Raw genomic sequence first — 69,535 nt, 5'->3', positions numbered from 1 at the left:
TCACTTTGAATACTTGAATACTCGATAAAAATTATGAGCCCTTAACTAATATTTATAGACCATGGAATAAGTAATCGAATCCTACTAGGATACGAATTAATTAAATTAGAATCCTAGTAGAATTCTTATTTGATGAATTTATCCTTTAGGATTAGGAATTTTAATCATTAAACAAATCCTATACTCTTTAGGTTTCGTATGTGAACACAAACTCTACACGAGCATGACCCGCAAGCGTGTAGGCCATGCCCGCGCACAGCCCACACGGCCGTTCGGCCCACGCGAGCTACAAGCCCACGCGAGCTGCAGCAATGCTCGCAGCCCATTGCTGCGCGCGCTGCGCGCGCTGCCATGGCCTGCTGGGCCTGGCCTTGCGCTGGGTCTGGCGTGGCCTTGGCTGTTCGTGTGGCGCGCTTGGCTTGCTGGGCGATGGCCTGGCTTCGTGTTGGGCCCTCGTCCGGCAGGCCTCGTCCGATGCTTATTCGTACGATACGCTTCCGATTAAATTCCCGGTTCCGGAATTCATTTCCGATACCAACAATATTTAATATTTCCGATTCTGGAATTAATTTCCGTTTCGAACAAATATTTAATATTTCCGTTTCCGGAATTATTTTCCGATTCCGATAATATTTCCGATTCTGACAATATTTCCGTTTCCGGCAATATTTCCGATTCCGGCAATATTTCCATTTCCGATAATATTTTTCCGATACGTACCATGTTTCCGTTTCCGGCAACATCTACGACTTGGATAATATTTATATTTTCGATACGATCCATATTTCCGTTTCTGGCAATATTATCGTTTCCGGAGTATTCATTTCTTGCCTGTGACGATCTCAGCTCCCACTGAAACCAAGATCCGTCGATTCCGAATAACCATAGATGGAGTATTTAATGCCATTAAATACTTGATCCGTTTACGTACTATTTGTGTGACCCTACGGGTTCAGTCAAGAGTAAGCTGTGGATTAATATCATTAATTCCACTTGAACTGAAGCGGCCTCTAGCTAGGCATTCAACTCACTTGATCTCACTGAATTATTAACTTGTTAATTAATACTGAACCGCATTTATTAGACTTAACATAGAATGCATACTTGGACCAAGGGCATTATTTCCTTCAGTCTCCCACTTGTCCTTAGGGACAAGTGTGCATTTCCTAATTCCTTTGTCGCTCGATGCTTGCTCTTGAACATAAGGTAAGAGTTGTCATCCTTATTATGTCCAGAGGTGTTCCTCGGTTTCAGAGTTCAACTGATCAAATAAACAGATAATCATAGCCTATGATTCATCCGAGCACGGCCATGCATTTCACAGTTTCTAGCTCTCCGAGTGGCCTTGTACAACTTTTAAGCATCTCATCCCGATTTATGGGAGGACAATCCCAATCTTGCGATCTTGAGATTAGACTTCGTTTGATAGGTGATTACCTGAGCGTTGCCTTTATAGCCTCCTTTTACGGTGCGACGGTTGGTCAACGTCAAAGCAACCAGTTCTCAAACAAGTAATCTCAAATCACTCAGGTATTGAGGATTTAGTGTCTAATAATTTTAATGAAATTTACTTATGACAGATTTTCATCTCTTACAGTAAAGTTTCATAGGTCTTGTCCGATACTAGTCTTCCCAAAGTAAGTATCTATGCAAATGATTATGGCATTGCCATGTCCACATAGTTCAAGAAACAGAACTACTAGTCATCTTGCATTCTAATCGTCTAACGTTTTCTATGCGTCCAATTTTATAGAAAACTCCGACTAGGGACCATTTTCAACCTTTGACATTCAAGTTCACTTGATAGACATTTCTTAGTCACAGGACTGGTCCTGACAGTCTATCTTGAATATATCGTCAAATTGAAGGGACTCATCATTTAATAAACCACAAATTAAATGGAAAAATGAATTCTCTTCATTTATTGTGAATGATTAACCAATAATGTTTTACAAAGATTTAAACTCTAAAACTTTAAAACATTAAACAAGGATATCAAAGCCATTCTCCAATATGCTTGATTCCCATAGCTGCAGTGTGCGAGTTGTGCTTCGCCTGCGGCAGAGGTTTAGTCAATGGATCTGATATGTTGTCATCAGTTCCAATTTTGCTTATCTCGACTTCTTTTCTTTCAACGAACTCTCGTAGAAGGTGAAATCTACGAAGTACATGCTTGACTCTCTGGTGGTGTCTAGGCTCCTTTGCCTGTGCAATAGCTCCGTTATTATCACAATACAGGGCTATTGGTCCTTTAATGGAGGGGACTACACCAAGTTCACCTATGAACTTCCTTAGCCATATAGCTTCCTTTGCTGCTTCATGTGCAGCAATGTACTCCGCTTCAGTTGTAGAATCCGCAATGGTGCTTTGCTTAGCACTTTTCCAGCTTACTGCACCTCCGTTGAGGCAGAAGACAAACCCAGACTGTGATCTGAAATCATCTTTGTCGGTTTGGAAACTTGCGTCCGTATAGCCTTTAACAATTAATTCATCATCTCCACCATAGACCAGGAAGTCATCTTTGTGCCTTTTCAGGTACTTCAGAATATTCTTGGCAGCAGTCCAATGCGCCTCTCCTGGGTCTGACTGGTATCTGCTCGTAGCACTGAGTGCGTACGCAACATCCGGGCGTGTACATATCATAGCATACATTATTGAACCAATCAATGATGCATATGGAATCCCATTCATTCGTCTACGCTCATCAAGTATTTTTGGGCACTGAGTCTTGCTTAGAGTTATTCCATGAGACATGGGTAGGTAGCCTCGCTTGGAGTCTCCCATCTTGAACCTATCAAGCACCTTATTGATATAAGTGCTTTGACTAAGTCCAATCATCCTTTTAGATCTATCTCTGTAAATCTTGATGCCCAATATGTACTGTGCTTCTCCTAGATCTTTCATCGAAAAACATTTCCCAAGCCAAATCTTGACAGAGTTCAACATAGGAATGTCATTTTCGATAAGTAATATGTCGTCGACATATAATACTAGGAAAGTAATTTTGCTCCCACTGACCTTCTTGTATACACAAGATTCGTCTGCGTTCTTGATGAAACCAAAGTCACTGACTGCTTCATCAAAACGTATATTCCAGCTCCTGGATGCCTGCTTCAATCGGTAGATTGGCTTCTTTAGCTTGCATACCTTTTTAGCATTCTTTGGATCCTCAAAACCTTCAGGCTGTGTCATAAACACAGTTTCTGTTAAAACGCCGTTTAAGAAAGCAGTTTTGACATCCATCTGCCATATTTCGTAATCGTAATATGCAGCGATTGCTAACATTATCCGAATAGACTTTAGCATTGCAACTGGTGAAAAGGTTTCATCGTAATCCACGCCGTGGACTTGCCTGTAACCTTTTGCAACCAATCTAGCTTTGAAAACTTCAAGTTTCCCATCCTTGTCCTTTTTCAGTTTGAAAACCCATTTGCTTCCAATGGCTTGGTAGCCATCTGGCAAATCGACCAAATCCCATACTTGGTTTTCAGACATGGAGTCTAATTCAGATTGCATGGCTTCTTGCCATTGCTTGGAGCTAGGCCTCGTCATAGCTTGTTTATAAGTCGCAGGTTCATCACTTTCAAGTGATAGAACGTCATAGCTCTCGTTCGTCAAAATACCTAAGTACCTTTCCGGTTGAGATCTATATCTTTGCGATCTACGCGGGGTAACATTTCTAGATTGACCATGATTCTCACCAGATTCTTCTAAAGATCTCTGAGTTTCATCCTGAATGTCATCTTGAGCATTCTCTAGAGTTTGTTGTTCAACTCGAATTTCTTCGAGGTTTACTTTCTCCCACTTGTCATTTTGGAAATGTGATCTTTCTCCAAAAAGACACCATCTCGAGCAACAAACACCTTGTTCTCAGATATATTGTAGAAGTAATACCCCTTTGTTTCCTTTGGATAGCCCACAAGGATACATTTGTCAGATTTTGGATGAAGTTTGTCTGAAATTAATCGTTTGACGTATACTTCACATCCCCAAATCTTAAGAAAAGACACATTTGGAGGCTTTCCAAACCATAACTCATATGGAGTCTTTTCGACAGCTTTAGACGGAGCTCTCTTTATAGTGAGTGCAGCTGTATTTAGTGCATGTCCCCAAAATTCTAATGGAAGTTTGGCCTGACCCATCATTGACCTGACCATGTCTAGCAAGGTTCTGTTCCTCCGTTCCGACACACCGTTCCATTGTGGTGTTCCAGGAGGAGTCAATTCTGATAGAATTCCACATTCTTTCAGATGGTCATCAAATTCATAGCTCAGATATTCATTGCCTCTATCAGACCGCAGTGCCTTAATCTTCTTGCCTAATTGATTCTCTACTTCACTCTGAAATTCCTTGAATTTGTTAAAGGATTCAGACTTATGCTTCATTAGGTAGACATAACCATATCTACTGAAGTCATTAGTGAAAGTGATAAAGTAGCTGAAACCACCTCTAGCATTTGTACTCATTGGTCCACATACATCTGTATGGATTAAACCCAATAGTTCATTTGCTCTTTCTCCAACTTTAGAGAAAGGTTGCTTTGTCATTTTGCCAAGTAAACATGATTCGCATTTACCATAATCCTCTAAGTCAAATGGTTCTAGAATTCCTTCCTTTTGAAGTCTTTCTAAGCGTTTCAAGTTTATATGGCCTAATCGACAATGCCACAGATAGGTGAGATCTGAATCATCCTTTTTGGCCTTTTTGGTATTTATGTTATATACTTGTTTGTCGTGATCTAACAAATAAAGTCCATTGACTAATCTAGTAGATCCATAAAACATCTCTTTAAAATAAAACGAACAACTATTGTCTTTTATTAAAAAGGAAAATCCCTTAGCATCTAAGCAAGAAACAGAAATGATGTTTTTAGTAAGACTTGGAACATGGAAACATTCTTCCAGTTCCAAAACTAGCCCGGAGGGCAACGACAAATAATAAGTTCCTACAGCTAATGCAGCAATCCGTGCTCCATTTCCCACTCGTAGGTCGACTTCACCCTTGCTTAACATTCTACTTCTTCTTAGTCCCTGTGGATTGGAACATAAGTGTGAGCCACAACCTGTATCTAATACCCAAGAAGTTGAATTAGCAAGTATACAGTCTATAACGAAAATACCTGAAGATGGAACGACTGTTCCGTTCTTCTGATCTTCCTTTAGCTTCAAGCAATCTCTCTTCCAATGCCCCTTCTTCTTGCAGTAGAAGCATTCGGATTCAGGAGTGGGTTGACTGACCTTCCTCTTTACAGATTTGGCGCCAGTTTTCTTAGTTGGGCTGGCCTTGTTGCCACCTTTCTTAGCATTCCTCTTCTTTCCAGATTTCTTGAACTTTCCCCCACGCACCATAAGCACATCCTGCTTATCACTTTTGAGCGTCTTTTCAGCGGTCTTCAGCATACCGTGAAGCTCAGTGAGCGTTTTGTCCAGACTATTCATATTGTAGTTCAGTTTGAACTGATCATACCCGCTATGAAGAGAATGGAGGATGGTGTCTATTGCCATTTCCTGAGAAAATTGCTGATCCAGCCGACTCATATTCTCAATGAGTCCAATCATTTTGAGAACATGTGGACTTACGGGCTCGCCTTTCTTAAGCTTGGTCTCAAGAATTTGCCTATGAGTCTCGAATCTTTCGACTCGAGCCAGATCTTGGAACATGTTCTTCAACTCACTGATGATTGTGAAAGCATCTAAGTTGATGAACGTTTTCTGCAGATCTGCACTCATGGTGGCGAGCATTAGACATTTCACATCCTTGTTGGCATCAATCCAACGATTGAGGGCTGCCTGAGTGACCCCGTCGCCTGCGGCTTCGGGCATCGCCTCTTCTAGGACTTACTCATTTTCTTCCTGCATAAGAACTATTTGCAAGTTCCTTTGCCAGTCAAGGAAGTTTTTCCCGCTCAACTTCTCCTTTTCGAGAATTGCACTAGTAGAAAAAACCCCTGTTGCAGCCCCCTTGTTGCAGCGTACAAGTATAAATACGCTTCAACAACCAGTCGGTCAACGCGGGTCAAACCCTTTAAAGGGTTATCGCAGCGTACATTTTAGTTATTCGCAACAAATGCGTTTGTTGCAGCGTACAAAATAAAAGCCCGCAGCAACAACCCGAAGTTATTGCAGCGTACATGTTAATGCCCGCTGCAACAAGTCCGCGTTTCAAATTAAAATTTTTACTTTCCTAGTTGCAACGTACAAACCGCGCTCAAACGAGAAACGTACGTACGTTGTTCCTTCTCTGCTATAGCTCCAAGCCTTTTCCCTTAAACAAATATCCAAGGTCGCCGTCGAACTCAGCCCTGCGTCGCCGTCGAACCCAAGAGTTGCTCAGCCCTGCGTCGCTGTCTTGGTTCCGTTGGTTGCTCATCTCCCCGTCGCGTCGTGGTTCAGCCCTGCGTCGCTGTCTTGGTTCCGTGGTTCCGTGGTTCAGCCCTGCGTCGCTGTCTTGGTTCCGTGGTTCAGCATCTCCCCGTCGCGTCGTGGTTCCGGTGGTTGCTCGGCGTCGTGGTTCCGGTGGTTTCGGTATGGTGTGTTCAATTTCTATTTTCGTTTTTTATTTTCGTTTTCAGATTAAGGTTCAATTTTAGTTTTTGATTTTCGTTTTCAGATTAGGGTTCAATTTTAGGTTTATGATTGACAAAATCACATAGTTTTGAGTTCGATGATTTATGGGTTTCTTAGGGTTTGTTCAAATGATGTTTATGGGTTTTTAATCATTCATTACTTCATACAAAATCTTGATTTGTGCGAAATGTTGGATATTTAGGGTTTAGTTTAAGAATAGTATTGGAATTTGGATGTTTTTGTTGTTTACGCTTGTGAAATGATGGAGAAGTTTTGAGTGGTCAAATGAGGGCTCTACAAGATTATAAGAAGGTGATTGTGTCTGAGTATAGTTTGTGTGAGTTGTTGACTTCTTTGTATGTTGCTATGGAGATTAAACTCGTTTTGCTGTCCTGCGCTTGTTATAAAAGGGAAGGTTTTGTGTTCCTGGGTTGTGATTCTCATTTATGGGGTTTGTGGAATGTCTTGTGAACTGGACAACTCCTCTTTCATTTTCCAGCATCAGCGTTACGAATTAGAATCTGTGTGCTTCATATATTCCGTGGGTTTAGTCGAGATAACAATGTAATTTGATTAGGAACTGCATTGTGTCCTGAAGATTTAGGGTTGTGAGTCACGATTAAAGAAATTAAGTTAAGATGTATGTTTGCATTAAAGGTTGTTGTTGACTTCTTAATTTATATGTAGAGAATAAGTCAATCAGACATGTATGGCATGATTAATTTTCTAAAGTTAATGTAAACTTGTGCTTGTAATGATGTGCTTGTATATGTTGTACGGTATATTCATAAAATTCAGTTGGATTTATTTATTTATTTAGGAGGTGGGCCGTCGGAGGGGGGGAGGGGGATTGACATAAATTTTGTACTCGTATATGGTGATATTCTAGTATATGAAGTTGTTGCAATTGAGGTTTTATTTTGCTTGGTGAAGGGTTTGGATTTTCTCATAAATTTTGAGGATTGTTTCAAAAATCTTTAAGGAATTGTGGTCGACCTTCTTGTCCTGTTTTTCTAGTTGAAGCCTTGGTATAAAGAATGTAGTATTAGAACTAGCTTATTTGGATCATTAGACAGTATGGAAGACTCATTCACACCATAGCAGACATTGAACAGGCTTTGTAGAATTGATGTTACTCGAGTTTTTTCGTAAGTGTTTAAAACTCAATGAGTTGGAAACGGTCACAAATTGAAGGAAATAATGCCCTTGGTCCAAGTATGCATTCTATGATAAGTCTAATAAATGCGGTTCAGTATTAATTAACAAGTTAATAATTCAGTGAGATCAAGTGAGCTGAATGCCTAGCTAGAGGCCGCTTCAGTTCAAGTGGAATTAATGATATTAATCCACAGCTTACTCTTGACTGAACCCGTAGGGTCACACAAATAGTACGTAAACGGATCAAGTATTTAATAGCATTAAATACTCCATCTATGAATATTCGGAACCGACGGATCTTGGTTTCAGTGGGAGCTAAGATCGTCACAGGCAAGGAATGAATACTCCGGAAACGATGATATTGCCGGAAACGGAAATATGGATCGTATCGGAAATATAAATATTATCCAAGTCGTAGATATTGCCGGAAACGGAAATATGGTACGTGTCGGAAAATATTATCGGAAATGGAAATATTGCCAGAATCGGAAATATTGCCGGAAACGGAAATATTGTCAGAATCGGAAATATTACCGGAATCGGAAAATAATTCCGGAAACGGAAATATTAAATATTTGTTCGAAACGGAAATTAATTCCGGAATCGGAAATAATAAATATTGTTCGTATCGGAAATGAATTCCGGAATCGGAAAATTTAATCGGAAGCGCATCGTACGAATAAGCATCGGACGAGGCCTGCCGGACGAGGCCCAGCACGAAGCCAGGCCATCGCCCAGCAAGCCAAGCGCGCCGCACAAACAGCCACGCCAGGCCCAGCGCAAGGCCAGGCCCAGCAGGCTGCGCGCAGCGCGCAGCGCGCACAGCGCGCACAGCACGCGCAGCGCGCAGCGCGCGCGGGCGCTGAGTGGGCTGCTGCTCGCGCGCACGCATGGGGCCCATCGTGGCTGCCGTGCGTGTGTGTGCAAGTGTTTGTGTTCGTTCACGTTTCCTAAAACATGCAGAGTTCGGTTAATGATTAAATTCCTAATTCTATTTGATAAATTAATTAAATTAGAGTTCTTGTAGGATTCTAGGTTTAATTAATTTGTATCTGAATAGGATTTCGATTCCCTTTCCATACCGCTATAAATATGAGGCTAGGGCTCACAATTTATAACACAAGTTTCAAAGTATTCAAAGTGAGTTTTTGAGAGAAAAATTCAGTCACACATTTGCCTATAAAGTGCCGAAAATAATAGTACCTTAAGGGCGATTCTAGTTGGTCAATCTTAAGGCGGATCCGGACGTGCTGTGGACTATCTACGGAGGGACGACACTTGGAGTCCTAAAGACTTGTTCTTGTTCGGTTCGGGCGCAGCTAGGGAAGGCACGCAACAAAGAGTATGCATCTAATCTATGCTAAATGATTATGTGTAAATAATATGTTTTCCTGGGTTTATGGTTTTTCCGCATGATTTATGAATTGTCATATGTATCATAACCTAACAGTGGTATCAGAGCCCCTTATTATTTTCATAATCTAAATTGCATGAACATGGTTAAATATTACAAATTTGCAAGAATTAAAAGGGGTGATTAATTTTCGTAATTGTTAATTAATTGCAAATTGCGTTTATTTAATTATACGTACGCAGTTTTTCGGCAGTTTCTTCGTTACTCATCCGAATTGAGTGATTTTTGTGTCAATTCCGCATTTTGACAAAAATAGTTTTTTTCTGCCGAACCCAGAATTCTCAAATTCGAAGCCTAACTATGACTTTTCGAAGGTTTTAGTTTTTCGAATGCAAAATTTCGTAAATTTAAGATGTTAAAATTAAATATTTGCGATTCTTGTTGATAAATCTTGAATTTTTGATTGACCTACTGCATATGTTTAACAAGTTTGAATGCCTAGTCTTGTTAATTATGCAATCTAATTTGTAATTATGATTAATTTGTTGAAAATTAGAATAATTTAGAATTAATTTGATTTTCATAATTAATTGTAATTTAATTAGAAACCTATGATTAAAAACCACCATAAAAATTGTAAATTTACGATAAATTTTAAATTTTTATGACCTAGACTTGAATCCATAACAATCGGAAATCAATTGGATAATAAATTTTCGATTTTTCGCCCTAAAATTATGAAATTAATATTATTTATTAATTTGTCATTAATTTTAAATATAAATTTTAAATTTTTATGCGATTCGTTCATATAACTTGCACGCACGAAGCAATGGACGCTTCGTGTTACCCTTAAGGGGTGTTGTATAATGCGGGCATGCGACGACGAGCAAGGGAGCTCGTCGCCCGTGCGGCACGAATGCAATGAGCAAGGGCGTAGTGCACGAGCACAAGGCAGCAGCCCTGCCTTGTGTCGTGTGCCACGACCAATGGACGAATGGGCATGGGCGTAGGGCGAGTCAAGGCAGTCGCGTGTGGGCAGCAAGCGAGCTGCGCCACAACGCGCGCTGCCTCGCACAAAAGCGCGCAGCCTCGCGCGCAGCGAGCGCAAGCTCGCGTGCCACGAGCGCTGCGCCTAGCATTGCTCGCGCGCACAGCGAGCGATGTCGCCCGCCCAGCGAGCGATGTCGCGCGCCCAGCGAGCGATGGCTCGCGCGCCCAGCGAGCGATGTCGCGCGCCCAGCGAGCGATGGCTCGCGCGCCCAGCGAGCGATGTCGCGCGCCCAGCGAGCGATGTCGCGCGCCCAGCGAGCGATGTCGCGCGTGCACTGCGAGCGATAGCCCGCGTGCGATGAGCGCTGGCGCGCGCAGCGAGCACCAATGCGTGCGGAGGCTTGCGATAGGGATGCAGCAGCTATGCGACGAGCGTATGGGCTGCGCGCGCATGGCCAGCGATGGCTGTGTGCGTGCGGCCCATGGGCGTGCTACGCGTAGGGTGTTTGCGTTACGATTAGATCGTTTTGAATGTTTAATTTGAAAATTTCAGTTCACGTAATTTTAATTAATTTTAAAATTAATAATTTAAATTATTTTCTTGGATTTTAATTTTGAATATTATAATTATAATAAATGTTATTTATTCTAATTATTTTACTAAAATTAAAATCATGAATTAATTTAAATGCGACTGAAATTAAATTAAACTTTTTGGATTCAATTATAAATTTATATGAGCTTTAAATTTTAATTAAATTTGTATGTTTCCGGTTAGACTAGAAATACATTTTTATGTTTAAAATTGGTAAAGCATATGAATTTATTGGTTTAAGTGGGAGCGCTTTTTAGTCATAAACTCTTGATTAGGTCTACAAATCCTTAAGGTTAAAACAACTTGATTAGAATTAATAAGGACTGAATAATTGGTAGATTATTGGTGCCCTTGATTAATTGCTGCAAATGTTTACGTGATGCATAATGTGTTTTACTAACCAGCTATGTGGGCCATTCATGATAATGAATGGGTGAATGGTATATATTGTATATGTACTGTTTTGCAGGTTATGAAGTGACTAGTATGGCCCAAATAGGATAGAAAATATGGTCTGCGTACCATTAATTTGAATGTAATTGGTCTGAAGTACCAAAGTTATTTTTCAATTCAAATATGGTCTGCGAACCATCAAATAGTTGTAATTAGTTATAGCTTATCCTATTTGAAGAAAATGGTGCCTCCCACGGAGATTTTCAAGACGGACTTTGAAGTTAAAGCTTCAAGATGAAGTCGGGCCATACTAAAACGTTTTAAGTTATTTATTGCTTTTAAATATGTCTTAAAATGCATGAGATCAAAAGCTTGATTATGTTGCATGATTAAGGATTTTAGTTCACTTAAAATCTAACCAACATAGTAAGAGCCTTAAGTTCCAAACTTAAAAATTGAGTTATAAGGTGCCATGCCAAAATATACACTTGCTTGGATATCCTTTACATCAATCTAGTAATAGTTTTCGCTCAGCGAGGTGTTACTTATTGGTCCTAAAGGGGCAAGGTACACAAATAATTGTGAGTACACGTTAGTTTTGGTGAAACTCAACGATATAAGTAAGGAGTCCTTTTATGTCGTGGCAAAATCGATAGGTTTACCTAATAAGTTCTTAGACGTACCTATCAACCAAGAGTAGTTTCTAGACTATTAGCAAAAGGCTTTTGCTTACCTAAGATGTTTTAGGATTAAGTCGACAAACTGTGCTTAGTTCTTCAATGATTTTAGGGTCTTGGAATCATTTTATTCACACCTGCCGGAACAATAAAATCGAATAAAATGCTAATAACTTGTTTGAATTGCATGGTTGCTTTAATTTCAAGTTATTATTCATGATAAATGTTTAGACTTTGCATGCTTCAATGTATGTTTTAATTATTGTTTATAATTAAATATCTTGCACTGCAATAAATCCTTTTAGAAAGGTAACAGTAAATTTCCTCGATTGGTAGTGAATCCAAGAACGATTCACGGAAAAGAGAGAAAGTGAGCAATTTAAAATGTACGTTTCTTATATCGACTTTTATGGTTGTTTTCGAATATCAAAATTGAATAGCAAACCAATTGGTGCTTGTGAATTCAAAATACACTGTAGTTTTGAGATCATAAAGCATTGAGTTTAATACGCTCAGCTTTACCAATGGTTAACAACCTAATATCTTTGTCCATTTAATTCTCGAATGAGTCTAGTCCCTAGACATTCGAATAGATCGATGCTTAGAGAACTTTAGAAGCTTCTGGTAAGATCATCTAGTTGAAACAAAATATTCAACATAAATCAAAATGGTAAAGAACCTTGTTGGTGACATTGGACATGTCTAACAAAGTATAAAAGTCAACACTAAAGAATTCAATAAGACTATAAGAAAGGGTACAAGAAATAGGAAAACGAGGAACAAATGAAAGGAATTTACAATTCCGTTTCTACCTATAAATTTATGTTTAAAGAGAAGTGACCTAGCAATCAAACTTCCTTGGTATCATATACCGCTTGAGGTTCTTACTTCGGTAATAACTCAAACAATGGAAGCTAGGATACACTAATGACCTACAAGTGGGAAATGAAGCATGGCATTGCTACATTAATTGTAGGGTCATCTAGTTTGTTTTAAGTCCTTTCAAAGGCTGGAACTAAATGGCTATTTTGTTCCATAATCAGCATACCTAAATTTCTGCTTCAAACACAGAAAGACTCACATTCAGAAGAACAAAAAAAATGCTTGTTTGTTTGTTTATTTGAATGAAATGGTCATTTACGGAATGAGTCAATATGCTTGATTAAAACAAACAACTCTTTAAAGAACTTTACTAGGTTCAAATCAACCCCTTGATTTGAGTTCCACTAATCTTTGGCATTGTTACTTAGACTATATCAACAAGTTAACATTCAAAAGCTCTATTTTAATGGACTTTTGAAAGTTCATTGATTTCTAGATCAATTTAAGACAACTAGTCTTACTTGTTAAAAGTAACAAAAGATATGAACTATTGTTAGAACGCCTAGACAATAGAGTTCAAAGCTAAAGAAAGATTTTATGACTTTATTATTTCACATGGATTCGAGTGAATATAGGTATATTTACTCAAATGTGATATAAGTTGAATCTGTTTGGCTAGTTCAAAGATTCAGAAGTATAAAATCCACTTGGCAAGAAATCATAAAGATCTAGGTTAGATCATGTTGATGATTACTTGAGACCAAATATGATCATCAATGATTGTGTGTTGTAATTTCACAATCTAGCTCCATAAGATATGGCATATCTACGTTGGAATGATCGAAGTCAATTAGTACTTGATTCGATCAATGATGAATCATAAAGACTTTTCCTATAATTTCTAAAACAAAATGCTCAACTACCACCAAACTAAACCAAATTCGTCAAAGCTATTGAAAAGTAATTTCAGAATATCTTTTCATAATATATCTAAAGAGTTCCTAAACTCAGTGGGAGCTTAGTGTTTGTTATTCAACAAACTAAGGCCCAAGTATAGATATATGTTTCATTGTGATTTATTCAAATGAGACACAAGGGTATTGTTTCTACCACGAATTTTTGAGAACATAATGTTTGTTTGCTCAAAATAATGTCCTTTTGGAGATTCGTTTCCAAAATGACAAGTGGGAGAAAATAGACCTCGAAAGTTTTCGAGGCGAACAACAAACATAAACGGACATTCCGGAGGCTTTTCGAAGTGCTTCAGAAAATCCGAACTTATTCAAAGGACTTTAAGTGGCTATTGATATTCTAATGTTTGATGTTCTATACCCAAGTAGGCATAGAATTCAAGTCACTGAAACTATGAGATTCTTCTATTAGATAGTAAAGAAACATAGAGATCAGGTCAATGAAACTATGAGATTCTTCTATTAAATAGTGAAGAAACCTACAACTTGCAGTCAAACTATTATCATGTAGATTAATGAGTTTGTGACTTGTAAGAAAGCTATGACGAAACCTAGATTCCCTAAAATGGTTAGAGGCCATATATAGACTCAAATGTTTTAAATGGTTAGAGGCCATAAAACATACTCAATGTTTTGATGACAAAATTGATAACAGTGTTGATTTGCAAGAATAGGTTCACACCTATTGGTTGCAAGTTTGTTTTAAGGATAAAAACCATCAAACATGGAATTGTGTTCACACACAAAGCTAGATTAGTTGCTAAAGGTTACAAGCAAATTCATGGTGTAAATTGTGTTGAAACCTCATGCATAATCGTAATGCTCAAGTCTATAATTCAAGCAATGATTGCATATTGGTACATATAGCAATTGGATGACAAAACGTATTCCTCAATCAAATGTTGGAATAAACTATGTACATGGTATGTCATAGGATTTGTGGATCCAAATAAATGCTTGAAAGAGAAAGCTAGCTTATAAAATCTAAGTACAGATTTAAGCAAGCAATTGGGAGTTGGAACTGTATTTTAGTGAAGCTAATAAGTATTTTAGTTTCATAAAATGTACATGATTCTTATAGATGTATAAGAAGTTTAGTGGGAGTACATAAAAACTTATTTGGTCCTATGTGTATCACACACATATCTCTCTATTGTGAAATAACATTCAAATGCTAATGACTTAGATTTGAAATTATTCATCAATGATGGACCATGGCGAAACTTAGTACATATTGGGTATTAAGATCTATTTACAAAGATCTTATAATATTGTTTTAGATTAAGTAATGGCATTTACTAAATCAAACACGAAAGTCTCCATTGGAGATATTCGACCCATGTGAATAAATCTAAGTAAAGAATGTTTGAACTATGTATAAGCATTTACTAAGTTAAACATCAAAGAGTCTAAATGAGATTCTTAACCTATATTATATGTCAAAGAATTTAGCTGGATTCAGTATCTACTAAAATTGAATGAGCTAAAGTTACATGAATAGAATTCAATTGGGAATTATTCTGCAAAAGAATTTATCATGTATGATATAATATGAGGATCGCCAAAAACGTATCGTATGACTTTAGGCATGACGAACATATACCAATCTCTATTGATCTAAGTGAAGATCAACTAGATTGAGACCAAGAATACTTATGGTACTTGAAAAGGTACATAGGAATAGTTCTTGATTCAAGGAAATAAAGATACGCTAAATATTGATGCTACACGCATAAACACTGGCAAAGGATCAAGCAAGACCCTTTGGAGTTAACCATTGATAAGGACGAGCTATAGAGCATCGTGTTTTGAAATGGCAACATGGATTGGAGACCATGAGTTGTTGCGTGGGAAATTAAAATATTAATTTCTATGTTCTAAGATATAGTTGGAGAGTCTTCCACATATCTATGAACTGCTTGGATAGGTAAATCCAAACAAAGCATCACTAGCAACCTATGCAGTTGAAGTAAAAGTAATTATTGCCTAAGAAGCAATAAAACAGGGTTGTTTAAAGTTCTTCACTGAACTTGGGTAGATCACCTATCTGCTGGCTTGATGGTTCTTCATTGAAAAATGCGTGGAACCACTCTTGAAGCAAGAAAAACGTCTGCTAACTTAATGGTTCTTCATTGCAAAATGCGTAGAACCACTAATGTAGTAAGAAAGACTAGATCACATAATAAACAAACTCGAAAAGATCTTATCATCATATCTCAAAGAACATTCGATGAAAAGGATGTTAAGATTGGCAAAGCATGATAACTAAACCTATGCAACAAGTGAGAAGCAACACTCACATTGTCGCACTGGAAATCAAGCATAGCTTTGAATTCCATGAATTGTTTTAGAAAATGGGTTTGAGGCCCATGGTTGTAAAACATTGGGGTTGAACATTTATCATATATGAAATGTATTCCATTTAATCTTGGTTTAGTATTAAATGATGAGTCCCTTCAAATTTGACGAAATATTCAAGATAGACTGTCAGGACCAGTCCTGTGACTAAGAAATGTCTATCAAGTGAACTTGAATGTCAAAGGTTGAAAATGGTCCCTAGTCGGAGTTTTCTATAAAATTGGACGCATAGAAAACGTTAGACGACTAGAATGCAAGATGACTAGTAGTTCTGTTTCTTGAACTATGTGGACATGGCAATGTCATAATCATTTGCATAGATACTTACTTTGGGAAGACTAGTATCGGACGAGACCTATGAAACTTTACTGTAAGAGATGAAAGTCTGTCATAAGTAAATTTCATTAAATTATTAGACACTAAATCCTCAATACCTGAGTGATTTGAAGATTACTTGTTTGAGAACTGGTTGCTTTGACGTTGACCAACCGTCGCACCGTAAAAGGAGGCTATAAAGGCAACGCTCAGGTAATCACCTATCAAACGAAGTCTAATCTCAAGATCGCAAGATTGGGATTGTCCTCCCATAAATCGGGATGAGATGCTTAAAAGTTGTACAAGGCCACTCGGAGAGCTAGAAACTGTGAAATGCATGGCCGTGCTCGGATGAATCATAGGCTATGATTATCTGTTTATTTGATCAGTTGAACTCTGAAACCGAGGAACACCTCTGGACATAATAAGGATGACAACTCTTACCTTATGTTCAAGAGCAAGCATCGAGCGACAAAGGAATTAGGAAATGCACACTTGTCCCTAAGGACAAGTGGGAGACTGAAGGAAATAATGCCCTTGGTCCAAGTATGCATTCTATGATAAGTCTAATAAATGCGGTTCAGTATTAATTAACAAGTTAATAATTCAGTGAGATCAAGTGAGCTGAATGCTTAGCTAGAGGCCGCTTCAGTTCAAGTGGAATTAATGATATTAATCCACAGCTTACTCTTGACTGAACCCGTAGGGTCACACAAATAGTACGTAAACGGATCAAGTATTTAATAGCATTAAATACTCCATCTATGAATATTCGGAACCGACGGATCTTGGTTTCAGTGGGAGCTAAGATCGTCACAGGCAAGGAATGAATACTCCGGAAACGATGATATTGCCGGAAACGGAAATATGGATCGTATCGGAAATATAAATATTATCCAAGTCGTAGATATTGACGGAAACGGAAACATGGTACGTGTCGGAAAATATTATCGGAAATGGAAATATTGCCAGAATCGGAAATATTGCCGGAAACGGAAATATTGTCAGAATCGGAAATATTACCGGAATCGGAAAATAATTCCGGAAACGGAAATATTAAATATTTGTTCGAAACGGAAATTAATTCCGGAATCGGAAATATTAAATATTGTTCGTATCGGAAATGAATTCCGGAATCGGAAAATTTAATCGGAAGCGCATCGTACGAATAAGCATCGGACGAGGCCTGCCGGACGAGGCCCAGCACGAAGCCAGGCCATCGCCCAGCAAGCCAAGCGCGCCGCACAAACAGCCACGCCAGGCCCAGCGCAAGGCCAGGCCCAGCAGGCTGCGCGCAGCGCGCAGCGCGCACAGCACGCACAGCACGCGCAGCGCACAGCGCGCACAACACGCGCAGCGCGCGCGGGCGCTGAGTGGGCTGCTGCTCGCGCGCACGCATGGGGCCCATCGTGGCTGCCGTGCGTGTGTGTGCAAGTGTTTGTGTTCGTTCACGTTTCCTAAAACATGCAGAGTTCGGTTAATGATTAAATTCCTAATTCTATTTGATAAATTAATTAAATTAGAGTTCTTGTAGGATTCTAGGTTTAATTAATTTTATCTGAATAGGATTTCGATTCCCTTTCCATACCGCTATAAATATGAGGCTAGGGCTCACAATTTATAACACAAGTTTCAAAGTATTCAAAGTGAGTTTTTGAGAGAAAAATTCAGTCACACATTTGCCTATAAAGTGCCGAAAATAATAGTACCTTAAGGGCGATTCTAGTTGGTCAATCTTAAGGCGGATCCGGACGTGCTGTGGACTATCTACGGAGGGACGACACTTGGAGTCCTAAAGACTTGTTCTTGTTCGGTTCGGGCGCAGCTAGGGAAGGCACGCAACAAAGAGTATGCATCTAATCTATGCTAAATGATTATGTGTAAATAATATGTTTTCCTGGGTTTATGGTTTTTCCGCATGATTTATGAATTGTCATATGTATCATAACCTAACACAAATCACAATGAGTCTTCTCCATATGTTAGATCATTACGAGATTGACAGGTTTGCTATTGTCAAATCAAATGCATTGAGTTTAAGTGGAGTGTTTTTTTTGTTTTGTTTTGTTTTGTTCTTTGAGTTTAAATGGAGTTTTTAGTTTTCCTTTCATTGAATGAGCTGAAAACTAGTGGAGTAAGTGATTGATTCTAATGTCTGATTTCAATGAAATTAAGATGACGGATAATTAGCTGGCTTTACTTCTGTGATTTTTTTTTTTGAAAAAACACTCTGTAAATGGTGCTATGCTACTTTAGATCTCTTCATATGGGATGCACTCTATGAACTACTGTTTAGTTCAGCTATTTGATCCTGCCACTGATGTGTACTCTACTTACTTATTTGAGCATAAGCTGATCTCTAGAATCCCACTGTATTGCAAAAGACCCTTTAGTAATGAAATTGCTTACCATGTTAGATATACACCTATGCCTTTTTCCACCGCCAAGAAAAGTGAGTCAGTAAATTTTGTTTATACAGAGTATGATCTTGGTTATGCGTTTTACTATGTTACTAGGTCCCTTACCAGAAATATACTCTCATGGCTTTAGTAGTTCTGTTGAAATTGTGAGTCATTGAACCACCTGTCCAAATTGGTTAGTGCATGAGTCCTGAAAGGCAGAACTGCAGAAATATACTCAACTTTATAATGGATTAGTCGAATGGTTGTACACTTATTTTCTGAAGCTAAGTCGAACAATTAGACCTAAAGTTTTTTGCAAATGATGGTCAAGACAGGCAATGGGTTGTGAAAAGTTAAAATTGTAATTCATTATCCAATCAATCTTATATTCTGCTCCTCTTTATACTGAAGTGCATACTTGAGTAAGGAAATTGATATTCTGTTGTAGGTTTCTCTTAGTTAAAAATGCGTATCCTAGTTGTAGGATTATCTTGAAATCAGTGACTGAATGTGCATGATCAAATTCTGGTACTTCAGCACATAGACATGATTGTCATGAACCTAGATGACACTCTAGGTCAATGTTTGAGCATACTGGAAGTATTTATATAGGAATATCCTGCAAGTGATTTGTAATCGTCTGTGATATGAAATCTTTGGTTTCAAGATCCAAAGTATGGAAGTAAATCATCATGCATTTTTTTTAAAGGTATGAAAAATGGACAACACATGCTGATCTTAAGTTAAATATTGTGTTGCAGCTACAACTGTGTAAGATAATTTTCTTTCTGTTTATTAGTAAAATTATATTCAAGCATATGATAAATGAAATAATTATCAACAAGCAAGATGTATTGTGGGCTATCTGATTTTCGCAGCAATGAATTATGTTAACAGCATTTTCCTGCACGTTTCTCACTTTCTCCAAATAAAATGTATTGGGAGAGAGAAGTCTTGGCTTGTTGATTAACTCTTTTTTTGTTGATTAACTTGTGATTGCCTTAAAGATGCGTAGTGTGAAGATTTTTTTAACTGTAAATATGACTAGAAAATCTGTGTGTGTTTTTGCTTTGGAGTACCAGTTCGTTACTTCGACTGCATTTGGTATTCATTTGTCTCTCTTGTTCAGTTGGTCCCTACTTTGAGCCTTATCAATCCTTAATGCTTTGGGGTGCTTACTGGAGCCATTTTTCAATTTTACAGGATAATAAGCACACAATTATCCTAATGCAGACATCACATAACAGATCATCTCGAACATTTATGGATTATGAGTCGATAAGCCAAGCAATGGATGGTAGGTTGTTATTTTTGGTTTATTATACAAACTTTAGTACGGGAGTTTGAACTTTTTCATATGAGCTGTTTCATTATTTGGTAAAAGAAGCTTTACTGGTTGAATGAGGATGAAACCTAAATAAAGGAACCATGCTTACAAGACTTACAATCTTGTATTCATCTATGTCATGTGGGCAAGGTTTGTAAAAGATCCACCTTACCCTAATCAATTTCAACCAGTAGCGTCTTTTAGACGAACTAAATAATATTAAAAAGATCAATAGTAATTACTAAAGCTGGTTTACTCTATCACTACTTATTTCTGATTTTTTTTTTCGATGCCTACTTGTGGTATTTTCTTGGGGATAAGTAAATGAAATATGAGTGCAGTACACTTTTTAATTAATTTATTCCTAAGTTTGTTTGGAAGTCATTAGTTTCTTGAATGTTAAAATGTGATATTTAATTTGTATTTAATCTAATGTTTAATTTAAATTTCTGTTTTTGTAAAGGTCTACACTCCGAGGATTGCGCCTTATGCGAGGAATTTGATGTGGTTCGTGAGCAATAGGCTAAGTTTTTTACCAACAAGTATTTATTATTGGCTTTAGCGCGCTTGATCGAGTTGGTTTAGTTGTTATAGAATAAATTTTATATTAAAATGTATGTTTATGTTGAAATTGGAACATATATTTAAATGTAATATGTGCACTTTGGTTTTGGGATATATAGTATACAAAACTCCAGTTGTTGTTTTTATATTTGTTATACAGGTTGCGTTATTCTATTATTGTTTTGACAGGTTTCTATATTTGGTGCAAGGCACTCTAGGTATCCCTAAACAAAATTAGAATTTTCCCGCCAAAAGTGCTTTTTTGCAGCGTACATATATGTTGTACGCTGCAACAAGGGAAAAAAAATTCGCAAAAATTCAGACTTGTTGCAGCGTACAAATAAATGTACGCTGCAAAAAATTGAGTAATTCAGACTTGTTGCAGCGTACAAATAAATGTACGCTGCAAAAAGTTGAGTCTTTTGCAGCGTACATATATATGTACGCTGCAACAAGTCCAAAATTTTGCCAATTTTTTGGCACTTGTTGCAGCGTACATCTAAAAGCCCGCTGCAACAAATCACTTTTTGCAGCGAACATTGTACGCTGCAACAAGTTCAGACTTGTTGCAGGCCCCCCAGTTGCAGCATACGATGTACGCTGCAACAGGGGTCTAAAAGCCCGCTGCAATAAGGGTTTTTTCTACTAGTGTTGATCGAATGTTGAATGAATTGTTGTTTGCCATATTTAAAACTACAATTGAAAAGAATTAACAAATAAATAACCATTCACAGTTTCTCTTAATAAACTTAAATTCTAGCATACATGCATAATTCAATGTTCATTAAGCATTTTATTCAAGTTATGTGTTCCGGCAGGTGTGAATAAAATGATTCCAAGATCCTAAAATCATTGAAGAACTAAGCACAGTTTGTCGACTTAATCCTAAAACATCTTAGGTAAGCAAAAGCCTTTTGCTAATAGTCTAGAAACTATTCTTGGTTGATAGGTACGTCTAAGAACTTATTAGGTAAACCTATCGATTTTGCCACGACATAAAAGGACTCCTTACTTATATCGTTGAGTTTCACCAAAACTAACATGTACTCACAATTATTTGTGTACCTTGCCCCTTTAGGACCAATAAGTAACACCTCGCTGAGCGAAAACTATTACTAGATTGATGTAAAGGATATCCAAGCAAGTGTATATTTTGGCATGGCACCTTTTAACTCAATTTTTAAGTTTGGAACTTAAGGCTCTTACTATGTTGGTTAGATTTTAAGTGAACTAAAATCCTTAATCATGCAACATAATCAAGCTTTGATCTCATGCATTTTAAGACATATTTAAAAGCAATAAATAACTTAAAACATGCATAAGATAAATGTGATCTAGTATGGCCCGACTTCATCTTGAAGCTTTAACTTCAAAGTCCGTCTTGAAAATCTCCGTGGGAGGCACCATTTTCTTCAAATAGGATAAGCTATAATTAAAACTAATTACAACTATTTGATGGTACGCAGACCATATTTGAATTGAAAAACAACTTTGGTACTTTAGACCAATTACATTCAAATTAATGGTACGCAGACCATATTTTCTATCCTATTTGGGCCATACTAGTCACTTCATAACCTGCAAAACAGTACATATACAATATATACCATTCACATGAATGGCCCACATAGCTGGTTAGTAAAACACATTATGCATCACATAAACATTTGCAGCAATTAATCAAGGGCACCAATAATCTACAAATTATTCAGTCCTTATTAATTCTAATCAAGTTGTTTTAACCTTAAGGATTTGTAGACCTAATAAAGAGTTTATGACTAAAAAGGGCTCCCACTTAAACCAATAAATTCATATGCTTTACTAATTTTAAACATAAAAATGTATTTCTAGTCTAACCGGAAACATACAAATTTAATTAAAATTTAAAGCTCATATAAATTTATAATTGAATCCATAAATTTAATTTAATTTCAGTCGTATTTAAATTAATTCATGATTTTAATTTTAGTAAAATAATTAGAACAAATAAAATTTATTATAATTACAATATTCAAAATTAAAATCCAAGAAAATAATTTAAATTATTAATTTTAAAATTAATTAAAATTACGTAAACTGAAAATTTCAAATTAAAATTTCAAAACGATCTAATCGCAACGCAACAATCCCACGCAACGCACGCCCATGGGCCACACGCACACAGCCATCGCTGGCCATGTGCGCGCAGCCCATGCGCTGCATCGCATCGCTGCTGCTCACCATCGCAAGGCATCAATCGAACACGCGAGCTGGTGCTCGCTGCGCGCGCCAGCGCTCGATGCACGCGAGCCATCGCTCGCTGCACTCGCTTGCCAGCGCTCGATCCATGCGAGCCATCGCTCGCTGCGCGCCTGCCTTTCCCGCACGCGAGCTTGCGCTCATCGCACGAGGCAGCAGTATGCGAGCTGGCGCTCGCTGCGCGCGAGCCATCGACGCTGTGCGTAGCGCTCGTGGCACACGAGCTTGCGCTCGCTGCGCGCGAGGCTCCGCATGCTTGCGCGAGGCAGTGCGCGCTGTGGCGCAGCACGCTTGCTGCCCACACGCGACTGCTCGTGCCTTGCTCTCGCCCCTGCCCACACGCCCATTGCTCACAGCCCAGGACACAAGGCAGGGCTACTGCCTTGTGCTCGTGCACCATGCCCTTACTCGCTGCATTCGTACCGCATGGGCGACGAGCTCCCTTGCTCGTCGTCGCATGCCCGCACTATACAACACCCCTTAAGGGTTACACGTAGCGTCCATTGCTTTGTGCGTGCAAGTTATATGAGCGAGTCGCATAAAAATTAAAATTTATATTCAAAATTAATGACAAATTAATAAATAATATTAATTTCATAATTTTAGGGCGAAAAATCGAAAATCTATTATTTAATTGATTTCCGATTAACATGGATTCAAGTCTAGGTCATAAAAATTAAAATTTAATATAAATTTACAATTTTTATGGTGGTTTTTAATCATAGGTATCTAATTAAATTATAACTAATTATGAAAATCAAACAAATTCTAAATTATTCCAATTTTCAACAAACTAATCATAATTACAAATTAGATTGCATAATTAACAAGGCTAGGCATTCAAACTTGTTAAACATATACAGTAGGTCAATCAAAAATTCAAGATTTATCAACAAGAATCGCAAATATTTAATTTAACATCTTAAATTTACGAAATTTTGCATTCAAAAAAACTAAAACCTCCGAAAAGTCATAGTTAGGCTTCGAATTTGAGAATTCTGGGTTCGGCCGGAAGGTCGCCCTAATTCATCCGCCACCGTGGCTCCACCGTCGCAGGTGGTGGCCACCCAGCCATGGGGGTTGTTCTTTTAATTTGTGTAACAATTACCTAAATTAAATTAATCTTTATTCAACTTTTGTTAAAGATTAACAAAATTAATTAGGGTTTAATTATCCAAAAATAATGCTAGAAATTTTGAATAAATCAACAAACCTTAAACTGAATTTTAGGGTTGTTAAGAATCAGATTTCAATTTAAATCTTTATTAAAATTAAATCTAATAAGAATTCAACATTCAAGGCATAATTATCTCATTTTATTCAAATAATTCAGAAAAATAACAATTATAATCCTAAAAATTCGAATTAAATTATTAGGAGGTTCTATTGAATTTTCTTAACAAATAAAATCAAAAATTTTAATTGTTATCCTTAAATTTTATGATTAATCGAATTAAACATAAAAATTAACCAAATTCAATGATTAATATACAAAAATTCCGAAAAATAGTTAAAAAATTACCAAAAAATTTCGGCTATTGTATAAAAATTAGGGGATAATCAGTAGATTTATTTAACTAATTAAAAATCAAATCTTTAATTGTTAACAAATTATTTCCATGATTAAACTTATTAACCAATAAATAATTTAAAATCTGACGAATTTAAAAAATCCGAAAATTTTAATGTGATATTAACTGTTAATTTCGACCCTGTGATAAAAATTTCGGAATTTTATAAATTTATTTTAGGCAAAAATTAATTAAATCACGATTTAATGATTCCAATCAATTAATATCATATATTAATTTTGCAAATTCAAGCCATAAATAAATCTTCCCTTAATTGAATCAAAATAATAATGTTGCATACAATCATGATCATAAAATATTATGCAAGAGGCTAAAACTGATACCACTGTTGGAACATATAGATGCATAAAGCGGAATTTCAGGCAACAATTTCCTAACATCTATCATAGGATCTCATGCATAACAATAGTATAGATCAAATTAAGTCGAAAGAATAATCACCTTTGTAGCGTGTTCGCCCGTTCGTATGCAAGCTTCGAAGATCTTAGAGCCCCACTTGTTGCTCCTCTACTTAGTCCACAAGCACCAATTGAATCCCACGTATTCTAGTACGGAAGAGAACGATCACGATCAATCTCTTGCTTTGTTTGGGAAGAACGGCGTTTCAGAGAATAAGAATTAGGGTTTTGTGTTTTCCTTCTTGTCAGATATTAAATTACGTAATTTCTAAATCCCTGACATTATAACTATTATAATGTGAGAGTTTTAGGTTAACCCAAAACCAAAGCCCAACATTCTTTCCCTTAATAGACCGATTGTCATCGGGCCTTTTGGGCCCATTCCAATTAATGCTTATATGTGTGACCTTATAGGATTAATATATTTTAGTTGTAGGTCCAATCAATATTGTCCTACTAATCACATTTATTCTCTAGCAAGTAAATATGATTATAAAATAATTAACTTATTATCTTCATAATTAATTCCTATTTATATTTAGTAATTTCCGGAAATGTCTAAGGACATAATTCCTTCAATAACCTCCCGCAACAATGAAACTACCATTGAAAGCTTTTCTCATGGGAAGTAAACTATGATGACATTCCTTCTTCTCTCCGGCAGTTATCATCCTAGGTTCAACTGCATGGCAAAACAGAATTCCATGTTTGCTGAGGGATTCAGCCATGTAAAGGCCCAAAGCTTCTGGATTTGAGTCTCCTGATTCTAGATAATTCGCAAAGGGAGAAATACGAAACCCAACTCTATCTGCACCAATCTCATTTGCAACTGCTTCGACTACTTCCAGAGCAAATCTACAACGATTCTCTAAAGATCCACCATAGTGGTCTGTTCTGTCATTTACTTGATCTTTCATAAACTGATCGATAAGATACCCATGTACTCCATGTAGTTCAACACCATCAAACCCTGTATATATATAAGATAATCTTCAATTGTATAAGGTAATCATGAAACCAAACTAACAGTCACAGCCTTACTTAACAAAACACTATGTCTGCATCATTAAAAAGTACAGAAACACCAGGTTATTCGGACTAGGGTGCCCATGTCTGACACGGGTACATGTCCAAGCTAGTGTACGACTTGGCTATTTTGTGAAAAACATTCATGATTTGGTCCAAAATAAAGTGTCGGTTCTAGTTTCCATATCCATGTCTGAGTATTGAGGATCTAACACGGTTGGACATGTAACATGGTATCTTATTCCATTCCGACGTATTTCCCCCCACCAAGAGTTATACATTATCAAACACCTTGAGGTTCTATCATGGACACACATATATACAAAACTGCAATCTCCATTAATAACTCTCAGGTTAAGCAGAAATTTACCAGCTTCTATGGCATTCCTAGCAGCAAGTCGGAAATCATTCACAACGGAAGGTATCTCTTCTGTTGTTAGTCGTCTCGGGGATGAGAACTCCGCAGTCATAGCATCGGACAGAATTTGTGGTGTTAATGGCTTATCTGTGCAAGAGATTGGAGCTTGGCCATTTGGCTGGAAACCTGTTGCAAATTGCAATAAGAAATTTTTGGTTGGCACAATCCACGGAAAATTAAGCAAAAAGGGTTAAAAAACACTCAAATAAGTGATACAAAGAAAAATTACATGAAACACAAAATATTATAATCTAGCTAAAATTCAATTAATATAAAATGCAAAACTATTCAAAATCTAGCCTTTACAAAACAAATATCAATAGATCTTTAATGAGCCACATTTATACATGGATACTTTAGATGGATTTATGCTACTTTTTCCTTCTAACAAATAAGTCCACCCATAAAAAGTCATCATCTACCCTTTGACTCGATCTATAAACAAACAACAACTTTTGTGTAATACCGTCTTATCGAAAAGCCATTTTGATTGTTTAACTAATTGGTTCTATTGGTTAACTAATTAGATCCATTCCTTAACTAATTATTTTCATTCCTTAACTAATTAGTTGAGTTGTTTAACTAGTTGATTCCATTGCTTAACTTATATGATATCAATGTGGTCTTTTGTGTAAAACCGTCTTATATAAAAGTTTATAATAAACAAATATGGAGTACATAAAATTAAATCAAATAAAAACTTCATTTCAACAAAGCTACGATCATTGCACATTAAACATCGTGCACTTGTAGGTAGAGCTGGCAATGAGTTAGCTTGGATCGGAATCAGCTCGACCCATTTATAAACGGGTTGAGATTTTTCAAACCCAACCTAATCCGACTATAAACGAGTTGACCTAAAATTGACCCGTTTATGTTTTTTCTCATTTAAGTGTAAATTGACTTAACTATATACTTACGGGATGATTTATTTTAGGCAAATCTCATAGCAAAAAGTAATACTCCAATATGTATTTGACATGAATCAAAAGCTCGATTAATTATTCAACGTTGAAGGAAAAAATGAGAAATAAAATCATTCAAATAACATTCTACAGATCTATATTACATATTTGCTTGAACTTGAATAGTTGGTGAAATAATTTAACAACAATTTAAATAAATGAATGAAGGACAGTCAGGTGAGGAAAATTGGTCATCCAATAAATCTAAGGAGAGGCGGCAGTCAGATGCTAAGAAGGGCTCACTGTTTACTTTTTTTTTCTTCTCTCGTCTTCCTTCATTCTTATTAAGGAAATGACCATATTGAGACCAAATCTAGGTTGATAGTTTTCGAGATGAGGCAGAGAAGATAGATATTTAGAGAGAAAAATAAGTAATGGCGGTTGTTTAGGCATTATTTAAAGTTTTTCAAATTTATAATTTGTAAAAAAAAAACTAGAAAGACCAAAATTAAATTCTTATGCGAGTTGACCTGATCCAATTAGTTATACGGGTTAGGCTAGTTATTTCCAGGTTGAAATTTCAACCTGACCTAACCCATTTAATTAAACGGGATGAAAATTTTGATCTAATCCTTTATTATTGGATTGTATTCGGGTTGAGTTGGTGGGTTGAGTCAGATTTTGCCATCTCTACTTATAAGGTTACTTTTTTGAACTCATCAATCATTGAAAACTAGATTTAATCCCGTGCAATTGACGGGTTAATTTATGTTGTGCTGTATTATATGATTTTACTTTTTAGCATTTTTTGAAAAATATGTCAAATTTATAAAATAATTTTCTTGACTGGATTCAGATCATATTCAAATATATAATTCAATATCGAACCAGATTAAATTATCATTATTTTGAGTTTTGTATTTTTCAAATAATTATCTTTTACGGAGTACTTCGTGAAAGATTAACTCTTTACTCTGCTTAAAAAAAATTCACTTGTCAAATTAACTTCCATTGTGTTTTATTCCATCGATACTCCACAGTTCAGTCTAATTGAATTCTTCTTGAAATTATCTTTTTATTTTTACTTTAATATAATATTATTCATTTTTTTTGTTTTTTAAAATATGATAAATATGTATCTTTATCTTATAATGAGACATTAAGTTTTATCTTTTGATTAAACATGTTATATCTTATCATAAACTCATTTTATCTTTTTTTAATTAATTTAAAATATATTAATAATGATTCGTGACTGGACATTCATATGTGGACACTCTCAATACTCTTGAAAAAACTCCCTTAATAAAACTACCTTATAAAATAGATTTTTTTGTGGAAAATAAACTACCTTATAAAAAATATTGTAATTAACTACCTTATTTAAAATTTATGTTGTAAGATACTACCTTTATTTAAAACAATAACTTTACTGGTTTTTCACAAAAAAATTAATTAATTACAACATTTTTTTATAAGTTATTTTTTCACAAAACTTATATATATTAGATTTGAAAGTAGCCAACTTAAAGAAAGTTGTAAAACCAACCAAAACATAGGGTAAGATGAAAATAAAAAGTTTGATCGGCAAGAAAGTGAGTGAGAGGTTGAAGTTAGTTACCATTATTTGAAACCCGGCCAGCATGCCATATCTGACAGAAAAATATAGCGCCTTTAGCGTGCACAGCAGTCAGCATCAACAATAGGTTTCCATGCCTCAACCTGCTCGTTTGTCCATATACCAGGTGTATCTGGGTACCTGCACAATTCAAGTTTTGAGATGAATTTCTTGTTCCTCTTTTCACTGAAAACTGTTGATATGATTGAGCTTCCTACGTCAAACGTACGTACCCTTGAGCAGTGTCAGAAATTACAGTTGCTTCTGATATGAGCAAACCTCCATTTGTACTCCGCTGAGAATAGTATAAAATTGCATGTGGTTGAGGAACATTTCCATATGACCTCTGCCTGGTCAATGGTGCTAAAACAACCCTGATAATTAAGTTACAATATCATCAATTAACTTCATACAATTTTATTTTATTTGGTGCGAATGACCTACACAGGTGATAGTGTGATACTGCCCCCGTGTTATTTAAGAGTTACAATTACTACTTCCGCACGTATTTTTTAACGAGTTACGGACATATTGGAGGGAGAAAGCTTATTGTGTATTAAGCATGTTGAGGAGTGTAAATGATTGAACTTAAGGTGGAGAATTATTGTGACTAGATTTAAGCCCGTGCTATGCACGGATTTACAATGCTAATCAAACCATAGATCTCATAAATATTTTTTAGTTGTTATCGGAATTATTATTGCACCTATTTTACAATTAAATTTCATTACTTTATCTTTTAACTCTATATATGTTAATTATATCATTAATTTTTTTCTATATTCTCCGTGTAAATAAATAACAACCTTTGCCTACATTATTGTTGATAGTTTGAACAATATAGTTGAGGTTTTATTAATCTAGTTCTATAAATATCATCCTTACTCTCATTTTTTCAAATCTTCCTATGTTAATTATCTCTTTATACCTAGTCTTTATCTTAAAATATTTTTTTGATGGAAATCTTTATCTTAAAATACTATTGTACGTATATTATTACTTTGTATATCTTATAAAATTCTCGTATAAGATTGCACAATTGATAGTATAGCTTTAAATAACTTATAATTTAGGTAATAAAAGATAAGAAAAATAATTGTGAGAATCTTTAACCTTTCATATAGAACTTTTAGATATTGTTCGAAACATATGAAAGCATATAATGTAATGTATTGTCTTTCACATGGAACTTTCCATCGCCTACTTCATCATGTATCCTTCGCTTGTATATTTGTATATAGAAGTACGTCATACTTATTTTTGGTTTCATCTGTGAAAGTGGAATTGTCATATTACATTTATTTACTCATTCACATACATCAACCATATATATTCGTGACACTAATTGGCCGTTGTCAACCAAATAATAAATTAAGATATTAGAAGGATAACGTACATATAAAGTAGTGTATAATCAACAAATTTCCAATCACTAATGGAACTGGAAGGACGTAAAAGCAGTTACATAACTTCAAAATTAATTAACAAAGTAGATGATGAAAAACATACCAACCAAGCAATGCTGAAGAAGAGGGTTATGGTAGTGCTACCAAAAATTGGAAAAAGACATGATCTCTCTTGTATACGTTCAATATATATTGGGTAGAGACTATCTTATACTGAAATTCTTAGAATTTTATCTCATTATCCTTAATACTTATCTTATACATCATGATATACTACGTATATCTTATATATCCTAAATTTATTTTTATCTTATATATGAGCTTAAAATAAAATTAGTTTTGATTATGTGACTGTATAATTCTATATGGATCCTTTAAATGCTCTTTAAAAAACCTTATATATATATATATATATATATATATATATATATATATATTAGATTAGGTAAATTAAATCATAACTTAAAGGATTAAATACTTGGTTTTTTTTTTAATTAATGGTAGAGAAAGGAATAATGGGTTAAAAGGAGTAAAGAAATTATAAAACCCCTTTTGTTTAGAAGAAAGAAAGCACGTAACTTTCATTAGTTGGGCAGCCAATTTTGTTGGCGCTGGGCCCACCATCCCTGAAGCCCACCAACCGCAAAGAGAAGGAGAAATGAAGCATTTTTTCAGCTTCATTTGATCTAGTGCCCCGGCAAGGGTTTTCTGTCTGAGCACGGGCCTGTCGTGCGTCCTCCCGGGTTTGTCGTGCGCTCGCACGATTTTCAGCCCATTCCTAATTGTCTGCCTCCGTGGTGCGCCCGCACCACTCGAACGTACGCCCGTACGACCCTGTACGGCTTTCTTTTGTTTGGAATACGTGGTATATTTTGCTCCATATCTTTAGCTTATTCCTTTGTACTTCAATTAAACTTATTTTATGAATTTACAGTGAGATAAACACAAAAATACAAGAGAGGTACAGAGAAAAAGTAGATATATTATCATTCTCACACAATTTTTACTTGCATACCTCCTCATAGATGAATACAAGAATTAATCTCCCTCCCCAAAAATGGTTGTAGTTCATGTTGGATGAGTGAACCAGTATAAATCTCATTTTCTTATTTTGATATTTATTGTTCTTCATTTTTGCCCAAAAAACCCAAAAATCAAAATTTTCCGATCTTTATTGAATTAATCAGACATTAATTCATAACAATATTACCCGGCTCATTCGCAACAAAAATAATAATTATAATAAGTCATTAAAAACAATAAACTCCATAATGATTAACCAGAACTTAACGGAAAAAAAAAACCCATTTAAAAAGGCAGAATTAAGCTCATGCTCACCTATGAGAAAGATCGAATTTACCCATTTGGCAAGGGGTCAAGAGAGGGATAGTTACAGAAACTGAAGCCATTTTTTCAGTGTAACTTGTGCTAAGTTTGAATGAATTTGATCCAAACTCACTTCATAATTACTCATACAAGAAGCAGGTATTTTATTATAGGAATCATGGTACAATAAATACTGACCAATATTACTTAAGTTGCGTGATGATGGGACCATCGCCCACTTGCCCACATTAAAGTGACTGGAGGAAGAAAATAAAAGTTTTTCAGTACGTAAAGATAATAGGAATAGTGAATTGAGTGGGAGAGTGGGTGGCCACGTCTTATTCTTAGAGCATGTATGTTCGGGCCCCCTGTGGGACCCACCTTTTTACATAAATTACCAAAATACCCTCCTAAAGGAAAATACTGAAAATACCCTCAAACACAAACCTCCTAATGGGCTCAAACCAGAAGTTAGGGGCCCATATCTCAGCCTCCTACAAGCCCAAGAGTCCATACCCCTACACTTGCCTATATTTACTAATAATGCCATCCTGCATTACTATAAATACATTTCACCTAATCATTACTCAGGTATGCAATTATTCCCACACTGACTCTCTCACTACTTTCTCTCTCTACAAGAACTGACTTGAGCGTCGGAGAGGGTTTTCTCGGGAACCCCCCCGAGCCAGTTTACGTTTGCCGCTTTTGTAGGACAAACCACAACCGATTGGAGGAAAACGACAGCCTGGTTGAAGAGGCTTCCCCTATTTTCACACTTAGCATTTTCTTCGCAGAAACAGTTGGCGTCGTCTGTGGGGAAGTCAACTACAAGCCATGGTTAACACTCGACGAACCAGGCAACACTCCTCCTCTCATCGATCAGAGTCCCATCCCAATTACGTGTTGATGCCTACTCCGAGGAACGGAGATGATCACGATGGTGATCAGGACCATGAGAATCAACAGCCCCATGTCGAGGGTCACCCTGAGAACTTGGTCACCCGAAAGGATCTAGAGTATTTGGCTGCTCAAGTCAATGAGGCTATCCACAACCTCCAAGGAATGGGAGAAGGACCTTCAAGGAAACATCCAAACCACCCTACCAGCTCAAAGGTGAGCACAACATCTCATACCATCCACAGGGCACAACCCCGAAGTGTGAAGGACAGGCTAGGTGACAGGGGTGGGGCACAGCCTCGCCCTCGCCAATCAAGGGCCAGCCAAGATGCACGCCGGGTAATTGAAGATCGACAACTGCACAGAGGAGACCTTGATGCTCGAGACCTCTTGCACAGAAGGCGCCTCGAACAAGCCAGAGAAGCCATCAGGAATGATAGGATCACCCGAGGTCTATCCCCCTCTAGTGCTAAGACTACGGCCTCCGCACGAGACTACCCCACTCCTTCAAGACAAGTCAGACCGATCGAGGTCAGCTCTCGAAGGACATCTCTCAGGAGGCACTCACCTTCTCCTATAAGGAGATGTCACTCACCCTCTAGCCGGGCTAGAGGCCGTTCCCCCAGGATAAGGGTTTCACCCCTCGATCAACAGCCAGGGGCTCATTCATCTTCTCATCGCCCAAGGCATCGCTGACCCTCAAGAATAGGAAGGATCCCTCCACGCCGTGAGCGAACATACTCACCTCTCCAGAGAGTAGAGATAGGCATACCTCCTCAAGAGGAAGATGGGACTCCCCTCCACCAAGAACTGATAGGCACAGACATACCTCGTCATTGCAAGAGGCTCTCACTCCCTTCTCCCAAGAAATAATGAACACCCCCCGCCGAGACAAAGTGAAGGTCCCTACCATCGAGCCTTTCGATGGAACTACGGATCCAGAAGAACACATGGCCGCCTATGCGGCTCAAATGAACGTTCAGACTGGATGCGGAGCTACTTGGTGCAGATATTTTCCAACCACCTTGAAGGGTCTTGCCCTTATATGGTTCAACAAGCACGTACCAAAGGGAAGCATCAAGAGCTACAGTGAGCTTGAAAAGGTTTTCATCAGCCAATTCGCGGCGGGTCGGAGGCACCAAAGGACAAGTGTCAACTTAATGGCAGTCAGACAGGGAGAGACGGAGACCCTTCGCAATTATATTAAGAGATTCAATGAAGAAGTCCTAAAGATACACAATCTCAAGGACGAAACCAAGTTCGCAGCCCTCTTGGCAGGTCTTCAGCCAGATGACTTCAAGTTTGAATTGGTCAAGTCCGGGGTGTCCAACCTCGAGGAAGCAATGGAGAAGGCCCAAATGCACATTCAAGCCACAGATATTTGTAAGATCAATTGGGGTGGTGAGAGTGGAACAAGGCAAAAACAAAAGCCAAGACCTAGCGGCAGCCACGACCAAACTCAGCCCTCCCTCAAAAAGTCGGTTATGGTTGATGACCATGGTGAGGATCCGAGGTACAACTGCAATAGGCGGGAGATTTACCTTGATCTCAAAGGAAAAGACATCCTCCCTAAGCCACCTGCAATCCGTACGCCCGAAGCAAAGCGAGACAAGTCACTTTGGTGTGAATTTCACCACGAGTGCGGGCACACCACAAAGAACTGTAAGGAGCTGAGAAAAGCACTGGATCACTTGGCTGACAAGGGCAAGCTGAATAATTACTTAAGGAAGAATCCTCCCCCAAAAGCAAAAGCCAAAGAAAAGGAGTCCCTTAGTGATGATACGGGAGACTACATTGGAGTGATAGCCGGAGGCTTGGCAACAGGAGGGTCTGTGAGCAAGGCGAAGGATAGCTTATGGGCACTGGAACATCAAGTCCTAAAAGTGGCATCGGCTTCTCAAATAGCCCCGGTGATGACATTTGGTGGGAACACTAGCCATCCAATTCAAGAGTCCCATGACAATCCGCTGGTCATCGAGATGAAAGTCGCTAACTCAACGGTAGGGCGAGTGTTAGTAAATAGTGGATCATCCGCCGACATCATTACTCTAAAGTGTCTAGAAGGGCTCAAGTATTCCAAAGATGATCTGAAAACCATCTCCCAGCCACTCACTGGATTTGGAGGTCAAGCCGTCCATCCTCAAGGCACCATCAAGCTACCTGTCAGGTTGGGTCCTAAAAACAAGGGAAGACGGTTGTTGGTAGACTTTCTTGTCGTGGACGTCTCCCTACCATACAACATCATCTTAGGCCGACCTCTACTAAGCAAAATAAAAGCCGCAATCTCTGTGTACCAACTTCTCATGCAGTTTGAGTTGGAAAATGGCTCCGTGGGAAAAATCTTTGGGGATCAACAAGTGGGCAGGCGATGCTACGTTAACAGCCTCAAGAGAGGGACAAGTACCCCCCATCCACTGGCCAAGAAAGCCAAGCCAGAAGCCCCTCCCTCGCCCATGGAACGCCAACAACCTTAGAAGGTTTTATGTTCAATCTCCTAAGAATTTCTCCCTTCCTCAAAAGTACTTAGTTTTATAGCTCACAGCCATAGTTTTCAATGATGAAAGTGGGGGTAAGATACATGTAAGCCCGCCATAGGCTAAATAACATCCCATCATTGTAAACAAAGCTTTATATCTTCAAGGCAATAGTAAAGAGCTCGACCAGTAATATTACTTAGCAAATTTCGTTCCTAGAATGTTGCAAGTAGAAGGCAAACATTGGCCATGCAAGCGCAACACACGTCAAAAGGAAAAGACAAGCCAAGTTCAAGCACATGAACTCATACTTAGTGAAATAATCTAAGTCATTTTCTAGAATGGTGCTTCATCGTTCGCCCAAGCATGGGGCTCATTAGTCCCTTTGGAGAACAACAACCCATTCCCATACTTAGCAAAAATATCTAAGTCATTTTCAAGAATGGTGCATCATCGTTCGCCCAAGCATGGGGCTCATTAGCTCCTTTGGAGAACAACAACCCATTCACATACTTAGCAAAATAATCTAAGTCATTTTCAAGAATGGGGCATCATTGTTCGCCCAAGCATGGAGCTCATTAGCTCCTTTGGAGAACAACAACCCATTCCCATACTTAGCAAAATATCTAAGTCATTTTCAATAATGGTGCATCATCGTTCGCCCAAGCATGGGGCTCATTAGCTCATTTGGAGAACAACAGCCCATTCCCATACTTAGCAAAATAATCTAAGTCATTTTCAAGAATGGCGCATCGTCGTTCGTCCAAGCATGGGGCTCATTAGCTCCTTTGGAGAACAACAGCCCATTCCCATACTTATCAAAATTTATCTAAGTCATGTGCGGAAAGTAGAAGCCACGACACCATAAGTAGAAGCCATGGCACCATCATGTGTATGACAAGTAGAAGCCATGGCACAATCATGTGCGGCGAGTAAAAGCCACGACACCATCATGCGCGGCAAGTAGAAGCCATGGCACCGTAAGTAGAAGCCATGGCACCATCATGTGTGGCAAGTAGAAGCCATGGAACAATCATGTGCGAAAAGTAGAAGCCATGGCACCATCACGTGTGGCAAGTAGAAGCCATGGCACAATCATGAGAGGAAAGTAGAAGTCATGGCACCATCATGTGCGGCGAGTAAGAGCCACGACACCGTCATGTGCGGCGAGTAGAAGTCATCGCACCATCATGTGCGACTCTCTCTCACGCACCGCACCCGACATCGGGCGACAAAACAGCAGCCACGCCAAGAGAAAGCATCAGCCACCATCCTAAAAGCCAAGCCCATCCTTGTGCCCGCGCCCTTGGGGCGGAAAACAAAAGCCAAGCCCAGCTTTGTGCCCGCGCCCTTGGGGCGGAAAACAAAAGCCAAGTCGAGCCTTGTGCTGGCACCCTTGGGGCGGAAAACAAAAGTCAAGCCTAGCCTTGTGCCCGCGCCCTTGGGGCGGAAAACAAAAGTCAAGCCGAGCCTTGTGCCCGCGCCCTTGGGGCGAAAACAAAAGCCAAGCCTACCCTTGTGTGCCTTCCCCCTTACGGGCTCGGCCGGGAAGGAGCAGCCACGCCCGGCACGCCTTCCCTCCGCCCGGCTTCGAAAAAAAAAAAAAAATAAATAAATAAATAAATTTTACAGCAGCCACGCCGAGGAAGGAGCAGCCACGCCCGGCATGCCTTCCCTCCGCCCGGCTTCGAAAAAAAAAAAAAAAAAAAATTTACAGCAGCCACGCCGAGGAAGGAGCAGCCACGCCCGGCATGCCTTCCCTCCGCCCGGCTTCGGAAAAAAAAAAAAAAAAAAAAAACGCCCGCCCTCGACCGAACAACGAACAGCCAATACCTTTGGCGTGCTCATGTAGGCGCGCATCACGCTGAAAACAACAGCCAAGCCTCGGCTGCCCACTCAAGTGCGCATCTCGCGTAGCAGCAACCGCCTAACCCGACCGAGGGTCCCTCCCCCGTGACACCTCCTACGTGCGACATACGCGGAAACATGAGGCATAACACATCAAATGCCCAACAAGACTTAGCAAAAATCTATAAAATCTTGAAACCGCGGAAAACAATCGCCAAGCCCAGCCTTGTACCCGAGTGATGAAACGTCGGCTCAATCGAGGCTCCGATCGCTCAAACGTCTCCCACATTATGTAACGAGACTCCTCGCACACCTTGTGCGCCAAGATGCAAGCAAGAGAGGGCACGACCCTCGCCCCGCATAGCCAACACGAAAAAGAGAAGCCACGCAAGGGAGCATCAAAATCACTCAGCCCCCCGCGTGCAAGATAACTGCCCAGGCTTGGCCGATCACGTCAGCCACGCCAAGTGGTGGGGCTTGGCACGTCACGACAACAACAGCCAATCTTACCCCAACCTTGTCCGCCTAGCATGGACCTTGCCCAGCTCATTCTGCAAGCACTAGCCGCCAGGTTGCACGTATCTATCGCCCAGCCACAAGCCTCGCCCAACATTGCCGACTTGGCACCATCCCACCTAATGCACTCTGCACCCCCCTGCACCCAAACAAAGCAAACGCCCAACTTGGGCCTATCAAGCAACGATTTGTCTTTAAGCCCAGCCACATCAGCCACGCCCACAATTGGGGCTTGGCACATCACGACAACAAATAGCCAAGCCATGGCGCATAATGCCCGTCCCAGCGACAGTTCCTTAAAAGCCAAGCATCGCCGTTCGCTCAAAACAACAAAGAGGTTTAGAACTTGGATATTCCGCCAAACTCCCGAGTCCTTAGCCAAACTCGCAAATTTGGCGTGGGGCTAATGTTCGGGCCCCCTGTGGGACCCACCTTTTTACATAAATTACCAAAATACCCTCCTAAAGGAAAATACTGAAAATACCCTCAAACACAAACCTCCTAATGGGCTCAAACCAGAAGTTAGGGGCCCATATCTCAGCCTCCTACAAGCCCAAGAGTCCATACCCCTACACTTGCCTATATTTACTAATAATGCCATCCTGCATTACTATAAATACATTTCACCTAATCATTACTCAGGTATGCAATTATTCCCACACTGACTCTCTCACTACTTTCTCTCTCTACAAGAACTGACTTGAGCGTCGGAGAGGGTTTTCTCGGGAACCCCCCCGAGCCAGTTTACGTTTGCCGCTTTTGTAGGACAAACCACAACCGATTGGAGGAAAACGACAGCCTGGTTGAAGAGGCTTCCCCTATTTTCACACTTAGCATTTTCTTCGCAGAAACAATGTATATTGAGGTTTTTGGAGGAGTTAAGATAGAGGTTAGGGTCTAACCTTTTGATTTTTTCACCTTTTAATCTACACTTTTTCTTTTTTCACCGTTTGAGACCTCATCCAAATTTTTCGGCCACTTAACCCACAGTTAGTTAATAAAAGGTTGATGTCCTTTAAAATGAGTTTTTATTTATTTTACAATAGCCATATAAGAAATTAAAGTGCAATTAATTGCAAACAGAAAATTAAAAAAAAAAATCAAAATCCAACATTTGAAGATTTTTTTGTTTGAGATTTTTAAATAACGTCAGAATCTTAGAGTCCATTAATTACGTATTGCAAAAGGAGAGAGAGAATCTAATAGTCTGTGTGGGAAGAATCATCGAAAAATGATGGAACTATTGAGTATTTTTAGGATTAATGGGTGATAACAATGTTTGTAAATATTTCCAATGGTAGGGGTGTACAATCGGTGCGCCTATACAGGCATGAGCTTGGGCTCCAAAATTGACTTAGAGGTCCATCAAGAGGTTGTCGTTGTCGTCGAAGGTGTTTGTGTAATTTTTCTTTGGAGGGTAGTTTGGCATTTTTCGTGTTTGGGAGTCCATCCGGCAAATACTAATCTACTTTAGCGCCAAACAAAATGTATATGATGGTCTATTAATGTATGGTGTTAAACTGTTATCGATGTCTAGATCAGATTTATTTATTTTTTTTATTTTTTTTTTGACATAGGCTTAACATACATACATAAAAAATAAAAAAAAATAAAAAAAAATAAAAAAAAAATCAATTACAACCCTACTACTACTAGGTCAGAAATATTCATTGATAATTTAATTGAAGTTATATTTATTGGCATAGTTATTTAGTTATAGTATATTGGGTTTGCATTCCTATAATTGCAAAGGCATATTTTTGTACTACATCTGTTTCAAAATAATATTTACGGTTACTATTTGCATAAATATTAAGACAAATAGGAAGAGTGTGTGAAAAAGTGTATGGATATAATAAAATATGATAAAGTAAGGTTGATGTATAAAAATGTGGTGAATGTTAGGGGGGGAAAAATTAGTGGAAAACTAGTATAATACCCGTGCGATGCACGATTTACAATATAAAATTATATATAATTTTCATGAAATCTAAACTATATTTATAGACAATAACCAAAATAGAGCTTGTACATATTTTTCTAATTAAAACTTATGATGGATATTTGTTATTGTCCCATCACTTATCTTACTTTATTGAAAAAATAAAAATAAAACAGACTACGTAGATACAATTATTTTCATTTTCGCTCATCACATATGTCAAACATAAAGTTATTCTCGTATACCCTTTATTTTGATAGTCACACTAACCTATTACTTGCCCCACCATTTACCACGTTATTCCATCGCTTAACACTTACACACATCATGTACTTTATTCAACTATAGATGCCTTTTACGCACTTTTACATCTTCTTAACCCAAAATGGTCGAGGAGAGGAAATGTTCTTATTTTTAGGATACTCCCGAGAATAGATCTAGTGGAGACGGGGTGGGGTCTGTATCTCAGAGGATTAGAGCATGTGACTACGAACCACGTTGTCGGAGGTTTGAATCCCTCCTTGCCCACAATCGACCCCAAAGGGAAAGACTTTTCCCCTTTAGGAGTAGAAAAGCATGATCGAGATTGTCCCCCCACACTCGTTACCACCTACACACCTCATCCTCATCCCCGCACCCACGATATGTACGTTACACTTCTACAAAACAAAGTTCATTTCCGCTCCAACACCCACCCGTTTATCCTATCCCGCCTCAAAGTTCAAACACACCTTATACCCATGGTTTTTTTTGGTTGGAGAGTTTTTAATTTTTAAACTCTTTTAGATATTTGACAATTTGTCTTATTGGAGTAGTTGAATAAATAAATAAAATGTTATAATATGTATAATCAATTCAATGAAGGATATGCCAGGCGCATCTACAAAACAAAATTCATTTCTTCTCCAACATTCACCCTTTCATCCAAACCCGCCTCAAACCTAACCTATACCCAAGTTTATAATTTTTAAACTCTGTTTTAGATATTTGACAATTTGGTTGGCTTATTAGGGTAACTGGATAAATAAACAAAATGTTACAATATGTAGGTTAGTTGGTATCAATAATCAATTAGATGAAGGATATGCGAGGCAGGAGGGTTCAATTAAAAATCTATGTTTGCCGTGTCACCCGAGGCGCATCTACAAAACAAAATTCATTTCCGCATCACCCAACTGTTTAAACATTCCTCCACCCCCCCCCCCCCCCCCACACACACACACTTGCGGCGGTTGAGTAGGAGTCTCCAGAAAATCCTCCCACTGATAAACTGAAATTTATGTATGTGATAAATTATCCATGTTACCTTCAGTTAACTTTCGAATATACTCCTGGCCTCCGATCCCTTTGATTGATCCATATCCAAAATTCACTTTGTTAAAAATTGAGTTTAAAATGTGCACATGAGTTAATGAAGCTGTCACATGAAGAGAGAGCAAGTGGGAAAACTTTCCGTTTAATGTATGAAGTAATTTTAAAGGAACAATCCAAAGATGAATATGAGGCAAATAAAGGGACAGATTGAGTATTGAATAAAACACTTGAGAAAGAGTAGGAATGTATTTTCAAAACCTTGTGCTGAAGTGATTTTTTTGGAGATATACTTCCTTCGTTTCTATATAGTTGGAACATACTCTTTTTTCACACTTTAATTTAAGAAAAATGAATCAATCTTCTTTAATATATACAAGAGTAAAAATGGAAAGCGGTTATATTATTTTATTTGGTGTATGAGAGGTTAGTAGATAATAAAGAAAAGTAAAATGAGGTGTCAAATCATACAAATTAGTTTTCTATTTATAATGTTGCAAGTATTGTGATTTTTCTGTTTTAGGGAACTGTTGCAAATAAAAAGAAACAGATAAATTTCTATTTTATACATTTTTGTAAATAATAGTTGAAATTCTTATTTTATATACCATAATGATGTTTCAACTTTTAGTTTTCATATTTGCCAATGCACATTTTGTATCATTTATATCTCTAATTATATATTAGCAAAAAGAGATAAATTTTACTACGCATTGTATATACCCCGTAGTACGCATGCATACCCATTTGGAATAAACATACATTCTACTATATTTATTTTTGTCATAACTTTGTGTTAACAAAAAATAAGAATATAATTTTTGAGCAATCAAATAAACATACACCCTCATTTATATGGAGCATATGTATTTCATAAATTAATTTAGTCATAAGTTTTTGTTAAATATCTTGTTATTTACCGTATAAAAGATGTCAAATGAGTATATTATTTTGGTATTGTACATATATTATGTCAAAAATATTATCCATAATATCTTTGTGATAACAATATAAGTCATATCTTTAAAATAAATAGTTTCTTTAATTTAGTAAATAGAAATTATGTTATACCATGTATTCAATATTATAGATTGTGTATACTTAGCAAGTAATACAAATGATATACATTTAGACATTAAAAATAAAGAGTAAAAAAAAATTGCCACGTGTTAGCACCACATCGAGGTACCCTCTCTTTTAGTATATTATATAAATAGATAGAAGATTAGATAGATAGATTATAGATAAAAGGTAAAATATTACTATCAATGGCAGTGATAATTATCACATTTAGTTTCTAAATATACTACGTATAAAATAGTACAATCAATGGCGGTTATAATTATCGAATAAAGTTGTTAAAATAGTATAGAGTTATTGTAAAAAAAATTATACACTATCATGCTTGATTGATTTTCTAAATTATTTGTATTTTGATTATGTAAGTAAAAACTATTAGACTACATGCACTAAAATTTTTATAATGGATTAATTTTTTGTAAAATGATAATCTATATTGGTTAGATTTATAATTTATAAAATATTCTCCATGTATAGAATGAAATATTTTTCTTAGTTTTTGAGGAAAATAAAATCAAATATTTTGAGGTAAAAGTTAACAAAATATAGAAAAGATAATTTACAAAATATTCTCCATGTATAGAATGAATTTTTTTCTTACTTTTTGAGGAAAATAAATTCAAATATTTTGAGGTAAAAGTTAAGAAAAATAATTATACAATCAAGTTTTTTTAATAATTTTTTTATACTATAAGAGAGGAAAATCAGAGAGCAACATTTGTCATCTCTACATTAATTTCCTCTCTTTTAATATAATATATAGATTTAAGAAATTTATTACTATACATAAATATGTATTTCATCGGGTTTATGTATAAAAAAAAAGAAAATGGACAACAATAAGAAAACAAACAAAATCATAATTCAGAATTATTTACCTTTTTATCCACCAACATTAATTCATGAGTGCCGATTATAATTGAAATCTGGTTGTTCCCAAAACTTCACAATCCTCACCTTCAATCTCGATGATTATTTTAGGGGAGTGATATCTTTTATTATAGTGAATTCCATAATATTTAGTATTAGTACGGATAATAGATAAATTGAAACTGATGTTTTAACCCTATAATGTAATTCATTTATATAGGGCCATCTTAACGCATATTCCGTATATTATATTATGGAATTTATTGTTTGCTTGGCTGTGAATTATGATCAAATACATGTTATAATAATCCTCTAATATTTCATACATTATATGTTGCAGAGGTGAGTTGAAAATAGCAAAGATGGCATATAAGTTTCATCTCCAAAATATTCTTTGTTGACAGAAATTCTAGCAGTTGAAGATTTCATAGATTTTTTAATTTTATTTTGGAATGGAATGAGTGTCATTGTTGGCATATGGCAAAATAATACTAAGTATTATGCTTTTGGTTGCGTCAATATGTTAATTAGTTTATGGGCCGTAAATTTTGTGAAAAAATATACGGGCCAGTTATGCGTTATATACATGTTGAAAGAAGGATATATTTTCAGCCCATTATTGGACTTTGAAATATTGCTTGCTTTAATTACTTTATAGGTCGTAGATTTCCCGAAAAAATAAGATTTTGTTTTAATCTCAAATTAGTAACCCACCTACAAAAGATGGGTAGCTGTTTTAATTCAAAAAACAAAAATTTAGTTAAGAAAAATATGGGCCAGTTATGCTTTATACATGGTAAAAGAAGGATATTTTCTCAGCCCAGCTTTTTTTTGGAAGTTGTACATAAATTATGTGATAATATGTGATATTAGGAGAGGATTTTAAACTTGTTTTCCTAAAATGATGACATATTGGCGCAACACGGCGATATTATGCGTTATACATGGTGATTATTTTTTGGAAGTTGGAACATATTTGACGTGATATTAGTGGACGTAGTATTATTTGTTGGTTAATTTTTTAAAAACTTAATTATTTATATTAAAAGAGAGGCCAATCGATGAGTGACAAATGTCATCACCACATTGATTTCCTCTCTTTTAGTATATTATATAGATAGTAAATTTTGTGGGAGTACGAGAGGTAAGATAGTAAATTTTAATGTCCAAAAATAGAATAACGCATAATGTAAAGAGCATTATGAAACAAACTAAAACGAAAAGTGTAATGGTCATTTTAAAACGGGGGTAGTATATGAAAGTTGGTCATTGTATATCCAAGTATGATTTTATAAGGGCAAATTTACCAAAAAGGATCTTTTATAACCCAAATTTTGCGAGAAAGGACTTTATATAATTTTTTTTTGTCAAATCACATCTTAATGTAATTTTTTTTTGCGAATGACAACCTAAGGGAAGTTTTCGACATTGAATGAGTTTTTCCGGCCATTGACTTGCACGTGAGCAGCACGTGTCACTTAAGGCTAAAGACACTTATTTCCCGAGTCTTGAATTTTTTAACTTGATTTTTTTTTCGATTTTTTTTTCAACTTTATGTTTTAAAGCTTAGAATTTTGGAGGAAAATTGGGGGTAGTTAGCAAAATAAAGTCACACGTGATTTTCACGTACAAGTCAATGCCCTGAAAAACCCAGTCAATGCCGGAAACCTCCATTTGGTTGTCTTTCGCTAAAAAAAACTTTACATTAAGGTGTGTTTTCACAAAAAAATTTACATTAAGGTGTGTTTTCACAAAAAAATTTACATTAAGGTGTGTTTTCACAAAAAAATTATATAAGGTCCTTTCTCGCAAGAGTTGGATTATAAAAGGTCATTTCTGACAAATTTTTCTTTTATAAGATATCCTTGCAGGGTGACTAAAAGAAAAAAGGTAATTACAATTTTAAAATTTCCAAACCCCCTTATTGTTTTGCATGCAGGTAAAGTTACAAGTTTTAAAATTCGGTTAATTTAATATATATTAAAAATAACTCGAAATTTTTAAAAACTTGCTTATACACGAGATAAAGGCGAGGGAAAAATCCATAAAATAAAATAAAAAATCGAAAATAAAAATAGTTAAAACACGAGTACCTAAAATGAAAAATAAAATTATTAAAGTATAGGAAATAAATAACAACTTGAATTACTTAAATCTAAAAGTTCTTTGAAAAAACTACAAACAATATTGCTTGTGTGTTTGTAATATCTATTTATTTTTGTTGGTAGTTACTTAAAATAATTTCTAGATTTAAGGCTATGTTCTATTGGAATTATTTTGACTGTACTTATATTATATGAATTTATCTGAACTTATTTCATCTGAAAAAACTTATTTCGCCTGAAATAAACTTAGGCGTAGTTCTTTTGGACTTATTTTGACTGAACTCGTATTACCTGAACTTAACTGAACTTATTTTATCTGAAAAAACTTATTTTGTCTGAAATAAACTTATTTATGTATAAAAATGTCTGAAAAATACCTTTTTTTTCCTGAACTTATATTATCTGAACTTATTTTGTCTGAAATAAGTCAAAATAAGTCGAACATAACAAAATCTTATTTGTGTGTGAAAATGTCGGAAAAAAACTTATTTTTGCTGAACTTATATTATCTGAACTTTTCTAAACTTAACTGAACTTATCTGAACTTAACTGAACTTATTTTCTCTGAAATAAGTCAAAATAAGTCGAACATAACATAACCTAAGTATTGAAATTTTGTAGAAAATTGTATTATGAAATAAATACCCCCTCTGTCCCTTAATGTTTTTTCAAGTTGGAATTGGGGACATGATTAAGAAAAATGAAATCTTGATATAATTGAATGTAAGAATAATAATTGCGTGTACTCCGTAAGAGAATTTACTTTTTCAATAAATGAAAGAGAGCGAAAATAATAAAGAAAGAAATAAAAGAGAGATATTTATTTAAAAAATTATAAAATAAAGTGGGTGAATGAATTGGGGGTGTGAATAAACAAACTAAGGTGGGTGGGGAAATCAATGAGAATAATTAGGTAAGTGGATGAAATAAAAGTAGAATATGATAGAAAATTAAATTGTAGAATGAGGGTATTTTGATTAAAAAAAAAAAAAGATGGCAAAAAACAGTAAAGATTTGAACTGAGAAGAACAAAAAATAACGCAAATCGGGAAACGAAAAGAGCATTTAGGAACTGAGGGAGTATATATTAATAATATCCCTTCAATACGTTGGTAATCACCTAAGGAGTATTATTTTAATCAATTGTCCATTTAGAAAACTTAATTGGTACTCCCTCCGTCCCATAATATAGTGCCTGTTTTCCTAAAATGGTGTCCCTAAATGATGTGCCTATTTCTATTTTAAACCATTAATTTTTACTTTGAAAATTGTACTTTTTGACTTTTATTCAACCCATGTGCTTGATTTTTGTCCTTTTTAGGCCTATTTATTATGTACACACCTTTAATCTATAATTTATCTCTCCATTTTTGCCAACTAACATGTACTTTATCTTGAAAGTACAAATCATTATTGTTTTTATTATCAATGTTATCTTTTACCTTAATAACCGTGATTTTGGTCAAACGGGCACTATATTATGGGACGGAGGGAGTACAATTTATGAAATACGACTATTTTAAAACTTATATTTCCTCCGTTCCGGAAATATCACATTATTTGTTATTTACGCTATTCACACTACAACTTTGACCATTTATTGTGATTCATACGTAAGAAAATTTTAGTCATGTGGGGTACGTCAGTTAGATTCATATCGATATATATTTTTTAAATATTATTTTTTTGTTATTTTTACTTGAACACGATTTGAGATAATAAGAGTCAAAATAATGGTTAGAGGAGTAAAAGTCAACCATGGTGCGATATTTAGGAAACGGATGAAGTATCCTATTCTGTATCGAAATGAAACTTATTTACTAAACTACTGTCCACGTAGAATTGGCTAATGGTATTCGTTTTTTTTCCAGATCAAAACCACTATATGAGATAGCGGTTATACCAATAAAACCGCTATATGAGATCGCAGTTATACCAGTAATTTATTGTTTTAATTTTGTACCATTAAAATTCATCTTTTTAATCATTACATCTACATGACCTGCACGCTCGGGACAACGCCAAAAATTAGAGTTGACCATCGAAAAAATGGGTAAACGTCATCTTACAACAACAACAACAAAAAAAAAAAAAAAAAAAACAATTTTACTTTCCATCTCGAAACAATTTTTTATAAGGTCATTTATCACAATTTTTGGACTTTAAAAACATCCAACTTAAAATGAGAGGTGGAATGATAGAGGTAGTAAAGGTAAAGTTCGAGAAACTACCCCTCTTCTGCTTTGTGTGTGGAACACTCGGCCATGGAGAAAAGGATTGCGACCACGCAACCAATGTGTCAACACCAAAGCACAAATTCACTGATAAACTGAAAGCTTCTCCTTGGCAAGCTTATTAAGGAGACAATAGCGAAGAGGACATGGGACAGACCAGACCTATCTGTTCACGTAGATTCCAAGAACCAATGAATCCTCCAATGTTAGGTGTGTTAGTTAGATGAATGAAAACAAGAACTCCAGTTTCAACGTTCCCCATCAAAGCTTACCTCTTACCACAAAAGGCTCTATTGGAGATGCAAAATCATGAGTATGACAACTTGACAAACCTTGTTGATTTCAGAAGTAGAACTTCTTCAAAAAACCCAAATTTCGTTGTTGACTCGTATGATTCTGCGGAATTCTGAACTACCATTGAACAAACCATCCAACCAAAATAATTTGAGTTACAAGATTACATTTCTAATATGAAGTGTGCAATTAACTACGAGGGAATAACTTTGCATGACAGTAGATAGTTGGTCCATTCGTGGATGAAGCGAATAATTTTCATTGCTAAGACTATATATAGTTGGTCTATTTCAATGGTTAAAATTAGGATCTCATAGTAATAGATCTTATTTTCTTAGTGTGTGCAGAGTGGATATTCTATCTTGAAAGCACTAGCAATTTTGGAAAATATTTGTGTTACCTTAAAACGGGACTAGACCCCTTCAATCTTGCATCTTTGATTGTCCCGGTTTCTTCAAACTACCCAAAATTCCATTAATCAGCTTGTCCTTCTTAGTCTCAATAGGATCTGAAACAAACGTGTAGCTCTTTTGTGACCTCTGCTTCCGCGCATGCACTGCAGAAGCAGAAGTACAACCAGCAGCAGTTTCACCTTTGACACTGGTGTTGGATGATTGAGGCAACTCACATTCCTCCTTAAAACAGTCTACTAAACCCTTGGCATGAGAACCATGATCCTGAGGTTCGCCTTCATCCTTGGTGCTGTACCATGAATCCAAGATTTGCAGTAGCGAGCTGTCCTCCTCATCCACCCTAGACCTGTTATGATCATCTGCTTTAACTGGGGATGAAGCTTCGTCCTCTTCCAATTCTGAAAATTCATCATCTGATACAGAAGCCTCATAATTACCATTCACCGAGCTTGGAGAGAACCCTCTCTCCTGTTTCGCAACTGGACCAAGTTCTTCCCATTGATATTCACCATCCTCATTCTTCCTTGGTGAATCAGACACGTCACCATCTGAACCTGAACACTTCTCTGCGAGGCCCAAAGACTCAATACCGGGGGAGTAAACCACAGTATCTGGAAAAATACAAGCAGATTCTACTTTCACACCAGGCATTATCTGAAGGAGTGATACCAGTTTCGGGTAACCAAGCTTTTGGTGATCAAGATAATATCCATACTTCTCTAGGAAATGCTTTTTGAAGAGACCCATGTTGTAACCTTCAGGGTACTGCGATACAAGTTCATCCAAAAGCTTCTGACAGTCTGCTAGGACCTCACTTCTGGAGTTTTCAGAAGGCTTCTTGTGCAAAGCAGAGGAAACCTTCAATTGAGGGTCTTCTTTAGAAGGTGAGTTCTTAAACATAGAACTTAACCCAGTTGAACTCTGATGTTGGCCACTCTGAGGTTGAAATTCTGCAGAGCTTTCCTCGGGAGGGTTAACAATTCTGAAACGAGGAGTTTGTGTTGGGAACTCCTTAATCAATTTCTTTTCCGAAACTAGTAAATTTATCAAGTGCTGAAGATCACTTCCATGCAAAGGTCGAAGAACCAAAGGTCCTTCTTTCTGAAGCCTTTCAGCAAATTGTTCCCTAAGACGAAATCCCAGAATTAGCAAATAATAATTACCTTGAACATTAGCATCAATATTACGAGTTAACTTTTACTTTTGTGAACCAGTGACAGTATTCTGCATAAGTTCTGCCACTAAATTTCTTCTGGGAATCCTAGTTGGTCTACTTTAGAGCATTATATGAAGCCTCTCGAAATAGAAAATACACCTTCAACATTACTCCATTTATAGCAAATACTGGAAACTAATTCCAATACGAAAGCAGGAATTGAATAGGTATCAGACATCGGTCAGTTTAAAAATAAATAACACATACTCGCTACACCAATAACTTTACACCCCTCCCTGCCGCCTGTGGGGGTTGTGTGTGTGTGTGTGGGGGGGGGGGGTGTTAAAAGAATCACGAACCATAAGAAGGCTTAACTCATATCCGCAGATACAAAATCAAATGCACAAGTGGGAAATTCTGTGTTAACTGTGAAATGAATACCTGGATGTTGAATTTAAAACAATGTCAGATCCTCTTCGTGTTCTGAAAAATGATTGAAGACCAATCCAGAAAGTATCGTTAAAGAACAGCTCATGTTTTCTTGGGTGTGAAGCATCATCCGACATCTGTGAATTTTCTTCTATAAAGCCTGGCTCTTCACTCGATTGTTCATTTGTTGTCCTGACTGATGAATTCCTCCATGATTTACACCAGCTTATTACCCTTGTAATGAAACTCAGACTAGCTTCGGGTTTATCAGATACATTACGTTTGGCATCCTCAGCTAACACAGTAGACGAATGTGCTGGGTGTTGACTGCCATGCTGGTTGGTTAACTTAGCCTCCTCTACTTTGGGAATTGACATTTTTGGGCTACCATTAGATGTATTCAATTTACCAGGAATATCATTACTTGTGTCCTCCGCATCTGTACTAGTGCCAAACCATAACCGTTTTAACAAACCAACTTTTCTTTTTGAACTTTGTTCTTCCTTAGCAGCCACAGGAATCTCAACTACATCATCTTTTAATGCTTCCTTTCCAGGGAGCTCCTTAGTCGAAGCTACTATGTTGTCATTTTGGGAAACATCTAATGCTTTTTTGTCCTCTTCCACTGTTTTCTTTATACGATCAACATAAGGGGACACGGGCAACTGTGGGTCAATATCCATCATTCTGGTAATTTTGTGAGTCTGAGCATTTGCTTCTTTGGCCACCTCGGCGTCCTGCTTCTTCTTCTTCTCAGTCATGGACCCTACAGAAGTATCATTCCCTTCTACAATATTTCGAACTTGTGGAGTAACAGGGCGTAGAAAGAACTGACCATCAGGATGAGGTTCAACCTTTACAATGTGAGGTATTGACAGCAGAAAGCGGGACATTTTTTTATGACCGTAGAAGTCTTTATCAAAAGGCACTTTCATTCTTGTCATTTCAGATCGAAGTTCTACAATGGTAAGTCCTTCGGGATATGCGTTAACAATACGACGTAGCTGCCTCAAAACTGCAATGGGTACGGCACGGTGGTTAGAGCCGTTAGACTCTGAGGAGGGCTCGGGCTTGGATGAATTGTTAGCCGTCAAAGAGTTTTGCTGCTCAGGTACTTGGTATGGATCCTCAAGAGGTCCTTTGTAGTGGCCATACCAAGAATTGAAGGGGCCATCTGGTGGCTGGTTAAAATGCCTACCAGAAAGGTTTTCCCCTTTAGCTAATTCATTCCAGTGCCACATGATGCTTGCAGCACTACAGAGGACACCAGGAGTATGTTTGCCTTCTTTACCAGCAAGGAGTATATTGTAATTGTTCATTCTCAATTTGTGCAAGATACCGGCGAAATCCCTGTCACCAGATATCAAAAAGATATGTGCAGGTGGAGGATTTTGAGACACCCAATACATAAGGTCCACAAGAAGGGACCTATCAGCACTATTCTTTCCACCTGACCAGGAGGACAAGGGAAAAAACACACAGCACAAAATATGTCAGCTTTGCGTTACTGGCCAGATCAAATGTCTTTTGAGTAAAATATTAATAAAAGATTACAAATTACACATAACGGTCAAGAAACTTGTTCTATAGCTGCGAGCCATCTGTAGCAAATGGTCAAAATCTCTGAGAACTATCAGTCTTACACCAATAGATAATAAGGTGGTTAGATACATAGCAGAGATGGAAATTTGAAGGAAAACTCATATAAAATTGGATGAAGAAGACCATCTCTATCTTTTAAGCAGAAGATATTGAGATTCCTATTTAATGCAATCAAATCTGTCAGTTGCCGAAACTCAGAAAGTGGCAACATCAGTTACAACCTGGGTCACCTTAGCTCTTTTCAAATTTCTATGAATCCAATCATCAATCCTTTAGTAATATGATTTGATACAATCACCCACCTTTGGCAGATGGGTAGTTCTGTTCGAATTTCTAACCCTTGGTTTAAGGGAAACATTGTCATCTTAAAGCACCTTTAAAGAAGAAAGGGATAACCTAAGTCAAGTCTTTGATAAAGTGAACCATAAAATTATTGAAGGATTCATGAAAGTGTGAGTTTTTTCCACCTCAGAGCAATGGACTATTCAGGGACCAAGCCGGGGGGGGGGGGTGTACTGAGAATAGCATCAAAGTTTCTTACCAACTATGATATCTACTTTGTTACAGCAACAAAAGAACCATCAGCAACAAAGGGAATATACCCTTAGAAAGAGAATTTTAGGTTTCTTTCAACCTAGAAGATATTCACCTTAGGGTCACAAGGGAAAAAGATACAGGGTGAGCCTCAAATGCAAGTTCTGAATTTGAATCGACTAGCTTTCAAATGCTTTGCTAAGTCCTCATTCATATGTGGTTTAATATTTTGCAACTTCCACGTTATGCCCATGAAAGAGAAAAAAAAATCCTAAAGGAGACGATTTGTGCAGTTATCGCAGTACTCTATGCAAAATTTCTGTAGCATAGTCAGAGTTATAGATTTCTCAAGAGCTTATCAGGCATCACAGTAGTCTCAAGCAAACATGACCACAAAAAGGCAATGAGGTAAAGATAAGGGTATGACCACAAACACTCACTTCCTTCAACTTCCTTGCTCTCTTATCCACAAGATAGTATTTAGCTGACACCAATTAATCACAGCATGACCTTCCTAATGCTTAGTTGAAACCTCAAACACCAATTACACAGCACATTATACAGTTACAGAAATGCTACCTATTTATCACATTTGAGACTATCAGTAGGTGCTTTGACTTTCAAACCTTCCTATACTTGTTTTATTTCTTTAGAAACACTCAAACACCAAAGAAATACGTTGAAGGCTGCTCTCAAAACAGACAACTTGAAAGTATCTGTAATGTTTATAAACTCTTCCAAATAAACGAAATAGGATACCCACGTGGGCTGATTCATCAACCCGACTCACACACAACACACAAGAAATGGTGCACACAATTCACGATTCACAATTCACAATTTCACAGTATGCAAAATGATTTGGAGGGACGCTTTTAAAGTGACTATAATCTTTGTTGTAGTCAATAGAACAAATAATTCTACACCGATTATAGTACACAAGTAGTGGCTACATTGAGATACAAGATGTAGATTTTCTAATTTAGAGTATTTTTCCAATCTACCTTGGACCGATTACAATACGGAGTATCAAACAATGAGAAATTCGCTACAATGAATTTTTTTGAAAGAACAACAAAACAACAATAAATTTTCCCTAAAACACAACAAAATTAATAAACCAACTGCGCCACGAAATTTCGAACATACTTCATCAAAATTTGAGAGACAAAATTAACAAGTTGATTACAAATAAAACATGAGACACACTAATCCTATCATAGGCACCAAGTTGCCTCAATAACACCTTCTCTTAGTGACAACTGAAAAGTCCAGCCTTTGCGTATCTTCCGTCCCAAATCATATCAAGGGGGAAATCCACCAAAATGGGTAATCCACCATTTAGAACAAAAGAAAAATCAAATAGCTCAAAATTCAGAATACTCAACAACAAAAAAAAATTATACCATGGGGGATGTGAACAAGGTTGACACCAGTGCTAGACAAAGCCTCCTGATTAGCCCTAGTAAGGCACACAACATCCCCAAATGCGTTAACTTGAACAGGACCCTTAATCCCATTTGCTCTAACTGCTGAAGTAATTGAGTGGGTAATCTTAAAAACGTTAACCCCAGTTGGTACGGTGCAATTCTCGATATCCCACCACACTGAAACCCTCACACTCTTGCTATCTTCGTCATGCCGCCGCGAGGGCGATTGCGAAGTCGAAGAAGAGTAATTCTGGTAAGAAGATGACGAATTAGAGGTGGAAAAGAGAGATACGCAGAGGATTTTTGAGGGCGGGGAAGATCGAGATAGGAGGAAATGGTAAATGGGTTTTGACCTTGAGGTGAGTGAACTCATGGTGGTGCGATTAAATTGAGGAACTGAAGGTTTGTTTAAGGGAGGAGAGATATTGAATTGAGGAGTGAGGAAATGTTCATTTGATTTTGAGTTCCATTTTCATGGAGGTTTTCTGAAAGTGAGGTTTTGAGGAGGTGGTTAGAATTTAGGCGAAATGGGGCTTAAACCCTCCTTAAACCTATGAACATGTGCTACTCACGTGGATTTATTTGCTATCAAGTAGGGTTTATGAGGAAATTTCATAAGATCAATTTCCTTTCTCTCAATAATCTCAAAATAATGGTTGTAAACTTGTAATGGTGTTTGTTTAGAGCACAGTGAGTGTTTCAGATTCGAGTTAGTTTGATGTATGGATTTGGTTGACTCGTTTGAGAAGGAGTTTAACTTGACGTCTCGATATTATAGTTTGAATATTGGAGTTTGAAATTGTTACAATTTCCTTTCTCCCAATAACTAAACTTACAAAGAAAAAGTATTTCTTAATACACAGTCCAAGTAGAACAGTAGAACACCAATATGATGTCGAGCAACGACAAAACCTTGATCCAGTCATCCAGAGTATTTTATCGTGCTTATGATTATTTTGAACATTGTTGGCTCAAACTCAAGAATATACATGTTAAGCCAAAATCAGAATAGTCTTTTGGTTTGAGACAAACTCAACCTAAGTTCAAAGGGGTAGGATCGTGTTAGAGTTTGGCTTGATTTGTGATGTGGCCAAAGCACGACGTTAATTAAATACTAAGGCTTCACACAAGTAATACAATTTAGTCTACTTGACTCAATTCTATGACAGTACAATAAGTATAGTAGACAAGGGCTAAGTAAGGGGTTGGACTCTCGGATATCAAGAGTTTTTACACTAGAAAAGCACATGTAATCACTATAGCACACTTCACTTCAAACACAATCAATGATAGGGTTGTTTGCACAACTAATTGTCACGAATTACGCAAACTGCGTAAACTATATAAAGGGATAGGACTAGGAAAGAGAGATTCCACCTAGTAATCTAGTATAGCCATGACAAGTCAAGGTCTCTTCTACTCTACCCAAGCATGAAGAATTTGCGAATTGCAAGTTAGTCTAGGGAGCATTGCGCACTACTACAGGCTATTCCCACCCGATGGTCGCGGTGTGGTTCAAGAGTCTAGAGTTGTGTTTTCGATTTCCTATCTAGGTTTCCGATGGTCACGGTGATAACTAGGTAAATAGAAATGAGGCTCAACACTCACTATAATCACGCTCCTAGAGTCAACACGAAGAACATGCGTTTTCCCCCGTGTCAAAGGGAGCGATTCCGGTGTCAACGACTCCGTGCTCAATGCCTATCTAGGAAAACAACTATGACGCGTGGATCACAACTTTTTCTTGGGGTTTGGAACAAGGAAACAAACAAGCAAGACCAACCTAAGTCCATCTAACATGCGTATACACTCATCACAAGCGAGTAAATAATCCCACAACAACTAGCAAAGCCCAACAAACACCAAATTTTACATACAAAAGTAGATAGAATGAAGTTTCATGCTATAATTCTAATAGAGTTCACCCAACCCTAGGCGTAAGAGAACTACTCACACATAGTAGAACTTAAACCTAAAAGATATAAGCAACCATACATGAAAAGATGACTTTCTATTTCTGTAACACCCTAATAATTCCTTACTTTGATAAAACCGTTTTCCAACTTAAAATAAAGGAATTACTAAGATATTACCGCCACCGTGATAACGGTTAAGGCTGTTACCAGAATTACGAAGCGGAATTTAACTAACTTTCAAAACATAATAATAGTTAATGGCCTTCATACAAATCGAAACCATTACAGCCCAAAACCAAAACATGCATTTAATAATCCATTAACTAACAGTTTAAAAATAGTTTAAATAGTTTATGTAGTCGTGACTAGAAAATAGTAGAGTTTATAAATGCTGAAGAAAACATCTCTCAAACTCATTCCCATGCTCGATAACTTCTCCCGCAAGTTATCTCTACAAACCTGTTATTGAAAATCTACTCCCCAACAACGCAAATGCAATGATGGATCATCATAGGGTTATTAAGGCAAAGGCTATGAACAAAAGAAACATGAAGCACGAAGTCAACGAAAGATTAGTACGGACAAGCTAGAACGAAATCCTAGTAAATGTCGAACCCGGGCCCAAAAGAAATATCCATAAAAGGAAGGGTATTGGGAGCCCACCAAACACCAAAATAATAATAAAGTAAATGTCGGACCATACTGACGGAGTTCCAGCGCATAAAAAGAATGAAACAACGTCTTGTATCATTCGTAGGAGTACAAGTTTTCCGGCAAGACTCCCCCCCCATTGTTCATACTCAAGGTATATACGTTCCAAGAGTTTTGAAGCTTGTTAAGGTTGTACTTTACGTTAATTAATATTTTATGTACAAGGTGAACTCAAGACACAACAACAAGACATAAAATACAAGCAACCAAACAATGACACTTCATTTTAATCCTTTAGGACTTGTGATCAATCATGCAAGACTCAAGTGATATTACTCCCATTGTTCCTTCTCAAAATACTATTGAGATAACCCGGCATTACCAGTTAACAAGAGGGGTGTGCACAAAGCACGAAAAATCCTTAATTCAATTCACATAGACTTCCCAAACATACCTGTAGCGGGTGTTTTTGAGTTCTCATCGCAAGTATGCTCTTTCCCTACAAGGGGCGTTTTTTAGAAAACCATTGCATTTTTGTACCTCGAAGGAGTCGCCACCAAACGTTATTTAAAGTCTCGTTTGGAAAGACCTCAAGTGACTCTATTTTGGATAAGGCTTTGAATCCTCGAAACGGATGGGTGAGATCCGGGCACGGGAACGAGATGCCTAGCTTTAGAAATTATTCGAGTACGTGACATAGCATTTTCGAAAATATACCCTAGATTAGACTACGTGGGTTTGAAATTTAGAGCAAATAGAAACTCTAATTGTATGGTGGTCACTTTGCTTTAAAGGTAATTTAAAGGAACCTAAGGCCGGTTTGTCCAAGAAATTATCTTTGTTAAGCGTGATGTAACCTTGCATTTTGTTGTATTTAGCATGTATGGTGATCAAAGCAATAAAGCAAATAAAGCAACATCACAATTGTAAATGAGTACGGAATTAGTAAATACAAGACCCCCTAGAAAAGGACTAGGGAGTAGGTCCACATTGCCTAGAAGGACTAGGCAAGTAAAGATGCGAAATTGAAATGCGGAATTGAAAGTGCGATATTGAAATTGCGGAATTGAAAGTGCGATATTGAAATTGCGGTATTGAAAGGTGCATAATTGAAATTGCAATATTGAAAGGTGCATAATCGAAATTGCGATATTGAAATTTGTACTTGGGCACATGAGATTCGAACGCCAAGCGGCTCCTTAAAAATAAGTGCGCCCGACACGAATTCAAAGCCAAAAATCTCAACTTGGGAGAAGTTTCTCATCCCAAAGTATCCTAGATTTTGCATATAGAACTTGAAATTGAAAGTTTGAATCTTGAAATAATTGAACTTGAATTTGAAATATTGAACTTGTACTTTAAATATTGAACTTTAAGAGACTTGAATCTCAAAGGTCGGGCCTTTTAATGTTGAAAAGGTTAGATCTTTGATGTGCTCTTATTTTAAAAGGATCCTAGTTTAGGGAAGTAGTCATGAGCAACCCTAAACATTGCGGGATCTTGAAATTTGAAAACTTGAACTTGTATATATTGAAAAATGGAGTTTTGAATCTCAAAAGACTAAACCTTTAAAAGCTAGAAAGGTGTCATCTTTGATTACTCCATACTTGAAAGTGATTCTAGTTCAAAGAAGTGATTGCAAACAACTTTGAACATCCTTGAATCTTGAATCTTGAAAGTTTGCATTTTTGTATTTTGAAAAGTTTGGATTTTGAAAAGATGTATGATTCTTGCAAGTGACATTTTCAGTAATAAAAATGCCAACTTTCTAATCATTTTTGAAATAGGAAAATCAAAGAAACATGATTGGATATTGTGGGATTCGGAATCACCTATTTAGGTTTAGGCAAGAATTCCTTTTAGAGCTCCCAATTGCTTAGAACTTGAAGTTTGTATGTGTTTTTGAAGGATTTTTGGACTTGAATTTGAGGCGTAATTTTTGTATTACGACGTTGCATATTGAAGTTTCCTCCCTTAATGCTGAAAATTAGGGGGTATTTATAGGAAAAATGGCTGGAAACTTCCAGCCATTGCAAGCGCTGGTGACGTGGCATGCGTGCTGCCAAAATCAAGGACGCGGGCTCCGTCCTTGATTTGTCTTGTATTGATGTACCTTCGTACGAATAGTACGATGCTTGGCACGTAGTGCTTTCTTGGAGGTTAAGACTTGATTTTGCGTAAAAAAAGAAGCCGTTGCGGGTTTTGAATTCCGGTTGTACGGGGCGGGGCCCGGCTTGCTCGGTTTTGTGGGTCGACGCTCGAATTTGACTTGCCTTATATGATTTTGAGTGGAAAAGGCCTAGTAGGACCAATGGAATGGTCTACTAGATGAGATTGTACTTGAATTTTGAAATTGGTTTTTGAGAATTGTATTTTGTACCGAGTTCCGGGAGGGGAACGGTCTCGGGGGTTGGATTTTGGATCTTGTATTTTGGAGATGTTCTTAGCAATTGGGATTTCCGCACGGAGTTATTCCAACCGCCTAGTAAGGATAATGGTATCGTCATCATCCCAGAGGGGAGACACAAATTAGGTGTCTACAGAAGCCCCCACTTTGACTAAGCGTTCGGTTAGGAAAGCGCAAGTCAAAGTATTTCGAAAGCGACGGAGAATGATCAAGATGTTCTGCAATCAAGGCCATTCTTTATACGCTGGTACCTGCACAAAACAGGCGTTAGAAAAAAGGATAGAGTCTACCTCTGTTCGGCTGTGACGACAAAGGTTTGTACTTGTACTCTCTTCCGCCATCGGTTCGGACGAAGCATGGCATCGAAAATTTTGAATCTTGAATTTTTGAATCTTGAATTTTGAATACCTGGAGTTGATCCTTTGGGGATGTGCTTTGCTGGGGATAAGAGCTTTTTACTGGCTCTTGACATTTCGGCTGACTTTCCTGGAGCTTGGGTCCGTTGGGAGTCGAACGCCTAAATTGTTGTATTTTTTGGACTTTGAAACGCTTGCTGACATGATGCTTGTATGATAGTAGGCTTCTTGAATCTTGTAAAAATTGTTTGATAGCCACTTGAACTTGAACTGTTGGAACTTGTAGATTTGAATTTTTGAATTTTTGAAATTTCTCTCGCACTTTGTACTTGCTTTGGCATGGATAGCCTAGGCGTTGGTGTAGAACTTGTATACCTGCTTCGGCATGGATAGCCTAGGCGTTGGTGTAGAACTTGTATACCTGCTTTGGCATGGATAGCCTAGGCGTTGGTGTAGAATTTGTATACCTGCTTCGGCATGGATAACCTAGACGTTGGCGTAGAATTTGTATGTTGAAGTAGAGGTCCCTGACTGAACTAGCACTGGGGATTTTTGAACTTTTGACTTTCTATAGGCTAGCATAGGATAGCCTTATGAATTTCGATTTTGCATGGGCTAGTATAGGATAGCCCCCAGTTTAGAATTTTGACACTTTGTACTCCACTTGATTTAGTATGCCTCGTCACACTCGGAGGAAGCTCGCCGAATGTTCGGTGGTTCGAGCTGCTGAGGAGGATGCTTCGGATGATGAAGCGGCTGCGATAAATGCGCTGGATGGGGGTATGATTCCCCGGGGAACACCTGTTTTTGTTGGTACTGGGTGGAGCCCTTCCGACCTGGTATTTCGACCGGAGTTCCACTTGTCTCAGCGGCCTCGCGCTGGCTTGGTGAGTCTTGTACTTATGTTTTGAATTTGTATTTTGTACTTGTATAGGTTTTGAGCTGACTCGTTCACATGTAGGCCGATGGAAAGCCGTTTCGCACTTTCTGGTCCTTGGCGGAGGTCCAGAAGGCCTTTAAAGCCCTTCGTTTTGATGAGGAGGCCATGGAGATCTGGTCACAGACGGGCCTGGCTGATTTCTGGCATGTCATGGGAGGCACTTCGAAGAGAACGGGGATCAAACCCCGGCCGTGGGCTTTGTCGGAGCGGTGGTGGCATACCACCAACACCTTCCACATGACCTGGGGGGAGATCACCATTACCCCCTTTGATTTTGTTATGATTACGGGTCTTCCTTTTTCTGAGAGGAATGTGACCTTTGATTCGGAGCTGACGTGGCGCTCGGCCGCTGCCGTGGACTTGCTCGACCCTGTTGTTGACTTGTCAGAGGACGACATCCATGCTCCGTGACGGTGATTGTGGATGCTATCTATGGTGTGGGTGTGTCCGCAAAGCAGAGGGTTAGGCTCTTCCTTCTAGCTTTGGTGAGTAGAGTTGTGGCCCCGAGCAGGAACAGTCGGGTGCATATTAGATTCCTGGCAGTTCTGCAGGACTTGAGGGCTGTATCGAGCCACAACTAGGGTGGTTTGGCATATGGCCACCTCTTGTACGAAATGAAGTGGGCTTCCCGGACTGCGCCGGAGAGTGAGCCGAGCATGGCTGCCCTGTGGAGTGTGCTGGAGGTATTGAAGACTCCTTGTACTTTGTACCTTGTACTTGTATGTTTGTATTTAAACTTGACTGATGTTTTGCTTGCTTTTGAAAGATTTGGATATATGAGCACTTTTCGACTTTGGCGCCGGATCGTGCTGGAGTTGCGGCTTACCCGTATGCTGCCTCTTGGATAGGAGCGGTGCGCAGGAGGGTGCCTCTGGCGGCCTCCCGCAGAGCTTGGAGAGTTCTACCTACTAATGAGGTAATCTTTTTGTACTGTTTGCTCTTCTTGTATTTGTATTTGTATAGTTGCATGAGTTGTCTGCTTTGCAGGTGGTGTGGCGTCCTTTTGCCAACACGCCTGTACCTGCCTCGGCTGCTCGCGCCCATTTCTTGTCTGGATGGCGGGTTTTGCTTCCAGGGGTGTACCCCCATATGTGGTATTTGGGGGGAGCGAGTGTCCCTTCAGTACCATTCGGGGGATAGGCTTGTCCCCAAGGAACCACCGGAGTCCATGCTGGCGCCGGATGAAGATCTTGCCCGGCTCTATGTGAATGCTAGGGGCGATGCGGTTTGCCGCCCTTGGAGGGATTTTATACAGAGGAAGGGTAGCTATGACGACTTCCTGAGGAGGCTGGCTCCACCAGTACGCTTTGTACTGCCGGTGAGCTTTGAACTTTGTATCTTGTATTCTTGTATTCTTGTATTCTTGTATTCTTGCATTCTTGTATTCTTGTATTCTTGTATTCTTGTATTCTTGTATGATTGTATGATTGTATGATTGTATGTAGGAGGAGGAGGTTGATCCTGAGGACATTCCCCATGCTGATAGGATCCTCCGCTATGAGAACTCGGACGGGGAACAGGTGGAGGTGACCATTCCTGTATCTTCTCCTCCGCACCGGAGACCGTATGATGCTGTACCTGAGCATTATGCCGCTGTAAGTACTGTTGCATTTTCTTTAAACTGATTGTAATCTTGTATCTGGAAATTGATCTTGAATTTTGTATGCAGGCGCCTCGGGCGAGAGTGCGTCGCTGGATGCTCTTGATTGATTCCTGGAAGAGGCATTGTGCCAAGCTGACCCGGAAGCTTTCTGGCTGGGATAGAGAGGTGCTTTACTTGATCTCGAAATTTGTATTCTGGAAATTTGAACTTTGGATGTTGATTCTTGAAATTGTATTTTGTATAGGAGCGCCGTCGAGATCGCAGAGGTTCCGTTGATAGGGAGCCCCAGGCGGAGACGTCCTTGAGGCAGGAGGGGCCGAGCTTGGACCTGGGACAGGGGTTCGGTGCTGGAGCTCATCAGAGGCATTCGGATGCTGATCAGAGGGCTGCCTCTTTTGTACATGTTGATCCTACCAGGCATTTGTTTGGAGGTGCAAGCAGTTCGAGGCCCTTTGTTTCTCCTCCCGGTTACTACTTCGGAGGGAGTGGTCCTCAGCCTTGGGGTGCAGATTCATGGGCTTACTATGCGGAGATGGAGAGGATGCGTCAGGCTTAGATGTTTGGGTCGTACCAGTACATGGCGATGCCGCCGCCTTATCAGTATCCCTCTCCTCAGCAGGGAGTTCATCCCTCTCTTGGCACACTTCGTATCTCGGAGCAGGATCCTAGTACCCCTGGGACGGACTGGATCGAGATCTGGAGTGCCTTAGGAGGCGAAATAGGGAAAAGGCGCCTGTGGTTGACGTCACCGCTGATGATGACTCAGACTGACCCTGCATGGTAGCGAGTTCCAGCTTGCCTGGGTTGATATTGTATTGGCTGGGTTGTATCTGTATGGATTTGTATGGTTTGGAACTTGAATTTTTGTATGGTTGTAAGGCTTTGAACTTGAATTGGTTTGGAAACTTTTTGAAGATTGACTTTTGTATGTTTGAATGCTTGATCTTGTATGCGTTGTGTGTGCCTTGAAATTTGTAGCTATATGCATGCATGATAATTTTGCATAAAATTTGAAAAAAAAAAGAAATTGCCCATTTTTTCGGGTGTATATACCCACTATAAGCCCCCACTTTGACTGAGGTTTTTTGGTAAGAAAAAGCGCCAGTCAAAGTATATTCAACTTTTGCTATGCATATGCAGGCTCGACTTAGGACGCCGATCTAGGACTAAAATGCTTGAATTTTGAATAGATTGATCCGAAATCTGCCCGAAGCGTTGATCCGGACTGCTTGAATTTTGCGCGGCTTGCGGCTTTGGAATCTTGAATAATGGAGGTTGTACTTTGCTGTCCGAAACACTAAAGAGTGTGTACTCGGAGTCATAAAAGAGGATGGTGGCCTCGTCCTTTGCTGCAGGCCCCTGCGCCTAGCGCAGGACATGGCGCCTAGCGCCAGTATGCTGTCGTGCAAGCCGACTCTTGTATAAATAGGGAGTATTTCGGATCATTTCTTGCATCAATCCTTCCCTGCTACTCCTTATATACTGTGTCCTCACGAAAAAGAAGAGAGAACATGGCCGTGTCCTTTGAAAATGCCTTGAACTCGTGGCTTGGTTCGCTAGGCAAATTGGAGAAAAGGGAGCTTGATGGCATGCATCTTTGGGTACTCGCCTCCTTCCGGTTTGTAAAGATGGATGTGCACTTCATTCTTGCTGCTTTGGAGGCCTGGGGATTCGAATCATCATGTTTTCCGCTTTGGGAATAATGAGGTATGTCCCCTCCCTGAAGAGTTTAGTGCCATATTGGGGTGGCCCATTATGCCGGAGCCATGCATACCCAGTGTTGAAGAACACTTTTTCTCGAGTTTTGAAAGATATTTGGGCTTGAAGCCCCCACTTTTGAGTGCTGTTGTATATGGCAGAGGGGTGGATTTGTCCCTCCTTGTCACCTACTTTGCTGGGCTTGATGTTCCCAAAGTTTTCCGCTTGAGCGCCTTGAGTTTTTGTATCTTTGCTAGCTTCCTCTTTTCGAAGCAGGGGTTTGGCAATGGCGATGCCTCCCTAATAGAGAGTGTAGAGCAGTTTGCTAATGGTCGGGACCCAATGCCGCTTGTGATTGGCGAAACATTGTTGGGCCTTGACTTGTTGAAGTCGGATCCCTCTTCTTTGCCATTGGGAAGTCCGGTGTTACTCCAAGTAAGGATCTGGAGCTTCTTGTATTTTGAATTTGTACTTGTATTTGAATTTTGAATGTTGAATTTTGAAATGTGTTTCTTGTATACTCCCCAAGGTTTGACTTATGGAGAGTCTCATGCTGGTGGCACCACCGGAGAATATGGAGAGCTATAATAGGAAGGGGTTCACTGTGCGGCCCATGACATATGGCCGGCTTTCATTGGACGAGTGGCGATGCCCACTCTCTGGAATTGAATCTTGTATAATGTGGGTAGTTCCTTGGTGGGGGATTGCTGCCATGAGACATGCCCCTGGTTCTACTGCTTTGAGGGTGCCAAGCCTCACAATGCTGGTCTTCTACTCGCCTGCTCGAGTGATGAGACAGTATGGCTTGAAACAGGAGATCCTGGACTGTGCTGAAGAGAACCCGAAACCTGTTGCTGAAGGAAATATGTCCTTCACCCAAGGTGCATTAAGTCTAATACCAAGGTTCAGATTAATTGCGAACAATTAATTCAGTGAGATCAAGTGATCGGAACAGCTAGCTGGAGCAATGCTTCCGATCAGTGAGTTCTAATGGATATTGAACTCACAACTTACTCTTGACTGAACCTACAAGGTCACACCAATGACACGTAACAGATCACCGGATTAAATGAATCGGAAATTCATTTAATAGCTTTTCGGGATTTAAGTTGGAAACGTATTATACGATACGACCTTGCATCGGAATCGTATATCGTATCGCGAATATTCGTACGCTAGGCGAGACGAATAAATCGTATCGTACGACGGTGATTCGTCGTATACGAAACGATAAATAATATATCGGAAATATATTAAACGCGAATACGAAGAGCGGCCCACGAGCCAAGTGCACGAAGCACTCGAGGCCCATGGGCGCGCGCTAGGAAAGCAAGCAAAGGCCAAGGCAACACGGCAGCGCTGGCCCATGGCCGAACGGAGCTGCGCGTGTGCGCGCGGGCCTGTGCAGCGACACAGCCACAACAGCGAGGCCCATGGCCCAGTGCGCTGTGCTTGTCTCACGCGTGGCTTGCTAGCCGGCCTTGCCTCCAGGCTTGGTCGGTTAGTAAGGTTATGTAAATAACCTTATGACCTAATTTCCAACTTACTGCAATCACAATTCAGATTACTCAAAACCCTAGAGACACAGAGAACCCTAATTCTCTCTGTGCCTCCAAAGTGAGTTCTTCCCAAAAGGCAAAGTATCTTGATCAATTGTCTAAGCTACGATTATCAAGACGGATCTGATCGTGTCGGTGAACCAAGTAGAGGAACGACAATTGGAGTTCTTTGTTCGTGTTCGTTGACGGATTATTGTGGAAAACACGCTTCGAATGTAAGTATGCTTAATATGTGCTTTATACATGTTTCCTGGCTTTGGGGATTGTTCCGCACATGTTATTATGTTTAACTGTATGTTTAAGCTGAGTTCCGCACATGTTATAATTTCATGGGTCAGTGGCTAATTTTAAAAATTATTGGATTAAAATTTTGAATGGTTTCGTTAATTTTAATCGCACTTAAACCAAATTATTAATAATCTGAAATTTAATTGTTTATGAACGATATAAAGTTTCGGATTTTATGAATTAAAAGTTCAAACTTTAAAGTTGATTCGATCGTTCTTAAAAGTTTGAATATTGTTAGCCTTTGATTTATTAATTTTACGAAATTGGATTGTCGTTAAAGTTTATTAAATCGTTAAAAATCGTTGTTTTTCAAAAATTAAATCGTAACCTTTTTGAAAAATAAAATTAATGCAAGTTCTTGAATTAAATTAAATTTTAATTAAGTTGGTCCGTTTTATGAACCAAAAACACGAACATGGGCATGATGGAAGTATGGCTCGTCAAGCCATACGAGGCCATTGTGCTCGCCGCGCCATGCGACACGGGCAGCAGCACAAGGCTGCGTGCCTCGTGCGCGCTAGGCAAGGCAGGGGCAGGCATGTTGCTTGCGGGGCTGCGACGAAGCAAGCACAAGGCTTGCGACGTCCAGCACACTCGACGCACAACACACACGCAGCGCAGGGGCAGCTAGGCTGCGGGTACGCGATGCGTGCGCGCGAGCGATGGCGCGCGAGCGATGGGGCACGAGCGATGGGGCGGGGTGCGCGAGCAGTGCTCGTGTGCTCCTGGGCCTCTCGCACGATGGGCTGGGGCGCGCGGGCAGTGCTCGTGTGCTCTTGGGCCTCTCGCACGACGGGCTGGGCGCAAGCCTAGGCCGTTTAATTGAACTTTTTTTATGAATCGTTTAATTAGTTGGGCTTCGTATATTTGCATTAATTTGGGCTAACGGGATATTTAATTTAATATTTTATTTGCTTGGGCCGGGCCGCGAGTTTTAATTTAATATTTCATAATTAATTATCCGGAATAATTATTGGTTTGAGTGGGAGCCACTAAATGAAATTAAAATGAAATAATTATTTTAATTGTTTCGTAGGTCGCATTATTTTAATTAAATTCAATTTTAATTAGAATAAAGTCTAAGGATTAATAATTTGGAAATTGATTAATATTTTAGGACGCGTTTATGTGAACGTGAATTTTAATTAATTCACGTAAATACTTGCATATTTACATGGGCCATTCGTTTTAGCATACGAATGGGTGAATGCGTAGGATATATATTTTATGCAATGCAGGTACTCCAAGTGACTAGTATGGCCAAATTTAGGATAGTTAAATACGGTCTGCGCACCGTTCTATCTTTGAATGTAAAGTTTTAAATATGGTCTGCGTACCATGGAAATTTTGATGTAATTTATTATTTTTAAGTATTTCTAGTTTAGAACTTTAAGTTAGCATTTGAACGAAGATTCAAGAAGATGCCAAGCTAACAAGGTGGTGATGAAGATTGGATGCTTCAAGACAAGAAGTTTTGGGCCATACTAGATCACCAATTATTTATGCAATTTAATATATATATTATGCGTGAATGTATGAATGTATGTATGCTTTGCATGAACAGGTTGTTTCCTATGAATCGATTAGTTTTAAGTTCACTAAATAATCGAACCAACATAGAAACAACTAGGTCCAAGTAATATTGAGTTTTAAAAATTGCCTTCCAAATCAACACTTACAAAAATCTAGGGATCTAAGATAGTAGGTTTACGCTAAAGCGAGGTGCTATTTTAGTTGACTTAGGTGGTAAGGCGTCCTAAAGGAGCGCGTTGATTGTGGTTACAACTCAAACAACAATGGCATTAAGTTGTGGCAATGGGATAAATTATGGCATTAATTTATTAACCAAGAGTAATTTGGAGATTACTAGCAATAGGTTTTGCTTACCTAAAATCTTAAACTACTTAAGACATGCTAAAGCTGCTTAAGGATTTAGGACTTTTGGGGTCTTGGAATCGTTTCATTCATTTATGACCATGTTTTTGCTTTTTGCATGAATGAAATGTTTTAATAACTTTAATGATTGCATGTTTTGCTTTTATTTCAAAGTTATTGAATTGTATGAATGGTTATTTATTGCAAATTCTTTTCGATTGTAGTAATCAAAATGGCCGCAATAAAAACACAACTCAAAGTAACTGAAATTCTGGATGTAAAATTGAACCTATCAAACTTTCTTGATTGGGAGAGGAAGCTTCGGCAAGTCCTCAGGTGGAACAACATTTAATATGTAGTTGACCATCCCATCCCCAGCTATTACTCAAAGGATATGACTCCGGAAAAGCACTATACGTGGGCAAGCCACGTATCGCTAGTGATGGATCTTATTCTTGGCTTTATCCCCAATGATTGGAGTGCAAGGTTCGTTGCATACGAGCCATGGGCACTCCTAAGGCATCTTAGGGATATATGTCGTGGTAGATTCCAACATAGTGGTCAACATGTCGACCAAAATGTTTTTGAATTGGTAAATTCATTTGAGGATCTAAAGCTTAACGCTCCACTGGGTTGTTGCTTTGACGTCGAAAGACAAAAAGCAAGGGAAAGGGTCATTGATCTTGAAATGACAGAACGGACACCAATCAGAACTCATACAAAGAAAATGGTTGGGCTTCTCAACCGGCTTGAGTTACTTGGTGATCCATTCCCAGATTCTGCAGCTGCGGGAATACTTTTGAATTCTCTTCACCCTGGTTATAAGAAATTCAAACTACACTATTTTTCCAAGAAAAGGGAGAATACTCTTAGTGAACTAATTTACTTGCTTCATCAGTACGAATTGGACTTTGTAGGTGATAAGCAAGCATCACTAAAAGTAAAGAGTAAGAAAATCAAGAAAAAGGTTCCGGGGAAGATCCAAAGCAAGGGTGTATCTCCATCTACTTCAGGAAGGCAAGTGGCGCCATCCAAGAAGAAGATGAAGAAGGATCGTTCTCCATCTACATTGCAATGCTTCAATTGTAATGAAATTGGTCATTACAAGCGAGATTGCCCCAAACTAAAGGAAGAGAAGAAGGACGGAAACGTTGCTTCTCCTTCAGGTATGTATGTATACATTGTAATCTAGCTAATTCTACTTCTTGGGTATTAGATACTGGTTGTGGCTCACACTTATGTTCCAATCCACAGGGACTAAGGAGAAGTAGAAAGCTTGATAAAGGCGAGATGGATCTACGCGTGGGAAATGGAGCACGGATTGCTGCATTAGCCGTAGGATCTTATTTTATTTCTTTGCCTAGTGGGTTTGTTTTGGAACTAGAAAACTGTTACTATGTTCCTAGTATCACCAGAAACATCATTTCCGTTTCAAGTTTGGATTCTAAAGGTTTTAGTTTTCAATTTAAAGACAATAGTTGTTCTTTTGCTTTGAATGGAATGTTTTATGGTTCAGCACAACAAGAAAACGGTCTTTACGTGCTAGATACGAGCAAACACATTTATAACATAAATACCAAAAAGGCTAAAACTGGTGATTCGAATCTCACATTTCTGTGGCATTGTCGATTAGGTCATATAAACATAAAGCGCATGGAATTACTTCAACGGAAAGGAATTCTAGAATCATTCGACTTAGAGAAGATTGATCAATGCGAATCTTGTTTACTTGGCAAAATGACAAAGCAACCTTTCTCAAAGGTGGGAGAAAGAGCAATGAGTACGAAAGCTAGAGGTGAGTTCAGCTATTTCATAAAGTTTACGGACGACTTCAGTAGATATGGCTATATTTACTTAATGAAGCACAAGTCTGAATCGTTTGAGAAATTCCGAGAATTTCAAAATGAAGTAGAGAATCAACATGGCAAGAAAATCAAAGCTCTAAGATCGGATCGAGGAGGTGAATATCTTAGCCACGAGTTTGATGACCATCTAAAAGAATGCGATATTCTTTCTGAATTGACTGCTCCGGGGACACCTCAATGGAATGGAGTGTCGGAACGGAGAAACAGGACCTTACTCGATATGGTCAGGTCAATGATGGGTCAGGCCGAACTTCCTTTACAGTTCTGGGGACATGCGTTGCAAACTGCAGCACTCACACTGAATCGTGCTCCGTCAAAAGCTGTTGAAAAGACTCCATACGAATTATGGACTGGGAAACTTCCAAAGTTGTCTTTTCTGAAGATTTGGGGTTGCGAAGCATATGTCAAGCGATTAATTTCGGAGAAGCTACAACCTAAATCTGACAAATGTTTCTTCGTTGGGTATCCAAAGGAAACTATGGGGTATTACTTCTACAACAAGTCAGACAACAAGGTATTCGTTGCTCGTGACGGTGTCTTTTTGGAAAGAAATCATATTTCCAAATTGACAAGTGGGAGAATAATAGACCTCGAAGAGATTCGAGACGAACAACGAACTCAGAACTCTTTAGAAGCAGTTCAAGTTGATGAACCTCCAAGGTCTTTAGAAGAGCCAGTGGGAGTAGTTCCTCAAAACGTTGTTGCCCCTCGTAGGTCAAACAGAACTATTTTTCAGCCGGACAGATGGACAGGCGTCCTCTTGACTGAAAACTTAGACGTTCTCATATTGGATAGTGATGAACCTTTGACTTACAAGCAAGCTATGACGAGCCCAAGCTCCACAAAATGGTTAGAGGCCATGCAATATGAAATAGACTCCATGTCTGAAAATCAAGTCTGGGATTTGGTTGATTTGCCGGATGGGTTCACACCTATCGGATGCAAATGGGTCTTCAAATTGAAGAAAGACAAAGATGGAATTGTATACATATACAAGGCTAGATTGGTAGCAAAAGGTTACAGGCAAGTTCACGGCGTTGACTACGATGAAACCTTTTCTCCAGTCGCGATGCTTAAGTCTATTCGGATAATCCTTGTGATAGCCGCTTTTCATGACTATGAAATATGGCAAATGGATGTCAAAACTGCCTTCTTGAACGGTGTTCTTGAAGAGACTGTGTTCATGACACAGCCGGAGGGTTTTGTCGATCAAAAGAACCAAGGAAAGGTATGCAAGCTTAAGAAGTCCATCTACGGACTAAAGCAGGCATCAAGGAGTTGGAATAAACGATTTGATGAAGCAATCAATAAGTTTGGCTTCATCAAGAATCAGGACGAATCTTGTGTATACAAGAAGGTCAGTGAGAGTAAAATTTCATTCCTAGCCTTGTATGTTGACGACATACTGCTTATTGGAAACGACATTCCTATGTTGGAGTCTGTAAAGACTTGGCTCGGGAAGTGTTTCTCAATGAAGGACTTAGGAGAGGCACAATACATATTGGGCGTCAAGATCTATAGGGATAGATCTAAAAGGATGATTGGTCTAAGCCAAAGCACTTACATTGACAAAGTGCTAGCTAGGTTCAATATGATGGAAGCCAAGAGAGGCCATCTACCCATGTCACATGGCATATATCTAAGCAAGAATCAGTGTCCCAAAACATCTGATGAGCGTAGAAAGATGAGTGGAATTCCATACGCTTCGGCTATTGGATCCATCATGTATGCTATGATTTGTACAAGGCCGAATGTTTTGTTCGCACTCAGTGCAACGAGCAGGTACCAGTCAGAACCAGGTGAGGCGCATTGGATTG

General features: G+C 38.3%; 2 protein-coding genes and 1 pseudogene across 5 annotated transcripts; 1 reads left to right on the top strand and 2 right to left on the bottom strand.

Annotated features, from left to right (window-relative positions):
- Positions 1 to 24,488: 24,488 nt before the first annotated feature.
- Positions 24,489 to 31,650, bottom strand: LOC110777350 (12-oxophytodienoate reductase 1-like; annotated as a pseudogene).
- A 1,544-nt stretch (positions 31,651 to 33,194) lies between these two features.
- Positions 33,195 to 34,796, top strand: LOC110777349 (uncharacterized). Its single transcript, XM_021981954.2, has one exon. It carries the CDS (start codon positions 33,195 to 33,197, stop codon positions 34,794 to 34,796), a length of 1,602 nt encoding a protein of 533 aa, XP_021837646.2.
- Positions 34,797 to 46,558: 11,762 nt separating this feature from the next.
- LOC110777347 (uncharacterized) lies at positions 46,559 to 53,254 on the bottom strand. Of its 4 annotated transcripts, none has more exons than XR_008930952.1 (4): positions 52,537 to 53,151; positions 49,007 to 50,444; positions 46,975 to 48,535; positions 46,559 to 46,868 (listed from the first exon to the last, which is right to left on the bottom strand). XR_008930952.1 is itself a non-coding variant. In XM_021981952.2 (4 exons), exons 1-3 carry the CDS (start codon positions 52,931 to 52,933, stop codon positions 47,419 to 47,421), a joined length of 2,952 nt encoding a protein of 983 aa, XP_021837644.1. In that variant the 5' UTR covers positions 52,934 to 53,154; the 3' UTR covers positions 46,559 to 47,113; positions 47,397 to 47,418. The 4 variants fall into 4 exon arrangements, 3 of the variants coding, with proteins under 3 accessions (XP_021837644.1, XP_021837645.1, XP_021837643.1); XM_021981952.2 differs by having other exon boundaries at positions 46,559 to 47,113; positions 47,397 to 48,535; positions 52,537 to 53,154; XM_021981953.2 differs by having other exon boundaries at positions 46,559 to 47,108; positions 47,397 to 48,535; positions 52,537 to 53,154.
- Between the last annotated feature and the right edge of the window lie 16,281 nt (positions 53,255 to 69,535).

The sequence above is a fragment of the Spinacia oleracea genome, chromosome 3 (assembly GCF_020520425.1).
Source record: "Spinacia oleracea cultivar Varoflay chromosome 3, BTI_SOV_V1, whole genome shotgun sequence".
Classification (NCBI taxonomy): Eukaryota; Viridiplantae; Streptophyta; class Magnoliopsida; order Caryophyllales; family Amaranthaceae; genus Spinacia; species Spinacia oleracea.
This window is presented reverse-complemented; position numbering and strand designations above follow the sequence as displayed.

What these genes read in the sequence shown, in the direction of transcription:
- LOC110777349 (XM_021981954.2), top strand. Translation starts at nt 33,195, where the DNA reads ATGAACACCCCCCGCCGAGACAAAGTGAAGGTCCCTACCATCGAGCCT.
- LOC110777347 (XM_021981951.2), bottom strand. Translation starts at nt 52,933, where the DNA reads ATGAGTTCACTCACCTCAAGGTCAAAACCCATTTACCATTTCCTCCTA. An exon ending in CCTTGTTCACATCCCCCATG is followed by an intron (nt 50,445 to 52,536) that starts GTATAATTTTTT and finishes CCTCCTGGTCAG; the next exon opens with GTGGAAAGAATAGTGCTGAT. An exon ending in GTTTTAAATTCAACATCCAG is followed by an intron (nt 48,536 to 49,006) that starts GTATTCATTTCA and finishes ATTTCGTCTTAG; the next exon opens with GGAACAATTTGCTGAAAGGC.